Below are 71493 nucleotides of genomic sequence, written 5' to 3'. Positions count from 1 at the left end.
TGAAAGATGATGTCTAGGCTCTTTTTTTGATCATGGCTTTCAGATAGTCCAATAATTTTTAAATTCTCTCTCCTGGATCTATTTTCCAGGTCAGTTGTTTTTCCAATGAGATATTTCACATTGTTTTCTATTTTTCATTCTTTTGGATTTGTTTTACAGTGTCTTGATTTCTGATAAAGTTACTGTCTTCCAATTGCTCTATTCTAATTTTTAAGGAAGCATTTTCTTCAGTAATCTTCTGGACTTCCTTTTCCATTTGGCCAGTTTTGCTTTTTAAGGCATTCTTCTCCTCATTGGCTTTTTGGACCTCTTTTGCCATTTGGGTTAGGCTATTTTTTAAGGTGTTATTTTCTTCAGTATTTTTTGGGTCTTTTAGCAAGCTGTTGACTTGTTTTTCATGATTTTCTTGCATCACTCTCATTTCTCTTCTCAGTTTTTCCTCTCCTTCTCTTACTTGCTTCTCAAAATCCTTTTTGAGCTGTTCCATGGCCTGGGACTGATTCATATCTTTCTTGGAGGCTTTGGATGTAGGAGCTTTTACTTTGTTTACTTCTTCTGGTTGTATGTTTTGATCTTCTTTGTCACCAAAGAAAGATTCTATGGTCTGACTCTTTTTTGCACATTTGCTCATGATTGTAGCCAATTACTTGAGTTTTAAACTCTTTGTTAAGGTAGGGGTCTGCTTCCAGTATGGAGAATGTACTATCCCAAACTTTGGGGGTTTTGTGCAGCTGTTTTCAGAGATACTTCTAGGGACCTGTAAATTTTCAGTACTTCTAAGGTGGTATGATAAGGGGCAAGGTGTTTACTCCTTTCCTGGCCTGTGCTGTGGTCTACGAATAACCACAAATGCTCTTTTCTGCCTTGGAACTGTGAGGAGGATTCTCTCTTTACTGCCACAACAACCGCCACCACAACCTCCACCACACCAGCAGTCTTTCTCACCTCCTGATCATCACCCAGAACTGTGACTCAGATCCAAACACAGGCAAAGCAAGAGAATCCTGCCTTAGCAACAGCAAAGAGATCCCTGCAATTCACCTCTGATCAGCCACTCAATTCCCCCTCAGTCTGTAGGCTGGAAGCTCCAGGAGCAGCTGCCGCCCCTGGGCTACTCAGGGACTGTGGCTGAGACCGAGTTTCTCTCTCATCTAGGTCACAGACTTTTCCTACTGACCTTCTAAGTTGTCTTTGGTGCTTGTGGGTTGAGAGGTCTGGAAACTGCCCATGATTCAGTCCTCTGAGGCCTGCTCCAGGTTGGCTGAGGACTGTTTTGCCTGCAAGCCCATGGTGAACTGTGTTTCTCTCCCAGCCCAGTGCAAATAGACCTTTCTAATCAACCATCTATTTTGTCTTGGGCTGGAAATTTGTTTCACTCTGTTTTTTGTGGGTTCTGCTACTCCAGAATTTGTTTAGAGTCCTTTTTTACAGGTATTTGGAGAGGTTTGGGGGAGAGCTCAAGCAAGTCACTGCTTTAATCTGCCATCTTGGCTCTGCCCATTTTATTTTGAGACTCTATGCAACATTTGGCTTATCTGGGAGCATTGTAGAAGCCTTTACTCATAGATGCTTAAGTAATTGTGATCCAATAGAGGGTGGTAAGAGGCTGGAGCCAGGTTGTTATATCTCTCCCCTTGCCTCTTGAATTATTTACCTCTAATTTCATCCTTCCTGCTAATCCTTCTAATGGAGGCCTAAAATGTCCTATTGGATTATAGAGTAGGAAAGGTTCTTAGAGGTAATTTAATCCAACCTTTTGATTTTGTAGATGATGTAACTGAGTTATGGAGAGATTAAACGGCTTGTCCAAGATAACAGAAGCCATTGATTTCGATCCAGGTTGTCTGGTTCCAAATCCATCACTGCTGATAATTAACCGAAAACATACTACATTTGGGCTCATGAACAACAGCATTAGAAATCTCAGCTACTATGAACTTTAATGAAAGGAAATTATATACTTGAGACTTAGGGCATTCATTTCTTGGATAGAAGAGTATCTACTCTTCGTTCTAAAGAGCTTAGTGCCTAGGGTTCCTAAGTAAAACTAAGGGAAAGGGGACAGTCATTCCATAAGGTTAAATGCTGAGATATATTTTCCTTAGGGAAATCTTTTGCTGATCCATGGCTGGGGCAGCTGCTTTATCAAAAGAGCTTCTCCCTCCCCCCCCCCCCCTTTAAGCCTCTGCTTGGGACTAACAGAGCTTGGGCAGAAACTATTCTTCTTATGAGGAAGAAAAAAGCACCATAACCAAGGACATCGGGAGAAACTAGAAGCTGGAGACACAGAGAAACTCAACCAATATGTGCCCACTGGGGCCTGTCAGTGGATGCTATGCATGCAGAACAATGGCAATGGACATAGCAGCATTCAGCAGAGACTACACCTCCAATGGAGCAGTTTTCAGCTGGGATGTGCCCTGTCAATACTATGCATTTGTTGGGAAGGAGCAAACTGATAGAAGCAGTGCGATCACATCCCTAGGAGACATCAGTGGCTCTTCAATATTAAAGGCATGAATTGCCCCTTTCATTTGCATACCTTCATCACACACGTTCCCTAAATTCATACTTCCCCCTGAATGAATATTAGCTACATATGTTTTTACACATTTGCTTCTCCACACACATTTCCTAAGTTTAACCTATCCTGTTGATGGTAGATAGATAGATAGATAGATGATAGATGGGCAGACATATACTAGGAGAGTGTATACCATATTTATGGGGGGGATTTTGAATTACTTTTCTTATAATACTACCATTTCATGAAATGCCTTTCTTTTTAGTCATTTGTGTCCTCTGGTTGGCTATTCTAGGTAAACACTTTGGCAGGGACTTGTGAATGCAGACCTTCAGAATACCTTGTCTGCCTTGCCCTGAATGCTGGGGGAGGAAGTCCCCCTCCACTTACACAAATAAGTGTACTCTAAATGATCAATGCATGTGAGAAGTATGAACACAAAGTGATGAGATCATCTTCTTCTGTCCACCGCAGAAGGAGAGGGGCTATTTCTGATGCCTACCCAGCTATGAAAGAAGGTGGGGGGAGGAAGCCAAAAATCCTGTGTTCAGGCAGAAGCGACACAGACATGCACACAGCAAATTAGGAACAGACGGCTCAGATCAGCTGAGCGACCAGCCAGAGATGTGATCGATGACTCAGCGCCAACCAAGGAGACCCGCGAAGAGGAGCCCCGCCCCCTGCAGGAATCATGGTATGTCATACCATCCTCTGTGACCCAACTGAAGGACTCGAAGGGTGTCCATTAACTTTGAAGAGGACACCCAGTGCAACAAGGGGGTTAATACCACAGAGGATAAGGATAGGAGGCAAAATGACATTGACAAATTAAACAAAAAATGGCTCTTTCAAAGTATCCCCAGGGTCAGAAGATAGTCAAATAAATGAGAGCAGTAGTGTACCCTAGGGGCGCCACGTCGTAGTTAATGTCAAATGAGATCACGTAAAGTGGCATAGAAACGTTATTATTATTATAGCATGTGTGTATAAAAGCCAAAGGATAGCTAGCATAGTCCTAGGCATATGGGAAACACTAAAGAAAGAAGTTTTCAGAGAGTTTACAAGAAGCTTAGGCAGATCCCATATGGAAACATTTCTCCACCCCCATCAATCCATAACTCTCACTTCTTGGAATTCCAGACTGAGGCAAGTCTTCCTAGCTAAGTAGTGATTGGTGACCTCCTTCAGTAAAAGCAAAGAATCTGATAGTCTGACCTTGGCTTGCTAATAATTTCCTCTCTCAGAAGACAGAGGAAGCTACTATGGGAGATCTACTCCTCTGGGGTGAATTCTGCTAAAGATTCTGTAAGGTCCCTGAGGGTTTCTTATTCTTTGCCGTATACTATGCATGTAAGATATTTGGAGGCTCCTTATGGGATTAAATACAACCCTATAGATTTACATTAATACAGCAATGTGGAGGAACTGATTGGGAATTGAAAGCAAGCTATAATTTATAATAGAACAACAATTAAACTCATTCTTGTGCGGCCTCTTAGACTATGGATGAAGTAATCTCAAGATGATAAACATCAGTCTACTTTGTGGACTAGCATCCCCTCCCAACTCCACCCCCCCACTCGCCTGTTGAAATGTTACCCACAATTTGAGCAGCTAGGTGGTGCAATGGATAGAGTTCTAGGCCTTGAATCAGGAGTATCTGAATTCAAATCTAACTTCAGACATTTACTAGCTGTGTGACCCTGGGAAAGTCACTTAACTCTGCTTGCCTCTGTTTCTTCAACTGTAAAAATCAGCATAATAACAGCACTTACCTTGTAGGTCATTGTGAGGATCAGATGAAATAATATTTGTAAAGTACCTGGTACATGTAGAAGGTGTGTAATAAATGCTTCTTCCCTTCTCTTGCTTGTTTGAAGCTGACTTCAAAAACCACCTCATCTAAGAAGACTTCTCTGATCCCTTCCCTGTCCCCCACAAACCCTGATGGAGATGACCTTTCTCCTTGGACTTCATGTAGCCTTTTGTTATGGAATTCTTCATAATCCTATAAAAAACAAGCTGGGGGACGGTGATAGTTTCACTTTTGCCTCTCTGTCCCCAGGCCAGCAGAGTGCCTAGCACAGAGTAGTCAATGAACAAATGCTGATTGATTGGCTGATTGATTGTAGCTCACTAAACCATCTATGCAAAGCTTCCTGTTTTCTCTGTCTGCTACTGTTTTATCCCTCTGTAAGGTCCATGACTTAGAGATGATGTCTTCTCTATACTTTTTATGTCCCATGGGGCCTAGGGTGTGCTCTGCACACAGTAGGCATTTATTTTTTGTTGAACGAATGAATGAGAACAAGTTTATCTTATTTACTTTATTTCCTATTTTTCACAAACACCTAGAACAGTGCCAACCTGACAACAGAATAAAGGACCAAGCAACCTTTGTTTAAGTTGGTGGAGGGGGTTAAGGGAATCCAGTTTGCTCTTTCAATTTTAAAAGCAATGTTGGAAAAGATCTTAGAAGTCAGTCAATCAACTAGTGAAGGGGAGAGAATCAGCATTTTTACTGTGCTTACTATCTGCCAGTCACAGTGCTAAGCACTTTACAAATATTATCCCATTTGATCCTCACAACAACCCTGCAATGTAGGTGCTGTTATTGTTTTCATTTTACAGTTGAGGAAATTGAGGCAAGCAGGAATTAAGTGACTTTCTTAGGATCACACAGCCACTAAGTGTTTGAGGCTGAATTTGATCACAGGTCTTCCTGATTCCAGGTCCAGTGCTCTATCTTCTGAGTCACCTAGTGGTCATTTATTAAGCCTCAGAAAGAATCTACAATGACCAAAAGGACACGAAAATTAACCCTGTAAAGACAGATAAAAAGGAGTGGGGTGAAGGCAGTGGAGAAGGCAGATTAAGCTCAGGAAACTTTTCTCAATGCCTTGTTAATGTTAATGCCTCCCCTCTGCTGATTATCTCCAATTTATCCTGTATGTAGCTAGCTGGTTTGTGCATCATCTCCCCTGTTAGATTGAGCTCCTCTAGAGTAGAGACTAGTTTTTGCCTTTCTTTGTATTCCCAAAGCTTAGGACAGTGCCTTGGAACACAGTAGGCACTTTATAAATGCTTCTTGACTGACTAATTCTGAGAAAAGAAGGCTGAGGCAAGAGACATGGTGGGCCCACCTGACACACTGTCTGCATAGCCCAGACTTGCACAACAAACATCAGGTTTCTATTTCCCCTGATGCCAAGGGGACAACCTTGGCATTGTGTTGCCACATTAAATATCAAAAGTGAGTAGCTTCCTCCTAATTTCCTGCAAAAGGAGCTGTTTCCTTAGAAAATCAACAAAAGCTGTAACCAAGCAGCAGGATTGAAGTGTTCTAAGATGGATAAGGGTGGGGAGGGCATGATGCTTCTTGAGACTTATTGGGCCCTTGGTGGTAACTCATGATGTTTTCTTCTCTCTCCTCTTTTTCAGTGGGTCCCCCCTGTCTCTTTAACCTCTCTCTATCTCCCTACAGCCACCTAACACATACCGTACTCACTGGAAATTCTAGTGTCAGGGCTCAGTGGGTAGGTGAGAAGGAAGTAAGAGGAAGATCAAACCATGACAACCCCAAAGGCTACAGTAATCACATTTTAACTTGAAAACTGTCTGAGAATAGACCATGTCAGTGTAGGCCTATGCAAATGACATGCAAATAAAATGCAAATGTGAATGGCCCTTCTAACTATTTTCTACATCTGTCCCTGGCCCTTGGAGAAGAGCCCCAGGAAGAATCTACTTTAAGTTGATGGATTGAGCCTGATTCTTTGCTACCTCCAACATCCTCTTCCCCTACTCTGTTCTTTCCTTAATGTGGGGATTACTGGTAGGAGAGAGGGTAGAGGAAGAAGGCGAAATGCCTAGCACTGTGCCTTCCATAAAGGAACCACTCAATAAACTTGTTTTTTATTTGTGTTGAGATGGAAAAGATACTAACTAGTGAGTTATTGAATCTTCCCTGGTGAGCCCTTTGAAGCAGTAAGATGGTTCATGGACATCTTGCTTCCATTCACTGTTAAACAAAAGCTTCACAAAATCATGGCACTGTTGTATAGCAAGCTATCTTCTTTCCCCATGACAACTGGAGCTACATGCACACCTGACTTGCTTTACCCATCAGGTCCTGGTCTCCCCTTGTCCTGGTTTGCCATCTCAGCTCACCAATACCTTTGCCTTGAAATGTTCCTCTCATTGACCTGCATCATCCTTTTACCTCAGTTAATCTTTTGGCATCTTCTCTGACTTCTCCTTAGGCTTTGGTGCTCCTTGGAACATGGCCTTACCAATTCCCTTGGCATGGTGTTCCTCCAATATAGCAATGTGACCATGTCTTCAGTTTCTAGTGTCCCAGTTCCCTCCTCCTGTCTTTGGATTAGCTGACAACAGTAATGCACATAAAACATTCTGTCCTGTTCCAAGGGACCAGCCACTGAAGCTGTCCTTCACTTTCCACTATCTGGTGGCAAGATGTGACTTCTAGAATTTTCTCTTTCCCATTTCTTTTCCTTTCTCCTCTCTCCACCCTAGCCACATTCTCTGGGTAGTATAATAATGTAACAAAACAAAACAAAAGAGGGAAGCGAGGTGGCGCTGTGGATAGAGCACCAGCCCTGGAGTCAGGAGGACCTGAGTTCAAATCCGAACTCAGACACATAACACTTACTAGTTGTGTATGACTCTGGACAAGTCACTTAACCTCAATTGCCTCACCAAAATAATAATCACGAAGATATCCTTTGGAAACGACTATACTGACCTGCCATGAGTAGAGCTCAAACTTCTGCTAGTACAAGAAAAGAATGTGCCCTAATCTACACTCTTTCTTAACCCTCTAATAATCAGGAATATACATATGAGACCAAGCCTGATCCAAGGAAAATTGTGAAGTAGGCAAAGTATGATTTTGGGGTCATAGACTTGTATCATGTTAGCAAAGGAAGGAGCTTCAATTAGTTCACCCCGCCATTTCACAGATGATGACACTGAGGCTTATAATAGGGAAGTGATTTATTCAAGGTCACACGGTGACTGGAATTAGAGCCAAGACTCCTAGTCAAGTGCTATCCCATATCATCAATTTTCTTTTCTTCTCTGTGTCTTCTCAGTGACTCTCTACTACACTCCCCACACTCCCCTTTCTCTTAGTCCTCCTGTTATGGGAAATCATGTAATAAGTTATCTCATGTTAAAAAATAAATAAAGAAATAAATTATCTCATGTTAAGGTATAGTGGAAGTCATTTAGCTTCTCTCAGCCTTAGTTTCCTCATCTATAGAATGGGCATACTTATACTACTTATCTCCTGTGCTTTGTAAACTTTAAGATGCTTAAAAAAAAAAAGCATGGTATTCTTATTATCCATGACTGAAAATGTTACCTCTCCCAGGAAGAATTCTTTTAAGGATTGCAGGGAAAGAAAATGCTTAACACAAAAGAAAAATCTCTGATAGTAAAATTCTGAGAGTTAGTGGACCCCAAATGAGAAATTAGATATATATACAGATATATATATATATACAGATATATATATAGATATATATATACAGATATATAGATATATATCTATATATATCTATATATCTATATATATCTATATATAGATATATAGATATATATAGATATCTATATATCTATATATAGATAGATAGATAGATAGATAGATAGATAGATAGATAGATAGATAGATAGATATTTTGAGCAGGAGGAGCAGCCTTCCCATATCCCCTGGAATCACATCATATTGATGACTTCCCAGGCCAGCCCTGTCTGTAAGGCAGATGGCCTGGTATTACAAGTTCAGTCTGTGGTCATAGAAGAGAGCAAAGCTCTAATCTCCCGCAGGACTTGAGCCTCATGACTTTGGAGTCATTGATAGCATCAAGATTAGAGGTTAGGGCTGCTGAATGGTATCTATCTGGCTCCCCTAAGAGAGCCCAGGACAACAAACTACACTTACCCTTCCCCCATCTCTGTGGAAAGCTTTCTCTTTCTCCTTCTCTTCCCCTCCTCCCCTTCCCCCTTCTACCTTCCTTCTCCTGCCTCATTGGCAGGCTCCCACAGTCTATCTTCTTTACAGGTAAGATCCTTCACCCCAGGAAACAACAGCTTCCCTCAGCTCCTGTTGGCTGCATCCTCTAGTCAGCACGGAGGGTGGGGATGGGGGAGGTGGGGGGAAGAGAAGGAGGTGGTGCTATCCCCTCTCGTTCTTGATTACTCAGACCTGTATTTCTTACGGCTATGCATGAGGGAGTGAGTTCTGCACTGAGGAAGTCTAAGAAGCAAAGGGGTAGAGCACACAATAATCTTCCCTCATTTTTCCTAAAAGGACAGGGAAAAGGTCTTGCATCAAAACTGACTCCAACTGCCTGCAGACCATAAATTGGCTTAAGAAAGGCAACCTGACAGAGGAAATAAACACCAGAAGAAAAGTCAGGAGACCTGGAATCAAGTACCAGCTCTATCACTAACTAGCCCTGTGACATTGGATAAGTCATTTCCCTTCTTGGAACCTCAGTTACCTCCTCTAAAAATAAGAGAGTTAGACCAGATGGACCTTAAAAGTCTCCACCAGTTCTGAATTCTACACTGTCATCACAATCTGCAATATTAGACAGTGTACACGTAAGCTCTGTCCCTTTATAGGTATAGTGGAAAAATACCTAGACTGGAAGCCAGGAAATTTGGTATTTCCTAGCTGAGTGATTATGGACAGGTCACTAAAAGCTCTCTGATCCTCAATTTCCTCATCTGTAAGATGGGACAATAATTCTTGCATGGGTGATCTCAGGAGGGTGTTGTGAGAAAGCTGATTCATAAACATTAGGGCCCTAATGTTTTATTTATGATTCTGTGGTTTTAAGACTCTGAGATTCCCAAAGATATACTGGGTCAGGGAACCTGGCAGGGTCAGAGGAGTTGGAAGGGGTCCAGGAACCCAGTTCTACTCTGAATATTATCTGAATTCAAGACGCACCAGCCTTGAAGGCTCTCTGCAAATGACTAGGACTCTTCCAACAACATCTCATCTCAAGGGATCAGAGAATGGGAGTGGGTGGGAAGTTACTGTAATACTAAATCTCCCAGCACCTTGTTGGCTATTTTCTGAGAGGCTGTCATTTGCATCCTCACACAGAGTCTGAGTAGCATCTCCCTGAGCTGAACCTTGCAGCCTAGCTCCTTCGGTTGCCTTGGTAATAATTCAAGTCTGGCATCATTGGTGCCTAGTGGACTTCAGGCAAACCTGAACTTTTGGTTCTTTCCCAAGAAATAAGAAAAACCTGAGTCTTTGGAATCTTTGGATAATTAGGCAGTGTGCTGTATCAGGATGAATATTGGACTTGGAAGCCAAAGTTCCGAGTTCAAGTCAGGGCTTCACCACTTAACTAGATTTAGGCAAATCATTAAGAAGCTAAATCTGTTTCCTCATATGTAAAATGGGAAAGAGGATACTATCACTACCCATCTCACAAGTGTCCTGAGGATTAAATGACAGAATAGATGTTGATCTGATGCATTTGATGCCTGCAGAAGTGTTATGCAAATGTAAGGGATCTTATTAACAGTAGCAGGTGTGGTTCAGTGAAAATAAATTGAATTTTGTCTCTGTTATTTGCAAGCTGTATGGTCTTATGTGAGTCATTTTACTACACTGAACCTCAGTTTCTTTACCTGTAAAATGAGAGTGCTGGAGAAACTCTGAGATCTATTCCAATTCTAAGTATATGATCCTGGTCATCTATGGCTTGGCAGCATGGGATATCCTAGTCCTAGGAAATGGAAAGTCTTGTGTACTCTAGTTGGGGTAGCAAGATGATGCAGTAGACAGAGTGCTGGCCTGGAATCAGGAAGACTCATCTCCCTGAGTTCAAATCCAACCTCAGACACTTACTAGCTGTATGACCCTGGGTGAATCACTTAACCTTGTTTGCCACAGTTTTCTCATCTAAAAAATGAGCTGGAGAAGGAAATGGTTAACCACTCAAGTATCTTCGCCAAGAAAACCCCAAAGGGGGTCATGAAGAGTCAGACTGAACAACAACTCTAATTATCCAAGCCACCCAAATGACATAAGGAAGATGGATAATACATGTGGTCCCTGAGTCCAGCCTTCTCTCTTAAGGATTTCTGTTTCTTTTGTTTTTGTTTTTAGAGCCACTGTCATTGGGCTTCCCTACTTCATGTTCTTTTTCTTTTTCTTTTTTCTAAATCTCATTCAGCTACTGATTAGCTAAATGACTCTGGCTAAATCACCTGACTCTGCTGGACCTCACCTTCCCGTCTGCCAGATTGGACATCCTTCAAATTTCTTACCATCTCTGACATTCTATCTATAAGGTTCCCTCTACATCAAACATCCCAAGCCATCTGTGTGACTCACCTTCCAGTTCTAAAATTCTGTGATTTCAGGAAGTAGGCTGGCTTCATTTTTGCAAGGTTTTCTTCTTCCCTCCTGGGTGGCTCCTTATGTCCCTTGAAAAATCTGTTTCTGGGAGGAAAGGCTACAGTGACATACTCTAACCACCAGAGGGACCCCAGGCTTCAGCTATGGCTCTAAGTAATGGCACTGGGTGTTTAAACTATCCAGAGGGGCACAGGCCTGGTCTAGAGTCTATGGGGCTATAAACTGGCCACTGAGGATTCACAAGAATATCAGCTCTAGGCCCCAGTGTGTCTATCTAAGTCTGACTGATAGCTTAGCTTGGGATTGAGGCAGCAGAGTCACAAATTATAGAAACTTAAAGGGCATTTGCTCAAATGTTTTACTAATTCCAAGGGTCCCTTTTTCAGTTTCTGTTACAGGTTAGTAACCATCTAGCCTTTCTTTGAATGTTTCTAATGGCTGGAAGCTCACTCCTCCATAAGACACGCCATTCCATTATTAATCATATGTCATTATTCCCAGCACGTGGCATAATATCAGACATAGGTGCTAATAAATGTTTGTTAAATAGAATGCAGCCGAATTTTTTAAAATTGTTCTTTGTGTTGAACTAAAATCTGCCTCCCTATAACTTTTACCTGTTTTCCCTTGAACCATCTACCCCATCCTTAAGACAGCTCAGTAGGGGAGTACATAGAACACTGGACTTGGAGCTGTGAATCTCTGAGTTCAAATCTTTCTTTAGTCACTACCTGAGTGACCCTTTGTCATGCCTGCCCTCAGCCTCAGTTTGCTCATTTTTAAAATAAGGATAATAACAACACCTGCTTCACAGGGTTGCTGTAAGGATGAAAGAAAATGGCATGCGAAGGGCTTTGTAAGCCTTCCAGTGCTATATAAATGTTAGCTGTTACTATCATTTGTCATTTGTTGAGTTTCTACTAAGTACACAGTAATATAGAATAAGTTTACTCCCTGTAAAATGAGAGGCCTTCCTGAGCAGCTGCCCTGTCTCTTCTGAGACATCTCTTCTCCAGGTACCCCAAATGTTTGAAAGAAATGTCTCCAATTCCTGGCACTGCTTTTAATTTGTTCAGACTTTGGGTAAATTATTACCTCTCTCTGGGCTTAAGTCCCCTTATCCACAAATTGAGAGGACTGACATCTATTTTTCTGTTTAGCTACAGCAAAGCATGTATGTGACAGCAGCTCATTTCTCAGGCCCCTCCTAGCTCTGATCATGAAACCATTTCTTACATAACACAGTTTCTAGGCCTCTTGCCACCTTGGCCACTTTCTTCTGGATATTTTCTGCATTATCAAAATCCTTCTTGATCCGACATCTAGAATTAAACCCAATATTTCACATATGCTCTGATGAGGGTGTACAGGATGGTCATTTCCCATGCCCTGAATAATATACTTCTGTTAATGCAACATCATATCACATGATCTTTTTTTTCTTTCCAACAACCCCATTACACTAATGTCTATGACACCACCAAAATCCCTACCTTTTTTTAAAATAACAATTATTATTAGTCTGTCGGACTTTACTTAGAGCACTGAGAGGTTAGATGACTTTCCCAGTATCACATAGGCTGTATGTGTCAAGTCCCAGGAAGGACTTAAACCTAACTTGGACACTAGCTCTCATTTTATTCCACCACGTTAATTCTAGATTTTCAGAATATCTCGCCGTCTTCTCTTTCCACTTCTCCCTCCCCCTCTTCCCTACTCTTTCTGGAACCCATCTGGTCAATCACTAAGACAACTAATTTTCTCTTAGGCTTGAAGATCTGTGTAACCAGAAAAAGAGGCAAGGTCTCTTCCCCATGTCAACTTCCAGTGGCAGATCAGGACATCCACTTGCCCTGCCCTTAGGACACAGGCCCAGAGTAGATCATGGAATTATAGATTTGGAACTAGAAGGGTTATCCAGCCCAACCATTTCATGTTTTTTAAAGTTGAGTAAACTAAGGCCCAAGGAGGTTGCCACTTGTACAAGGTTTACCCAGGTAGTAAGCAGTGGAGGTGGGATTTGTCTCATATCTCTGACTCCAGATTCATTATTCTTTCTGCTGTGCCACTTGAAATGCAACTTCTTGAGAAGGGCACTGTCCTCTCCAGCTAGGTAAACCTACTTCCTTTCCCATAGATGGGGTGGAGGGGGGGGGGAGGAAAAAGAATTATTGTCCAAGGCCACTGGTAATCTATTCTTTTGCTTGTTCCATGTGCACCTACCAAAGGGGCCAGGACATTCCTGGTCACCAGGCCAAACACAGGTATTTTACAAACAATGCCTTAAGAGACAGGATGGATTTTAGGAAAGAGATCTGGCCTGGTAGACAGGAGACCAGCATTCTCGTCCCATCTACTGACTTGCTGTGTTACTGTGAACTAGTGGACTGATATTTTTGACATCTTATTTTCCACATCTTGTATATTAAGGATGATTAACCTAGTTCTATTTGTCTCCTATGGGAGAAAATGAGACAATGGCTGTACATTGAGCAGAAAGAACACAATGGGCATATGGGAGATTATAATACTCCATTGAGTGTTATCCTCCCAGAAAAGTCCATGAGCTGGGTCAGCGTAGAGAGGCCTCCCTCTCCTTCCTGTACAGAAGCAGTCACAATTTTCAACATTTTCTTCTATTGTTCCAGCCTGTAAGTATTTCTAGGAGTCTTGCAAAATTAGGATGCCAACCATTAGTAAGCACTGTGTCCCTCCGCATCTTGTATTGAGGATAGGATGGTAACAGGAGATTGTACCCAAGCAAGAGGCAAGATTCTCAGAATCTCCGAGCAGGAAAAGATCAGGGGTCATGTAAGTCCAATGCATTCCTGAAAACAAATTGTCATCTAATCTTTGCTTGAAGACCTCCAATGTGGGGTAATCTGCTACCCCTCAAAACATCTCATTCCACCTTCAGATTGTTTTCATTATTGGGAAGATTTCCCAACATTAAGCCTAAATTTGCTTCTTTGTAACTTCTATCTGGCCCTTCTAGCCCTGCCCTCTGGGTCAAACAGAACAAGCATAATTCCTTTTCCACTTTATGGCTCTCTAAATACTTGGAGGCAGGTATCATGTCCTCTTTGAATTTTCTCTTTTCCAGGCTAAAGATCTCTAGTTCCTGTAACCAATCATCATATGGCTGGATGCCATTCACCCTTCTATTTGCCCTCCTCTGGACACACTCCAGCTTATCGGTGTCCTTTCTGAAATGTGGCACCCAGAATGAACACAGTCCTTATGATGTCTGAGCTGGAGAAAGGGCAATGGAACTATTACTTTCTTATACCTGGAAGCTGCGCTGCATTCCTCTAGGCCCAGGAAACTTCATTTAGAATGATCACATTAGCCCTGGAAACTCAGAAGTACCTTCTGCCCCTGGGGCCCTTCTCTCTGATTGGAGGCTGAAGGGCTCCTCCCAGAACTTTTAATTAAGGAAGGCATCCAGGCCAGCCATTTCTTCATTTCCCATCATGCCACTACATGCTAGGTCCCTTCCCCTCCCATCTCCTGTGTTTTGTCTTTCCCATTAAATCAAGTTCTTTGAAGGCAGAGGCTGCCTTTCTTTTGGGCTTGTGTTCGTATTTCCAGCGCTTGGCACCCAGTAAGCCCTTGTTGTTATTGGTGGTGGTGGTGGTGCTGGTGGTGGTCCTTCATTCTCGAAGAGGACCAATGACATCCGGAGGATGATGTCTTGACTTGCAAGTGAATCGGATTTAAGTGAGGCAGAGCTGTGCAAAATCATCGGCCTCACTCTCTCCTAAAATGCTTGTTGACTGCCTGACTGATTCATTGCAAGGTCACATTAGTTTTCCTACTATAATAACAATTGACATTTGTATAAAGCACTCTACAACTAATAAAGTGCTTTACATACATTATCTCATTAGATACAACTCTGTGAGGCAGATACTAGCTATTAACATCCCCATTTTACTGATAAGAAAATAGTCTCAAAGAAGTAAGTTGTCCAGAGTCACAGAGCTAGTACCAGAGGTAAGATGGGAACTTCATGATTCCAAGTCCACCATATCACACTTAATCTCATAGTGTGTGGAACTGCTCTTGGCTAACATGTCACACAGTTAAGGTATTTGGGGCTGTCAGTCATGCAGAGGTAAAGTGCTGTCTAGCTATTGTGGTTGTTCAGTCATTTTCAGTCATGTCTGACAAATTGTGACCCCTTTTATGATTTTCTTGGTTTGCCATTTCCTTCTCCAGAACATTTTACAGATGAGGAAACTGGGGCCAACAGGGTTAAGTGACTTGTCCAGGGTCTCTAGTAAGTCTCTGAGGCCAGATTTGAACTCGGGAGGATGTCTTCCTGACTTTCAAACTGATATTTCTAAGCCCATCTTTCAAGGCCCAGTACCCTCTGTCTACAGCACCACCTAGCTGCCCTGCTATCTAGCTATACCTCCTCCCATTTTGTACTTGGGAAATTAATTTTTTGAACCTACATGTAAGACTTAACATTCATTCTTATGAAATTTCATCTTCTTTTATCTGCTAAGTCCAGAATGGCTAGAGCAATTCACAGCTCCTGTTAAGATCTTTTTTTTGAATTCTGAATCTGTCATCCAGTATTTCTCTTAGGCCCCTGGGTAAAAGAGTAAAGATTGTGAAGAATAAGATGGCCCATGATTGGTCCAGGGGAGTGGTTGAGGACTGAATGTCACAGATATTGATGCTTGAACTCCCAGGTTCTGACAAGAACATTTTCCCTCTGGCTAATGTCCCTTAGAAAACTGGGTATCAACCTGGCCTTGTACATGCAGGGTATTCAAATGTTCGCATGAGAGGGGGGTGAGAAGCCCTGTGGAAAGAAGAGAGAAGTCACTAAGAGCCAAGGCAAACATAGAGACAGGCTCTTTTCAGGGGTCCGAATCTGTGAATCTGCCCAGGGAACTGAACTGCCACATGGAGGTGACAGAGGTCAAAATTGATTAGCTAGGGATATAGAAACTAGGGGTACATTAAAAGAAGAAATAGGTGGCCCTATCTTATTTGGCATGGGGGAATTTTCTCTTACTCCTGATAAGTAGATGAAGGGCAGACAAAGAAGTAGCCGACCAGTGGGCCTGAAAGCCAGATTGTCACAGAAGACTATGAGGTGATCAGGGCAAACGGAAGAGAACAAGCACTATGTATCAGGCACTGTGCAAAGCATGTTACAAACGCTATCTAATTTGATCTTCATAACATCCTGGGGGCTGGGTGCTATTATTATTCCCATTTTATAGTAGAGGAAACTGAGGCAAGCAGAGTTAAGGGATTTGCCCAGGGTCACACAGCTAGTAAGTGTCTGAGGCCAGATCTGGCCTCATATCTTCCTGATTCTAGGCCCGATGCTCTATCCACTGTGCACTAGATTTTTTACAGGTGTGTCCAACCAGAGAAGGTAGTCTTTTTATAGAGTAGTCTAAACTGGAGACCATCCTCTTGAGAATGATGGTGTTTGCATAAGTAATACGTTTAACTGTGTTCTCAGCCTATAGAAGACCATTCTCCATGCCTTGGAACCCTAATGAAATTCCTTATGATTCTTTCACTTTTAGGCCATGGAGATAATCCAACCTAACCTCTCCCTAGGTAACCTAAGGCCTAGGAAGCTACCTGGGGGAAAGAAACTGGACTTTCCCAAAATGATGCTTGCAGAACGTATTGAAAATTTCCCCCAATCTCAGTCATTGTAACACAGATCAGATGGTTTGGAAATCATTTTAAGTCCCTCATCTTAGAAATCAGAAAATGGAGATCATGAAGTTAAATAGATAGTCAAAGTACCGTGTCAAAATCCCCCCAATCTTTCTTGCTTCAAATCACCTGAGTTAAGGGATATTGGGTCAAGGGCTCTGGATTTATATAAACCTAAACTCAGAGAGACACCCAGAGCCAATATCCCTTGCCAGCCAGCCTTCAAGTTTCACCGTTTCAGCTGTTGTCTCACCTAAATCCCCCTTGCTGTAGTTTCAACCTGCTCCCTCTTTTCTTGTCAGTGGATTTGTAGAATACTAGCTTCCCTTCCTACACAAAGACCTTTCAGAGACTTAGAGCTATGACCCAAGGGTACTTAACTCTCCTCCCCAGAATCCAAGCTTCTTTTCTCTAGATTCCTTTGGCTCTCTCCTTTCACATTTTCTCTTTGGCCCTGTTTTTCAATGCTTTATCATTTCAGATTCTCCGAAGTCTCTGATGTATCCTCCTCAGTTTTTAGGGGCCTGTGAGACTAAGAGGAAACCCCAGAACTCTATTTAATGCCATGTTTTTCAGGCTGTGGGACAGGACTGCCAGGGCATTCACCGCTTAGTCAATTCATCCTCTCACAGTCCTGAAATACTCTCTTCCCCCAAATTTAGAAAACTGTGTTTGACACTGGGTAGAGGATTAAAAAGAGAAAACATAGTCCTTGCCCTTGTGAATTTCCTGGTCGGTTAGGAAAGCCAAGACATAGATACCAAAACACATGTGAACTTCTTATGCCAGCATAGAGGATACCAGTATTACCTAACAAGAGTGGGTGGAGTTAGTCTGGGAAAGCTTCCTGGAGGAAGGTTTGAAGAGATCCAGAGAGGGCTAAATGAAGGAAATGGGGAAAGTAATAGCTGCAGGGACCTTTAGGGGCATCTTGAATTGCAACAGTCTGAAAATTAGAGGGTGAGTAGAATGACTTGTTTCCTACTTCCTCTCTTGTTTATACAACTTAGCTTAAAAACAGACCCTATATTTCCAGCCTGGACATAAAGACACCAGATATGAGCAACTCTGGATATCAGCTCAAGAAGCTCTGCTAATCAAATTTCCCCAGGCTCTTGACTCTTTGACTTTTCTCCCACCAGCTTGCCAAGTATTTATTTACAAAAAAAAAAAGAAAAAAGAGGAAAAAAAGGTGAAGAACACTAAGGAGCATTTTCACTGGGCTGATGTCTCCCCCTATCCACCCTCCAAATCACCTGGACTAAGACCAGAGATTGTTTGAAGGGACCCGGGATTTGTTAATTAACCTAAACAGTCACATTTCTCATTTGCAAGGTGCATTATTGTTAATTAAAACCCCAATTCTCTGGTTGTTGTGCCCAGACAGCGAGCTGGCTATTGTCAGAATAATTAGATAGCATGATGGTTTTAATGCAAATCCCTGGCAATTAGAATTGGCAGTAGATTGGAATTGAAATCCCAGCGAAGTTCTCAATCAGAAGGATGCAGACAGTGGTGGTGGGAGAAGGGGGATTAGAGGGGAAGGAGGTCTTGCACCAGGGATGGGTAATAAAAGGGGAGAGCCCAACAACCCATTTCCCAAATCCTTTCAGAAAACCCTCGAAACCCTAATTAGATGTGGATTGGGGGTGGGTAGGGATGAATGAGAAGGGATGACCTTTGACATAATGTTTAAAGCTGGTCATCATCATGATTACCAGCACAGATATTGTGCTCTATTTATTTGGTAATATATGTAAAACAGAAGGTGGTGCAGTAGATAGAGCACAGGCCCTGGAGTCAGGGGGACCTGAGTTCAAATCCAGCTTCAGACAGTTACTATCTGTGTAACCCTGGGCAAATTACTTAAGTCTGTTTGCCTCAGTTTCCTCATCTGTAAAATGAGTTGGAGAAATAAACAGCAAACCACTCCATTATCTTTGCCAAGAAAACCCCAAATGGGGTCATGAAGAGTTGGATGTAACTGAAATGACTCAATAATAAATATGTAAAACATAAAGATTTCCCACCCCCAAAATATATTTGAATATCTATGATAAAACCCAGAAGGATTCTGTCATAAACATCTCTCCAGGAAGGGGAGATAGCACAGTGACTTTCCTAGGAGCCTCCTTCTTCTTCCAAGTCCTAGACTGCTCTTTCCCTGTTCTTATTTCTCTGAGAAAATTTCTCTTTCACCAGAAATCTCAGGATGACAGTGATCAGCTAAAGTCCCTTCAAACTCTAAGATTTCTTATTCTTAAACGCCCTAAGAAGTAGACCCTTGCAATAATAATAGGTTACATGTATGCAAGAACTTTAAATGCATCATTACCTCATTTGATCCTTGTAACAATCTTGCTAAGAAAACTGGGGGCTCAGAGGGGCTAAATGATTTGTGCAGTATCATGCAGGTAGTATTTTGGGTGGGTTTTTAAACCAGGTCTTGCAAACTGCAAGTCTAGTGGCTTATATACCATCTGTCTCTCTAAGGGAAATTCAGAAAAGTTTCAAGGGAGCAGTGGGGCTCAAAACTAAGTTTCAGCATTTGGTGGTGCACTGTGAGCTGTAGCAGTAAATAGGATCTTGGTATGCTAAGGAAAACCCCAAAGAAATGATGCAGAATTACAACAGGAGCAGTGGAGGCTGGACAATACTCTACCTAAATGCAAGAGTAATTAATAATAGAAAAATGCAATCCCACTAGCCACGTGTCTCCCCATCACGACTTCTAGTTTAACTAGGTCAGACTTCGAATCCATCAGATTGCATTCTAAAATCGAGGGTCTACTAATGGGAGAGGGACAGGGGCTGAGGAGATGCTGGAGGGAGGTGGAAGGCTTGGGTGGACAGTGGTAAGGAGGGAGGGATCAAAGGGAGGAGGTGGAGACAATAGGATACAAGTATAGGGCAGGTGCGGGACCTCTTCACAGCCTGAGCCCCACCTGTCTCTTCCTCTTCTGAGATATCTTCTCCACCCCCACCCCCTTCCTTGGGCTCCAGAATGTCTTCCTGGTTTCCTTTGGCCACTCAGTCCCTCCCTTCAATTTATTAACAACCAATCAGGGGGTAGTCTGGTTGTTGCTAAGCAACAGAAGGTGGGGGATTTGGAAATTACATCACTCTCCACCCCCACTCCAAACTCTCTGAACCTGGTATTCTTCAGTCCACCCCTGCCCCTACCCCAGTCCACAAAGAAATAGCCCACTTGGGAAGTAAAGCCAAGTAGAGCATATCTGAAGACATGAGTACATCTGGGTCCTGTCAGGTGTTGGCAGAAGACGTCCTGTTCTGCAGCTTTTAGGCTTGTTAGAGTTCAGTGGACGGATCCTTTAGCTTTCTTCCGTAGTGTTTGTTGGTGGAGGTGGGTGAGGACGGGCTTATCTGGCTTACCAGTCTCTGGGTTCCATGGTGCTCCCCCTTTGGGAGGGGAATTTCGGCCTAAAAATTTCTTGTTCTGGGTGTGTGTTCAGACGTGGGCAAGAGGCTAGTGGGCCAAGAGTAAGCAGGGAGGAGGCTTTAGGATATCGAAGACTGGAGAAAAAGAATAACTAATATGTGAAGGGTTGGCCCCAGGACCTTGGATATGTGGAGGGAAATTTAGACAATTCCAGTTAGAGGATGGGTCATAAACTAACCTCCACTAGGTCACATACCTAGTAGTTTCCTCCTTGGGATCCTTCCAGCTTTCTCCCCCCCCCCCCCATATCCACTATCCTTCCCAGAGAGGGTAGGTCAAGGAAACCAGGGAGGGAGGAAAAGTGAAAGGAGGTGAAGAGTGAGTCATATCCCCACCTCCTAAGAAGAAAGAGGAGAAGTTAGAATTAAGGAGAGGAAAGAGAGGAAGGAACTTGGTTTGAGGAGACATAATAAGGAATTTGAAATGGACACAAAAAACATAATTTAGCACGCACAAACACACACGCACAGTGACTTGAGCAAGGAAGGAGGCATTAATAATCACCTCTAACGTGACTTTCAGCTTTAAAATTGCTGTGAGCTATTAGTAGGAAGGGTTTTTTGCCTGGCAATTCAGGGAAACTGAGAATTTAACCTAGGAGATCTGTAACCAAATCAGGAACTCTTGGGGTGGAATCAATGCATTTACTCTAGAACAAGGTGAGGAGGTAGCCTAATGGGGATGAAGTCTTGTGGGGTCCCTAATATTCCTTTCTTGATTCGGGGTAGAAAAAATGGGAAAGAAAGAAGAGGTACCTGAAAGGAGCAAAAGGAATAGAAGAGCTCATTTAAAGGAGAATCAGTGAAGTCTTGAGGTTCATTGCCACACCATTCCTCTTCACTGAAGCTTCCCCATTCAATATCTATTCCGTCAGGGTTCTCCAGCAACCTAGACATTTTCTATCTCACCTACCAAACCAGTACCCTTCGGAATTCTTCCCCTGCTCTCTCTTCTTAAGCCTTAAGGCAATGATCCCAGACCTCAAGGGAACCTTTAGTGTCCATCTGTACTGCTTCTGGGGTAGTATCTGTCCTGAGAACTCGTGGATGGTGACTCTTCCTCTTCTCCATACTCCCAGGCTCATCTGATTGGTACCAGCTGGGGAGATAGGTGCTGGTAGGAGTGCCTAAGGTAGAATTGGGCCCACCACCCTGGCCAAATAAGAAACTATCAGCTTTATAGCAGCACAAACTTTAATGTCAATTGGCAGCAGGGAAAACTGGGACTTGCCTTCTATGATGCCCAGATGTCAGGATAAGGCCGGGAGGATTGAGGGGTGGGGGAAAGGAAGTTCTAGAGTAGGTTGATGGTGGGGGGCCAGGTGACACCGTGACAAAACAGTGCCAGCAGGAATGGAGTGGCTAGGCAATGCAATATCCCCAAGATCTTTGCAGATTCTAATAAGAAATCGAGGGTCTGCTGGACAGAACACTTATTTATCACCAAGGCTTCTGACCTTACTAGGGCATCAAACCCCATCATCACTGCATGGAGCCACCAGAATAGGAACCAGGCCCACAGGGCATTAGCCCTTGGCCTTGGCCCTCCACCTCCTACCCTCTGTACTATCCATCCCCCAACTAGGCTCAGGGGCAAAATGAGGAAAACAGCAATGCAGACCACGATATGGATCACATACCAAACCCACACGTCATGGCTGAATAAGAAGGTGCAGAGTCCAGAGGTAACATTACTAGCCAGGGCGACAGGCAAGGCCATCAGCAGAGCAACTCCCCACAGAGCCAGTGAGAGCTTGGGGAGCCAGCTTTGGCACAGTTCAGGACCTAGGTAGGCATGTACACACACCAGCAGAGCCTGGGCAAAAGCTGAGGCATACCAGAGCCCATGTCCCAGGCAACAGAGGGCGATGTGTGGGCTAGGGTTCAACCCTGGTGCCAGGATGGGCAAAACAACACTGAAGAGGGTACTGCCCCCAGCCAGCTGTGCCAGAATGATCCGGCCTGGGCATGAGTGCCAGCAGGCAAGGGGTTTGAGGAGGACAAAGAGCAATGCCCCACCACCTAGTATGCCCAAGGCACTAGTAAGAGCAAAAAAGGGCAGTGAGGAGCTATCTAACAGGGTACAGGAACGGCAAGGAGCAGCCAAGTCCAGGTCAGCATCAGTATAGTTGTAAGTCTCATTCCACAGAGTGTCCCACTCGTCATCCAAACCATCGATGGTCCAGTTTTCGGAGTTCTGAAGCCCGGATTCTGTCTGGGAAACATACCACAAGGGGCCACTCAGAGAACCTTTTCATTCCCTCCTCCCACCCATGTTATGTAGAAGAAAGTGTGTAGGGGAGAGGGAGAACCAGGGTTGGGGTGGGAGGTCTGGGATTAAGAGAGTGAAGGAGATGGGTAGAGTGAGAAATCAGAGAAGGTGGCAAGAAAATGAGACAAAGGGAGTAAGGACCAGTAAGAAAATCAGGAGCCATAATAGAGAAAATTGGGAGGGGAGAATAAGTTCCAAGGGATTGGGGTCTGTCAAAGAGTAAAGAGAATGAGGATGGGGTTCAGTTCAAAGTGTAGATAAAGAATGAGATATTAATGAGGTATCCAGGGCTTTGAAGCTGAGAAGAGTAGAAAGGGTAAAGGGAGGTAAGTGATGAGAAGGAAAATGTATGATGAGTGTGGAGTGATTGGAGAGAGGCAAAAGATAAGAATGAGTGTTTAAGAAAGGAAATGTGAGAAAGAATTGAAGAGGAAAGAAGTGAGAGATAAGATGGGAAGGTATGAGAAGACAAGGGAGTGAGGTGTAAGTGGTTGAGGAGGGAATGATTAGAAGGGATGAAGAGAGAAGGAGGTGAAGGTTGAGATGAGGGAAAAAAGAAGAGGCAAAAACTAAAGAGGAAAAAGTAAGCAGTTAGGAGAAAAGGCTAATAATGAAGGAAGGATGAGAAATAAGGTAAGGAGGCCTGAGAGGAAAAAAGAAGCAAAGAATAAGTAGGGTAAAGATGAGCCAAAATAAGGAGAAGAGAGGAGAAAAGACGGGAGTAAGTGTTAAAATTGAGAAGCAAGAAAACATGGGCTGAGGGATCTTTGAGTCTTGGCCCACACACTCACCCGATGCAAACAGTTCCCCATGGTTCTGGGCTGAGCTCAGGGCAGGCAGGGTGGGCCAAGGACAGAGATGCCTGTGTTGGTGTCTGAGCCTCCAAGATAAGAACTAAGGGCTAATGAGAAACTTTATGCCCCAGGGTAGGACTATAGGGCGGAGTCAGGAGAGGGTGGGAGTAAGCTGCAGAATCTTCAGGAAGTGTATTACTACACCTAAAGCTTCCTGCTTTGGGGGCCAATATTGGCTTTGGACTTCAATAGGGGAAGGAAAGGGGTGGGGGCTGGAAAGTGGCAATTCTCTTAGAGGTGCGTGGAAGGGCAAAGAAGCTGGGACTTTCCACAAGGATAAGACTGGTTAGGTGAGAAAAATAGAGACACCAAGGGCTCTGGGAAATGGAGGAGGAAGGGTGCCTAGTGATGTCCTCTGTCACTCCGGCTTTTTCAGGCTGGGTTCTAGGAAAAACCTGGGAGCACCAAGAGCTCCTTGTGAACAAGAGAGGCTGTTAGTGGTAGCCTGTGGTGGGATGTGTGTGATTATATCAACAGTACTGTATATGTGGAGTGTGTAGGTTTTCTAGATACCAGTCTCAGTATATTGCACTGTTGCCTATCCTGAGACAGCTGGATGTGAGTGTACCGATGTGTGGGTGTGTCCCTGTGTATCACTTTGAGTGGTATGTGTCACCAGAGGTGGGTGTCTGAGTGTTAGCATGGTTCTTTCTGACTGTGTTTGTTCAATGTGTGAGTGGGAAGGGATTAGGGGGATGACAGGCCAGAAGGCTACCCTTGGAGGCAATTTTCCATTCTTCTGGGAGTCTGTGGTATTATTTCCCCTGGGATGTCTAGTTGGGGGATGTCACAGCAGAGGCTTGAGGTGAGAGAAACTTTTCCTGTTAGCCTGGCACTTGGGGTTATGCAGTCTACTATGCAGTGATCCAACCTCTAATATATAGGCCAATGGATAATCATGAGAAGATGCTATCCTTCCTCTGTGGGTCATCACCTCCAAATAAATGACTTTCCTTTTTGGTGGACCTGTTCCAATCCCACGTCGGTCTCAGTTTCTTCATCCTTTCCTTCATTTTGACTACTTGGCCAATTTTTCAACTATGTTAGACCTCTGAGCTCAAGGTTGGAGGAGTCTAGGATATGAGCAATTGGGCTCGGTATAGAAAGAGCAGTAGTTTAAAGATGTTCAGGGAGTGTCCTGGGCTTTTGGCATGGCCTAGTTAAAGCTGCTTAGGTCCTACCCTGGGGTCTCTGCCTAGGTCCCTCCTAGGATGTCCATCTAAGACAGAAAATAGTGGCAGTGGAATGATAAGATGAATTATGGGAAAGGCATCTTATACTAAAGAAGAGTTAACAGTGTTGGGGGAGATTTTTGTTTTTAATGCAGTCTTTCTACCCAGATGTCCTAGAGATCACAGAATTATAGAAGTCAGCCCATGGAGTCGTAGCTCATGCTGGGTAGTCTAGTGGCTAGAGTGCTAGACTTGGAGTCAGGAAGATCTGGTTTTAAATTCAGCCTCAAACACTTAATAGCTGTGTGACTGTTCAAATCACTTAATCTCAGTTTTCTCCTGGGCAAAACAGGGGTAATGATAATTCCTACCTCACAGGGTTGTTGTAAGGATCAAAGGAGATAATGTATGTAAAATTCTTTGCAAACCTTAAAGTCCCATATGGATATTATTATTATTAAACGTTAGCTATGCCACCCTCCCTAGAAAGTATATTATTTGCCCTCTTTCAAAACCTCTCCCAGAATTCCTATGTTTGGGGATGGGGAACTGTGAAGAAGCTCCAGTCCCCATTTCTGCTGTTGAGCAAAAGGACTCAGCAGATATGAGAGAAGACAAGCAACATAGACCCTTTCTTCTGAGAGTTATTCTATTGCTGAGGGAGTTATTGTCCTGAGCTCTATCCTGCCCTCCCCTCTTCTCCCCCCACCTATGTGGACAGTATGAGCAAAACATGAAACATCCCAGTGACACGGATAATCCAGATATATTGAGGGGTAGCCCCTCTGAGATTAGCACAGGAGAATTAGAAAGGTTATAAAGATACACGATCCCCTCCCATCCCATCCCTTCCCCTCCCACCTCCCTGGACAGACACACACAGCACGACAGGCCCCCCCTCCCCCGCCCCCCCGTACAAATATGGCTTCTGTGTATATGGACAGAGTGGTTCAGCTCGAAAGAGTTAGAGTTGTTTGTCCTGAAAGGGGATGCCAGGGATGGAGAGCCCAGCAGGGTGGGGTCCCCAGGTCCCTTTCTGTTGGAGGGGGATTGGGCCCCTGGTCTGGGTGTGGGGCTGCCTGCTGTGCCCAGTGTTGGGAAGATGCAGAAGGGCATTACCTGAACTGAAGGGAGAACACTTTAGCAGGGAGGGAGAGAGGTGGGTTTCCCTGCCAGGTTGCAAATGCCCCTCCTCCCCACCATTCTTCTTGGGGCAGCTGGCACAGGCTGGGAGAAGAGTGAGGAGAGTGCCGAAAGGATTCCTGGTCCTGAGTTGGGGGCAGGCCAGGAGCCCTAAAGCAGTGGGACTGAGCAGGGTGGGATGGGGGGCAGGGTGTGAGCAGGCCTTGTCTCCATAGCAACCAGCTCAGGGCCAAGGAGGCAAAATGGATGATGAGAAGAAAGGGTGGGGGATGCAAAGACAGGAGACCTCATCCCCAACCCTCCTGGCCCATCAACCCACTGAGCAGACTAGGGGTGGGGGTAGGGAGGCAAGGGAGTGGATAGTGAGGTTATTAGAGGGTATGTATCCAGGAGAAGCCTGGGGTGTGCATAGCAAGGACTGTGGCACAGACAGTGGCAGGAGAGGGGTGGGAATGGGTGTGTGTGTGTGTGTGTGTGTGTGTGTGTTTGTGTGTTTGTGTATGTGTGTCCTCTGGGGGTGAGGGTGATGGAAGGGGGGAAGTGCTGAGCAGAGACCCACCCTGAGATTCCTCTGTTTGAGGCAGATGGGCACTGGGGGGTGGCACGATTAAGACTAGTACAGGTATCATTCCAGGATGAGGCATGTACCCTAACCTCCCAAAGCCCTTTTGTATGCCTTCCCACAGTCACCATTTACCCTGGGCCTCCCAAACTCTCTTTGTCTTGGGGTGTTGGGCAGGGAACAGCTCCATGCAGTTAAGATCTTTCTAGGTTTTTTTGTTTGCAAATGCTGTTGTTCTATCGGTCTGCTGGGGGTAAGGGGCTTTGGCATGGGATGGCACAGGAGTGGAGGGCTTGTTGTTTTGTAATGCCTAGGAGGGGGTTGCCATGCAACAGTCTGGTGCCTTGGAGAGGAGTTGGGGCCCCTTTGTAGGGGAAAGTAGGCTAAGTTTGGGTCCCAGGGCATTTCTTCTCCCACTGCTGACATAAAAGGAAGGCCCTGCTGTCCTTTCCTGGCCCTCCCTGTTCCTTTTTCCGTCATGCCCCAATCCCCTGGCTGTGCTGCTTCTGAAGAAGGGGGAAGGGGACCCGAGGAGGTGATGTGGTATTATATAACTCTTAGGAGTTAAGGGTAGGGGGAAGGGAGTGGCAAGTCAGCCTCAGTTGCTCTTACACTGTAGACTTCTTCCTTTCTGCAAGTCTTGGCTTGCACCTCAGTCTGAAGCACTGTACCCCTGCCTCACTGACTGTTCCCCTTCTCTAGTATCTGTTCCTAATTCCCAGCCCCTTTCCTTCCCTGTAAGGGAATGGGGGTGGGGGAATTGGTCCAAGATTAAGTAGAAAGGCTGGCCTCTCCAGTACCATGATGGCAATGCTCTTGAGAACTCAAAGTTCCCAGAGCCCTCTGCTTCTCACTCCTGCCCAGCTGGTTCCTAGCTATCTGAGGAAAAACAAAAAACAAAAAACAACACCCTTACCTGGAGCTCAAGACAGCTTGACGCACCCCATTTCTGGAGATGTGGCTCCTGCCACATTAGACTAAGAAAACTTCTCTGCTCTAGGGATGGACAGTTCTCCAGAATGGACCAACCCTAATCTCTCCTTTCTTCTTACCTCTCTATTCTTTACTTCTTTGCTTTTCCTCTCTTAACCCTTCAGTTTCTGCTCTCCCCTACCCAAAGGGCCCCTTCCCCCTCCAGCCTGGACACGAATTTGATTCTGGGATTGTTAAAAATAAAAAAATAAACCCAAACGCAGAGAAGCCACAGAAAGGGCCGAGGGCAACCCTCTCTTCCCCTCCCGCCCCACCCCTCCCCATTCCAAACCGAGTACAAAACCTGGCCCAAAGCAGACATTCTGTACAGGGGGGCGGGCTGGGCTGGGGAGCAAGCGGGAGGGGGCGGCCCTGGGGTCGCTCTGTACAAGTCCGGGTTGGTGCCTCGGCCCCGGCAGGCCCTGGGGTGGGCCCCCCCCGGGGGGGCCGTGACGGATGGGCAGACACCCCTAGATGAAGTACTCCTTCTTGTCATCCCCGCCTGACTGCCCGCCCTCTGCATTGATGATGGCCGTGTCCGCGTCTGGTGCGTCATCTGAGCCTTTGGCCTCATGTGTCAGGTACGTCCCTGGACAGAGACAAGGGCTTCCTCTCAGAAGCAGTCCCTGGCCTCTGGCATTCTACCTTGCCAGGCTTCCCCTTCCCTTCCCTCCACCACAGGCCACAGATCTTCTCCCCCTCCCTCCCCAACCTCCCCTATATTCCCTACCCAAGCTTTCCTACCTAGGGTTCCTTTTTTACCTCTTGCCTTCAGCGGCCCCAATGCTATGCATGTATATATAGAGAGAGACTTAAGAAGCCTGTTTGGGGATAGGGTGGGCTAACTATATTCAATTCCCATGGGCATTAGGGCTGACATTTGATCTGCCTTTACAATCAAGCTACTGGTTAGAGGTAACATTTGGGGAAGATTGGAGTCGTAGGGAAATTGAAAGAAAAGTGAAAAACAAGCTAAGCATAAAGAGACAGGGAGAAAAGAGATATAGCTATGGCTACAAGATGAGAGAAGATAAAAAAGGAAAGACTGGGTTAGAGAGAAGAGGGGAAAGAAGAGAACTGGTCATGGAAGGATATGAAGGGAATTAGGATGGGGATGAAAAATGTAGAGTTTGTGGCTGGCAGTGTATGGTAGGACCCTAAAAGTAAGAAAAGCATGGGAACAGCAGCTGGCTGAGTGGGCAGGTTTTGTTTTATTTGGATGATCAGCACCAAATTATCAGACTCTATTTCTAGGGTTGTCAGGGATGGTGCTGGCAATGAACCGCTCTTCCCTTTCTCGAAGTCACGTGGGAGCTGTAGCCTCAGCTGACCCTCCCTCCGTCCCTGCCCCTTGACCTGGCTTATCCTCTCTCCCTTTGGCTCCCTTAGGTCTGTTCTACCCCCTAACCTTTGTGCCGGATCAGGTAGTGGCCCAGGATGATGAGCAGGATGAGCAGCAGGAAGACGATGAAGGCCACAATCCCCCCAATGACAGCATGGTAGGTGCTGGAAGTTGAGATCACTGGGCTGTGGTCTAAGAGTGGGAGATGCAGCATGGTAAGACCTCACCAAAGCCCCCACTGCTCCCTAAGAAACTCTTGGGTTGGGCATGATGAGGCCTAGTCAAAAGGCCTGGGTCAGGAGTTATGTAAGGGGCTTAGGTTCAATATATCTGGCCTAGTATAATATACATTGTGTTAGGGCCCTTTGGTTAAGGGTTCTGTCTTTGAGCATTGCCCTGCCTTTTTCTTTTCTTACTGCTGTCTTCCCAGGGGTTTTCATCTTCTCTGATTCTTGTTGCCCTTGATTATTTTTCTCAGATCTAGGCTGATTCCTCTAGATGACTACTAACTTATTGACCTACAGTTCAGAACCTGACAGGTAAGGAAAGGATAGCAAATTGATGTGGCAGGGAGAGAAGACCCCTGGGGGGAAATAAAGTGGGAAAAGGGAGTAGGTATTGAGTCCCCCAAAAGGAAGGCTGCTGTTACTTTGTGACAGGACAGTCTTAAAGTCTTGCTCCAGTATGACTGAAATTGAAGGCTCAGAACTCCACACACACACACCTTGAGATAAACCAGAAGATTTTTTTCTTCTTTTTGGCTAGTGGGGTAGTCAAACAGTAACTAGTTTCTCTCCAGAAATGGGCACCTGCCTTGAAAACACGGGAGACAGTTCTCCTGAGCACAGGCTGGGTGAGTTGGTTGGCAGAGATGGTACCATCCCTGGAGATAAAGTACCCAGGAAAGATAAAGTAAGAAGGCCCAGGACCTAGATAGGTCTGATGTTTCCCCAAACTGGATGTAATCAAGAGCAGATTTAGTACTACCTCAGGTCTAGCTGGGCCAAGCTTTTTTATTTTCTTGTCTATCAGTGCATCCTGGGAAGATAAAATGTCTACATTCTTTCTCTTTATTCTCTGCTGGTGAGAGAGGACATGGTACTGGGGATTTCATGTAGTGTGATTTCTAGGACATAGTCCAACATTGATTCTATGGAGTCCATACCCTGATGCCTATCTCCCAGGGTGCATACTTTAGGGCCACAGTAATTAGATGGGAAGTATTACTGGTTGAATGTTCCTCAGATTCCTATGGAGCCAGTGGAGGTAGCAATTGTCTTTGGGAATCATAAATTCCTATGACTGGAAAGGGTCTCAGAGGTCATGTTATTCACTCTCTTGTTTCCAAGCAGGACTCAGTCTAATTCAATTCTGGATAGAGTAGTCTCTATCAGTAATGACATTTCAAGAAGGGGAAGTAATAACCCATTCTACCACCAGGCTGCAGTGTAGCTGATGAGGCAGATTAAATCAAACAATATTCATCCTGGCCCTTTGACAATTCATGGGATCTGAGGGTGGATGTGGGAGGCTATCCTCATGGATACAGCCACTTTGGGGAGATAACTTCTAAAGCCCAAGCACTGTCAAAGTTGGACTAAGGCTTCCTGGGCAGAGACCTCATTGGATCTCACTGTGTTTTCCTGGTTCTTGAGGTTATACAGTAGGCTTATCAGTAATGTTGTTTTCAGGGTTGAGCTGGTCCTGTGAGACTGGAAGTCTTGGGACTTTTTGAGTAGTCAAGAAAGCTCTGACCCCAAGATGCTCTAGAATTCAAAACTCTCAGTAGTGAATATTTCCCAGCTCCTCTTACAAATAGTTCAGATGAGGGTTCTTCTAATACCCTGAGGGTACCCCAGATCTTAACACCCCTGTCTCTACTCCTATTCTCCCAGGGACTTCACATGCTGAAGATGGCTGAGGCAGGGTACTTGGCTGGGCTCCATTGCCATTTGGATCTGCCAGAGAAGGGAAAGTTACACAGATCTGCAGCCTCTGGCAACTTTCCCACTTAGAGATACTCCCGTAGCCTGTTAACCTCCCCAAAGCCTCACCTTAGTCAAGAATCATAGCTTTAAGCCAGAACCTCTAGGAAAGAGGAAGTTATAGTCCTAAGAAGGGAAGGTATAGCTTTTCAGTAGTAACATTGACTGTGCCTTTACATTGTGACTGCTTTTCTCCTGTCTCTTTCCTGGACCCAGGAAAGCTTACAAGGAAGGGAAAAGATCATAACATGCACCCTCACACTCCTACTGCCAAGCCCAGTAACAGGACTGGCTTGAGGGAATAGACTTCTGATATGCAAAAGGCAGCTGTCTGCTGCCTTGGGAGGCCTAGAGAGCTTTATCCATGGGATTATAGCCCTTCTTGACAAGAACAAGGATTGGATGAGAACCAACACTGTTGGAGGCAATAGCCACCATTCATTCCAACAAGCAGATGGGGGGCACAGACAGTTTCTTCCCTCCTCCCTAGTATTCCTCACTCTCAAGTAGACCTGAAGCCTAAGTTCTCAGCCCCCTCAGAGCCGCCTGAACTCTTTCCTAGATTCCATTCTCAGGCCAGTTATCAGAATGGCTGAGAGGAGTCAGAGAGGTAAGTAGGGCAGAAGAAGACTAGGGCTAAGGTAAGCCAATTAAGAATGGGGGTTAGAAGGGGTGGAAGGAGGAGGGCTCACCGCTGACATCAAGGGTGTAGTAGGCTATGTGGCTGCCCATGTTGTTTGAGGCTGTACATTGGTAGATGCCGCTGTCACTCTTGTTGAGAAATGGAAAGATGAGGGCACTGTCATGGGTCATCAGCAGTGGTGGTTCGATGCCTGTCTTCACCCACTCGTACTGCTGGGGGCTGTGGAGGCAGAGAGATCAGAAGGCTGCAGGGAAGAGGAGGTTGAGGAGCTGTAGGAATAAGAGCCTGGGAGCAGTGGGAAGTCAAGTTGCTATAGAGAAGGGGGTTCAGGATGCTTTGGGGAGATTGGTGATGGGGGGGAGAAAGGAGAGGAAACAAGCATCTTGTACACGGGTGGGGAACCTGTGGCCTTAAGGCTACATGTGGCCTTCTAGGTCCTTAAGTGCATCCATTTGACTGAATGAGGCTGCACTTAAGGACCTAGAAAACCACATGTGGCCTTAAGGCCACAGGTTCCCCACCCCTGATCTAGTAAGTGCTTACTATGTGCCAGCTACTGTGCTAAGTGCTTTACAAATATTATCTTATTTGCTCCTCATAAAAACCCTAGAAGGGTGATGGGCATAGCAGCTTTCAGGGTCTGTGGCAGCTGCTGGGGCTCTGAAAGCTGCCTAGAGACAGGGAGGCAGTCACCAGGTGAGGAGAGCAGCATTCCTCCTGAAGGAAGGAGAAGGTCTCCTACATGCACTCTTGGGTCAGGGTGAGCAGGAAAGATGGACACTTTCACCATCTCCCTCACAGGTAGGTTTGTGAGTCAAGTGCTTCCTAGTCTCAAAGCACTTTTACATATATGGATGGGCATTATTATTATTGTTAGCTTGAAAAGTCCTATAATGGGTGTAAGTGCCTCCTAGGAGAGTCAGAAATAAAACCAAAATCATAGCTTTTGTTCTGTTGTTATCTCCCTTGTAGACAAAACATGGAGGCTGAAGGGACTTGTCCAGCAAGGCCAGAGAAATTGGTGGACTGATGATGGGGCCTACAAGTCAGGGTAAATGTGGGAAATAATGCGGAGACTGAGGGATGAGGTACTGGTTCTTCTTACATGGGATTGCCGTGACCTTCACACTGTAGCATCAACTTCTCGCCTTCCCGGGGATGTTGGGGATATGGCTTAATCATTGCTGTTGGTGTGTCTGTAGAAGCACGACCTAGGTCAGCCCAAAATTCCACACAGCCTCTGTGAGACTCACCCCCAACCCTTGTCCCAATTTCCTTTGACATCTTGATTTCCACTTTAGAATGCCTCATGAGCCTGAGTCCTGTCCCTCTATATTACATTCTCTATTGTACCTAATTTCTCTGTACTGTCCTCCATTTCTCCACTGGTGCTGTCCCACCATCCCTCTCCCCTTGCTCTTATCCACTTTTCCATTGTTCATGTCCTTTGCATTGCTGCCCTGCCCTCTCCCCAACTCTACTCTTGCTTATCTCTGGCCTGCTCCACCTTCCCAAACCCAGGACGTACAGAGGACCTCGATCCGCTGAGAGGTAGACCTGTCCATGTCTTGCAGAGATTTATGCTTTACAGAACATGTGACATCAACTCCATCATCTTCCCGGAAAACCTGGAATTCTACTGAACTGCTCACTGTGAATGTTTTATTGTCATCCTCCTGAACCATGTTTGGTTTCCCTATGGTACAGAAAATGCACATAAATACACATGTACAGAAGACAGTGAACTACAACATTCACACACACACACACACAAACACACACACACACAAGCATACATCATTCTACACATCTGTGCATAAGCATACAACATATCTGTTATTTCCTTTTCTTCCTACTTGCACACAGCTATCACTTCACCTGCACATATGCATATACACCCTTACACACATACATACAAACATCATATGGTAGGGAGAAGGACTACTCACCTTTCAGCTCCTGATCACCCTTTCTCCAGCTGATCTCTGCAGCAGGCTTGCTCCCTTTCGACAGACAGGTAAGGTGGGCTTTCCCCTTCTCCGGGATTGCAGACACATAGCCAGTGATTTGGGGCTTCTGTGGGATTCCTGCCATAGATTGGTGGGGGTATGGCCAGGATAGGAAGGAGAGGCACTATGAGTCTACTTCTAGCCCTGCCACTTCCTGTCCTTGGGGATCTTACTACTGAAAGGCAGTGTGGTGTAATGGAAAGATCAATGAACTAGAGTCACAAGACCCAGTTCTGCCACTAACTGTGTGTGACTCTTTAACTTTATACCTTCTAATAACCTTCTCCTTCTTGAATTCTATGATTCCAAGATAGTCTTGGATAAGCTGTCTCACTCATGTGGGCTTAAGGAGTCCTCCTTTGAACCCCAAATTATAAATACCAACCTGGGAGTAATACCATCCATCTGAAGAGTCAGCCATATAGCCTCATTACCCAATAAGAGAAAGCCAGGGGCGGAAGGACTAAGAAAGTTTGGGAGCCTGCCAGTCTGGCCCAGAGGGAGGCATGACTCCACAGAATTCTTCTCTTTGAACAATCCAGATTTTTTCTCCCAAAACACTAACACGAATCTTTTACTAGAAAGAACAATATCTCCAGGCTGGCAACCTAGAGAATCAGCCTCTAACAGAATAACTCCTAAGAGGTGAGAAATCTGGGCTTTTTTCTAGCCTCCACTCTGTTACTAACTAGCTAGGTGTATGTTCTGGAGCAAGTAACATGACTTCTCTGGGCCCAGTTTCCTCATCTATAAAAGGAGGAGGTTGTATTAGAAGATTTCTAAATTCCTTTTTATTTCTAAAAATTATGTCATTCAAATCAATGATGCCTGAGTAAAGGTTGAGCCTCCCTCTACCTTCTCCTGTTTCCCAAATTGAGTAGATTCTGATAGCAGAAAGTGGAGTAGGCCCAAGGGAACCTTGGAAAGTATTTCTGCTATGGCAAGTGGGAATGGGCATTAAGGAGGGAGAGCTATAACAAGGGAGTCATGTGCCCTGGGCAAGTTCAATTACTGTGGGATGAGGGAAGTGTGGCCTGGCATGGGAGAATATTTGGGAATGGAGAAAACAGTGTGGGGAGAGTCATAGGGTATCAAAGGCACCTTGATCTCAATTGTCTGCAAGAAGAGCTAGAAATTCCTCTGGGGACTTTAAATCCCAGATGGTCTACTCCAGGTTACAGTAATGCCAGAAAAGGGGGCAGCCTATCCTTCACAGAGTTCAGCCCAGGTCTTTTCAATGTAACCAATAATCTCCAATCCCTTCAACATAATTATTTGTATTGTTGCCTTTCTTCATTAGAATGTGAGCTCCTTCAGGGCAGGGACCATATTTTTGCCTTTTTTAAATATCCTTTGTGCTTAGCACAGTACCTGGAACATAGTAACACCTTAATAAATGCTTGCTGACAAACTGGGGAGATGAGGGATGAGAGGTGGCAAATAGGGATAGGTGATCTTTGAGAGAGGGGTGCTATAGTATCACCACCCTACTAGGTACAGAGATTAAACAGGGGGAATCATACCACATAGCACAGGCTATTGGAGGACCATGAGACAGTCAGTCAGTCAGTGAAAAAGCATGTATTAAATACTTGTTGACTGACAGACCCAGGCATATTAGGATGGAGGACTACTGGAAACAGTAGGGGAGAAAATATTTCCTGAATATCAGTGCCCTGGTACAAAATATTGCCCTGGTTAAATCTCTGCATACCACATTTTTTTTTTAAATTTTGGTCATCACCTAAGTGGTCCTTGCATTTGAACCACTGCTCTTGTAGTATGAACACTAAGATGAGAATGAAAAGGCCTAAATTCTAGTCCCTGTTCCACCACTAAGCATCTACGTATCCTTGAGTGACTCACTTATTTTCTTTGTGCCTTAGTGTTCCAATCTGTCTAACGGGAATTAATAGAATTTGCCTTGCCTATCCCAAAGGGTTGCTGTAAAGATCTAGTGATACAATGTATGTGAAAGTACTAAACAAATACAAGACAGAGAGGGAAGGATGGGTAAGGGAAAAGCTTCATAGGGCTAGAGAACTGGAAGGGAGAGCCTATAATCTAGGGGGAACATACACTGGGAAGACTGGGATTTGGGCTCCTCACCAAGCACAGTGACGAGAGACTTGGCAGTGCGCACAGGCATGGTGAAGATGGAGCAGGTATACTCGCCCTCATCTGCCAGGGCCACCTTGCTGATACTGATGGTCAGTTCGTTGGGAGTGGAGCGCACCAGTTGGATCCTATTGTCTCGAAGTGCTACGGAAAAACAGAATGGTTGAAAGCCATGTCCTCTACCCCCTTACCCCCCCCATCTCAAATTGTACTCTTAGCACTTTCCATGTCTATTTTTCTTTTCTAGTTGTGCCTTCTCATCATTGGGAGAAAAGATGAGGATGGAGAAGGGAAGGTGTTGCCCTTGAGCTATTTTTTTTAAGGAGTCTTCAATTTCTCTTCTAAGATCAAGACATATATGATGGCTTGAAAATTATTCAAGCAAAGGCTGAAACCAGAAGTCAGAGTGAACTTGGTGGGATCTTGTTCAATTCTGGATTCCTGAGCAGATCCTGGAAAGCCAATTTAATTTGTTTCAGAGTCATCTGAAAAGTGAGACAACTCCAGAGCCATAGGCTATTCCAGGCCAGACTTACAATCCTAAAGCTTCTCTAGAATGAGAATAGGTGTTCTTCAAAAAAAAGTATTGGCTCACTTTTGTTTAGGGGCCCCCAGAAATGCCTTACTCCACTTCTCTTCTTCTCTGATCTCTAAAAATCACCTTCCATCCCCACCTTACCCAAGGGCATGATGACCTAGAAGATAGTACCTCTCTTTTCCCCAAAGTAGAGAGTTTGCTGAGCAGGGTTCGACCACTGTAGGGATGAGGAATCAGGGTCTTTCACTTGGCATTTGAGTTGTACTGTATCACCAGCCACTACTGTCATATCATGTGTCCAGGGCTGACTTTCTGTAGGAGCAAAGTAGGATCAATTTTCTGTACATACAAATGGCCCTCAATTTTTGGGCTAGTGCCCAACCCTCTTTCCTTTCTCCTCTCCCTCCAGCAGACATCACTCCACGATCTATTTCTCTTGCTTTCTCTGGGGCAATGAGGATGATGAAAATTAAGGGTATGAAAGAGAAAGACATTTCCTTGTTCCCTTTCTCTAGATAGATAGATACATAAGAGAGAGAGAGAAAGAGAGAGAGAGAGAGAGAGAGAGAGAGAGAGAGAGAGAGAGAGAGGGAGAGGGAGAGAGAAAGAGGCCTTTGTGAGGGAGGTATGGGGGAGGAAGTGCACCCTGGATGTTAGTACCCTGAAAGATACATTTGTTGAATGTCTGCTGAATGCCTAAACGGAACACAGAAACAGGGACAGACACACACACAATTTGTATACACAGGTCTGGGCATACCTTTTCTTATACGTTGTATACATTGCTGGACTACCTAACCTGAAAAATACATATCTTTTCCACCACGTCCTTTTATGTGACTACCCACTATAACCTGGGTAAATACAGGGCCCCAGGGATCTGGGTGGGTCCCATGACTCCAAAAGTCAAAAGAAGCAAAGTCAGTCATTCAGTTGCCTAGTTCAGGTACAGATACACTCAATATTTAGTTAGCAGATCCAGTTAAAACTGTATATAACAAAAGAGCAAATCAGAAAAGAAAGTGTTAGTGCAGATGCATCTATTTCCCCGACAATGACCCTCTAAATTACTCCTAATTGGACCCTAACACTAGTTTCTTAAAACTAAAATCCTCTTTGCATATTCCACTCAGCATCTTTCCCTCCCGATCAAGCATACTTAGGAAAGTAACTTAAATAGTCAGAGAAAAGAGTTTTCCCTTACTACCACTGGAGAATACATTTCCCATTGCCACATTAAAAGAAAGGATGCCTAAATCGGCATCCTTAAGAGAATCCTTAATCTTAATAGCACTGACCAGTTCCTAGTACGACTCTCAATCCTTCAAGCACTGATTTCCTCCAACTGCCCGTTTTGGCCTCAGTATTAAACTGACTCCCTAGATCTCATTACTGGCTTTTTTGACCTCCCCCTCCCACTTCCTATGGCACCAAAGCCCTAGCCTCCTACTCCCATATTGACTTCTCCAATACTTTTTCCCCCCTTTTTGGTGAGGCAATCGGGGTTAAGTGACTTACCCAGGGTCACACAGCTAGTAAGTGTCACATGTCTGAGGCCTGATTTGAAGTCAGGTGCTTCTGACTCCAAGGCCAGAGCTCTATCTACTGCACTACCTAGCTGCCTCTCTACAATACCTTTTCCCTCACTCCACAGTATGAAGCCCTAAAACACCAATCTCTTCCATTCTTCAAGGAACTGATTTTATCTAGACCCAGAACAATGGAGAAGAGAGAAGAGAATAAGAATTTATATAGTGCCTATTATGTGACAGGCCCAGTACAAATCTTATCTCATTTGATCTTCACAGCAACATTGAGAGATAAGTGCTATTTTTATTCCCAGATGAGAAAACCTAGGCAAACTGTGTAAGTGACTTGCCCAAGGTCACATAGCTTGTCTAAGGTCAATTTGAATTCAGGTCTTCCTGTTTGGTCCAGCCCAGCTTTTTGGTCATCTAGCTTCCTTAGGACAATGAAGTAGTTTAAAACAACATTGCTCTACCCTGAACTGGTTCCTACAGCAAACACTCTAAGAATTCCTCCTCTTCTCCCCTTCCTTTACACTAATAGTGACCATTTCAGAAATCATTCTGGCTCTAACTGGCATTGCCTCCCTGCTATCTTAGCCGCACTACCTATTCTTTCAATCGACACTTGCATTGGGAGCTCTCTTGACAAAGGGGAGGGCACTCAGATATAAGGACCAAGTACATTTTTTTTTTATCTCCCATACTGTCCAATAGTTCATAGTTCCCAGGCCAAGTTTCTGTTTAGCTCCCTGTAGCTTTTATGTTGGACCCTTCTCCATTAGGAATCAAAGAATTTCAGCTAGAAGGGAAGTAATTTAATCCAAAGTCCTCATTTGACATATTGTGTAACTGAGTTTCAGAAAGTATGAGAGATTTTCTCAGCCTCTCACAGCAAGTTAATGGCAGGGCCATGACTAGAACTCAGGTCAGTAGACCCTGATCTCAGGGCTCTTTGCATTAGATCATTATCACACACACACAGAGCAGACAACACTAGAACTCTGAGAATTAGTTACATTTTATTGAATGAACTAGCTGGGAAGAAGTTATAAGTCTCAAATGCCCCAAGTTCATCACTTCTAAATTACAAGTGCTATTTCCTAATAATAATGCCCGAACTTTTGAATATTAGTTCTTCAACCTATAGTTTCTCTGGAAGAAATCTCTCTGGGTTGTGGTTTTGTGAGATTCAAAACACCCTCAACATATCTTCCCTTGGAATTCTTTCCTTTACAGCGGAGGTGTCAAACACACAGACAGCAGGCAGCCAGCAACACTCCAGAGAGCTGCCTGAACTAGGTTAAAATGTAATTGGGAAATGTTTAACAAAATACAAAAAACCACAATAAGGCATAGAAAATTTATTTTGAAACTAAGTCAATATTCAGCCTACAGAGTTCCTTGTGTATGGATATATAGCCCCCAATTGAGTTTGACACCAATGCTTTCCAAGGGTGAAAGGTTGGGGGTGTAGAAGAAGCCTTTTCTATTGGAGTAAGAGGAAGAGAGAGAACAAGTGGAGGAGGACAGTGGCAAAAATTGGGGCATAGGATGTTCAATATCAAAGAATCAAAGTTCTGGAAATCAGAAAATAGTGGAACAATGAGTCAGAGGGTTGGGACAAAGTGGGTGAAAAGGTTATGGAAGGAACAGGAAGGATATTGAGAAAGACTGGTACAAGGAAACCTGGGCAGGGCCTGAATGTCACTTTACTGGCTATGTTGTTGGGGTCAGTCCAGACTTCGAAGCTAAGGAACTTGTGTGGTGGGGTTAGGAGCTCCCAGTGCTTAAATCTTATGGCTATTGAGTCATCTCTGGCAGATATGACTCCTAGACACACTCTGCCTCTGACCATTCAGAGTGAAGAGGAAGAAGCAGTTGAATCACAATGAAGGGGCAAAATCTGTAAGATACTAAATGAGAGAGAATCCTTCATGGAATTTTGGAAGGACAATAGAGTCTCCCTATGAGATGGTAAGGTGGTAAATTACAAAACGAGGTTAATTTTCATCATAGGGTTTTACATTGTAAGAGTTTGAAAGAATCTCAGAAATCACTTAATTCAAAATAAGGCCTTGAATGACTTGCCCAAGGGCATAAAGCTAGTTAGTTGTATGATGGAAACTAGAAACCAATTTTCCTGACTCCAAAATCAAATCTCCTACTTTCACTTCATCACTTAAAACACCAAATCACAGATTCTCTGGGTTCTAAAGGACATCGGAAGTCATTTAGACCAAGTCCTAGTGGAACAAGAACTCTTGACAGCATTCCTGAAAAATAGTTATCTAGCCTTTACTTGAAGACTTTCAGTGATGGAGAGCTAATTACCCCCCCCATCTGTCCCACTTTTGCACATTTCTCATTCTTAAGAAGTTTTATTAATGACCATCTTAAAATGTGGTGACCAGAAGAGGGCACAATATTCAAGATGTGCTCTCATTAGGGCTCATTGCCAGGTGTACCCAATGCAGGTACAGCCTGATTATGATATCCATCATTCTGGACACTAATTCAGGCTAAGAGCTTTTTATTCACACTATTGACTCACAGTGACCTTGAATTCTATTAAAATCCTAGAGCTCCTCTCTCTTCCCCTCTCCAAATCGGGACTGTGATGTATCTTCACCTCCCCCATCATGCACTTTTGCAACTGATTTTTTGAACCCAGGTATGACTTTATATTTATCTGTGCTACATTTGATTGCTCACAGGAAAGACCTGAACAGAGTTCTGAATCCAAGAATAAGATCTCTATTTGCTACACTCTGATATCTGCATTACCTTCCCCTTTACCCTCAACCTTTTCTCCCAAACCCATATTTAAATTTTCAGTGCCCCAGGCAATTTTCTAACACTATAAATTCTAGTAGTACCTGTTGTTTAGATAGCTCTGCTTTGGTAGGGGAGAGTTTTCTTGTTGGCTACGTCCTATGTGTCCTATGCGATAGAATTACAAGTCTGGTCATACATAAAGGTGTGTGCATGCGATTGTGTCGGATTCAGCCAGTTTTCACTTGTTTGTTGTTGGCTTTGTTTCGACCAGACCTGAGATTTTACAGAGGGCTGCCTAGGATGCTGAGAGGCTGATTGACTTTGGTCCTCTCACAGCCAGCTATAAGTCAGGGACTTGAATCCAGCCTGGCTAGACGTTTTTTGGATCCTTTTTCTGTGAGCCAAGCTATTAGCTGTCCCTCCCGGCTTCCTGTCATCCGCACACCTGGCAGGCATGTCATTTCTGTGCCTTCATCCGAGTCACTGATAAAAAACGTGATGAACAATACTGGGTCAACTATACAGATCCTTGAGGTACGCCAACAGAGACCTCTCTCCAAAGTGACATCGATCTTAGATTATTATCCTTTTATTAACCTGATAACCCCGTGCTCTCCGGGCAGCTGGCTGATTAGTGAGGACATTATAGGTGGTTTTTTTCCTCCTGCACTCTAGTCTTCCATGAAACTCGGGGTGAGGAAATGGGGATGGGGAGGTTAAAGAAGAAGATAGAAGCTTTTACTTCGGGTTCTCGGGTTGCTGGAAACAGCCAATTATCTGCAAGGCCTTCCGTGAGATCATCGGTTGCTAGGCAGATTCTGGAAGCCCGGCCTCCTTCAAATCTGCAGTAATGAAAACAGTTGGCAATTCCCGCCAAATTCGGCTGCTTGGGTTTGGGTCGCGGGTGGGGGGGATGAGGGAGTGTTGAGAGGGGTGGGGAAAGAGAGCAGGAAGGGAAGAAGTGGAGAGACAGAAGAGGGAGGGAGGAAGAGTAGGGGAGGGGAGGGGAAGATGGATAGGGTGGGCAGAAAGGGAAAGGGAATAAGGGACATGAAGAGGCAGAGGGAAGGGGGAGGGAAGGAAGACACTTGAGGGAGATGCAGAAGGGAACTGAAGAGAATGGGAGAGGAAAAAAGAAATGGGAAGTGAGAGGGGTGAAGGGTGAGAGGGGAAGGGAAAGTGGGGCACATGGAGCTGAAGGGAAAGAAAGAACGTGGGGGGAGATAAAGGGAAGGCAGAAATGATAGGAAACGAGAAAGAAGACAAAAAGAAATGACAGAAGAATAGGGACTTAGAGGAAGGGGAAGAAAAAGGAAGACATGGGCTAGGAAGGGAAGGAATGGGAAACCAAAAGATAAAGGAGGGTGAAATATAGGGACAGGGTGGGAGATGAGAGAGAGAGAGGATCTTGGGGTTAGGAAAGGACCTCAGTGATCCCCCCTCCATAAGATTTTTTTTTGTCCTAAATCAACCTGGGGTAGATCATTTGCCCTGTCCTTAAAGCCACTCAAGGGAAGGATTATACAGAAAAAGGGAACGGAGAATGAGTAGGAGAGGAGGTCGTGGGAGTGGTGCAGGAGAGAGCGAGAGAGAGCAGTAAAAAGGGTTCAGGGGTTAAACATGGGAATCACAAAAGGAAAACAAGACAGGAAAGAGTGAAGATCAAGTGGACAGGGGAGGAGGGAAGCAAGGGGGAAAAGAACAAGAGATCGGTGGATAGCTTAGCTGTGAAAAGGAAAGCTAACCTGAAGCCCTGACTCCCTTCTTGGAACAGAGGAATGGAGGAAGCAGAAAGAAGTTTGGTGAGTGTCTGGGTTTGACATATTTTCCCATTTTTGTATCCTTTAAGGATACAGTAGTGGGACCAACTGAGGTCTGCCCTAAGAGTCAGGATGGTATAAAAAAAATCTAAAGTCATGTCAACATGTTTTACAAGTTTTAAAATACGAGAGTTGAAGGCAATAGATCCCCACTTGCCCTTGCTCAGTCTGGAAGTGGTGCCAGAGGGTTATTTGGGGACAGTATGAATGTGTTGATGAGTTAGGAGTAAAAGGACTGCTTAAGGATTAGCTTGATTTGGGGAATTCTTGACACCCAGATTTTTGCTTTGAACACTTTGGAAACACAGGCTGCTTCCAAGACCAACTGTATAAAAGGTATGCATGGTTGTAACCTTTCAGATAAAGTCCAGATTTCTTAGCCTAACTCTGAAGACTCTACAATCTATTGTTATGCTGCCTTTTTGGCTTTAACTCAATACCCTTCCCAGCTACTCTTTCCCACCAAGGCTGTATGTTCTAGCCAAGATAAACTGCTTGATATCCTCTTTAACATCCTTTGTTTTCCCATCTCCATTTGATTGGAATGACTCTTCCTCCACACCCTGCCTCCCCCACCCCATCCAACCCCTATCTCTTCCTGTTGAAATTCTACAGGCTCAGAGTAAATGGCTACGTCTTCCAGGAAGCTTCCTCTAATCTGATATACCTCTCCACTCCCAAATGCCTTGCATATAGTTGGCACATAAAAAAAAATGCTTGCTGAATTGAATTATGCTAGGTTTTTTTGTTTTTAATAAGGTCATTATATAAGGCAGCTAGGTGAGTGCAGTGGATAGAATGCTTGGCCTAGAGTAAGAAGGACCTGAATTCAAATGTGACCTCAGGCACTAACTAGCTGTTTGACCTGGGGCAAGTCACTTAACCCTGTTTGCTTCAGTTTCCTCATCTATAAAATGAGCTAGAGAAGGAAATGGCAAACCATTCCAGTATCTTTGCCAAGAAAACCTCAGATGGGGTCATGAAGAGTGGGACACCACCGAAAGGACTGAATGACAACAGAATCTTTGATTTAGCATTCTTCTCCCTGATAATCTGGACCTCTCACTTTAAAGATGAAGATAATGAAGCCCAGATAGTTTAAGTGACATGCTTATGGTCACATAGGTAGTAAGCAGCAAAGTTGGGATTTGAACCTAGTGCTTTTTCCACCACACCACAGTGCTGACCCCATTTCTCACCTATTTCCCTTTTTTTTTACCTGTGACCCTACACCCTGTCACTCTTTTCATTGGAATATAATGAAATTATTTGTGTGTCACATTCCTTATGTTGTAAACTCAACTGAGGAATGGGCTGTGTCCTACAATAATAATAACTCACAATTATATATGACGGGGATTATAAAGCATTATCTACACAACAACCCCATGAGGTAGGCAGTACTAGTGTCATTAGCTCCATTTTACAAATGAGAAAACTGACCTTCAGGGGTGAACCGAATTGCTTCTGGTCACACCACTTGTACATGACATATTCATTCATTAAGCATTTATTATGCACCTACTGTATTTCAGCTACAACCAGGATTTGAAACCAAGTCTTCTCACATTAAGCTCCGTGCTCTTTCCATTATACTACCCTACCTTTTTGTACTTTCCCTAGTGTTTGGTACATAGTAAGTACTTTATAAAAATTTTCTGAGTAAAGTAAAAAAACAGCAGGGTTTTTGTGACTAATTAAAATAGTGTACTCTCGGTTATGTGAAATATACACTCTTTTTATCTTCATTTATGTGTGTAGCAAGACCTTGCTTATTAAATAAGATATCTATAAAGTCTTAATAGCACAGGGCCTGGCACACAGTAGGCACTATATAATGCTAGCTATTATTGTTATTAATATTATTTCATCAAAGTAGGAAGTTCTCCATTTAGAAGCTCCCTAGAGGGAGCTACATCTCTAATTTAATAGTCTTTGAAAGTTGATTGGGTCACTAAAGGGTTAAATGGCTTACCCACACTGCTAATGCATGTGTTAAAAGGAGCACTTGGACCCAGGTTTTCTAGACTTCAAGGTCAGCTTTTTATTTATTTAGCCCCACTGCCTTTTAGAGCAAATGTTTAATTCCCGGCTTGTTTCCAGCATGTTCCTCCTTCCTACTTTAGTCCTCAAGAAATGAAAATTCATTTTAATATTAATTTAAGCAAGACATAATTAGAAAGGTGAATCTTCAGCAAAACAAAAACAAAGCCCATAGTGCATTCTACAGTCAAGTCTAAATAAACTTTTGAATTTCATGTAGGATATGGATGGATATCAATGATATCATAATCACCCACAAACATTTATTAAGCACCAACAATAGACTGAGATTTGTGCTGGGATATAGAATGGACTATATTCTCTTTAATCAGCTGGTTTTTATTCTCCTTTCACCTCCTCTTTTCATCTCCTATCACTTTTCCCTCTATCTCTTTCACTTCCCTTTCCACCTTTCTTTTTTCTTTCTTTCTTTTTTTTTTCTGCTCATCTGACCTGTCCTCCCTTAACTCCTGGCTGTCTCCTCCACATGCCAAGAATGTGATGTGCAGATTCTTAAAAAACAAACAAACAAACTGATACCTGTAATATTTATTGGCTCATGAGGGGACAGTCTAGGTCTGTTCTTGGTGTGCATGAAGTATTTTAAGCAACTATGAGATTTGTTTTGAGGGAGAATGTTGTTTGTCCTTTGTTTTTGAAGAGAACCAGTGACATCATGGGTAATGTCTTGATTCATGGGTGAAACAGATTTAAGTGAGGCAGAGTTGCACAAACTTGTCAGCCTCACTCTCTCTTCCGGAGTCATTAAAGTTCCGTGTCAGGACAAAAGTCAGTACTACTGGTGATGCACTGGAGAATATGGGGCAGGCAATAGCACAATCTACCCTTATACCAGCAAAATATTTCCAACTTTACTTCTTCTAGAATCCCCTAGTAATCATCTATGTTCTACACACACACACACACACACACACACACACACACACACACACACACACACACTGACCCCACTGTCTTGCTCCTGGTTTCATGACAATCATCCTGGGTTTTATTCTGAATTGAGGGCTCCCTGTGTCTCCTGCTACTTAGATTGCCCTCTTCTGGTAGGGGATGGTATGAGCTCTTTATCCCATTAGAGAATGGATCTTTCAGAATCACAGTATCGCCAAGAACTGGGAGGGACCACAAAGAATTCCCCTGTACAACCTACCTGACAGAGTGGCCATCCAACCCCTTTCTTTCTCCTTACCCCCTGAAAATCTCTAGTGAACAGGAACTCACCGCCTTCTGAGGTAGGCTACTCCCCTTCTGAATAATTCTAGCTGTAAATCTGTCTCTCTGCAAGTTCCACTCATCACTCCTAATTTGGCCCTCTGCAGTCAAGCAGAACAAGCTAATTCCCTTTCACTATGATAGCCCTTCCAGTACATGAAGACAGTTATCATGTCCCTACATCTTCTCTTCTTCAGGCTGAACATCCTTTTAACTAGTTCTCCTAAGACGTGAACTTGAGGTCTTTTACCGTTCTACTCATCTTTCTCTAGATACTCTCCAGATAATCAATGTCCTTCCTAAAATGTAGTGATCAGAATAATAATAACAATAACAACTAGCATTTATAGCTGAAATATAAGGCAGCTAGGTGGCACAGTGGTTAGGGTGCTGGGCCTGAAGTCAGGAAGATGTAAGTTCAAATCTGACATCAGATACTTTACTAACTATGTGACCCTGGGCAAATCACTTAACCTTATTTGCCTCAGTTTCCTTATCTGTAAAATGAGCTGAAGAAGGAAATGGCATACTATTCTAGTATCTTTGCCAAGAAAGCCCTCACCGGGGTCTTGGAGAGTCACACTGAACAATGATGCTAGTTTAAACCTTAAAACTAGCATTTTATGGTTGCCAGAGCACTTTGCAAATATTTCATTTGATCTTCACAACAACCCTAGAAGGTAGGTGGTAGTATTATCCCCATTTTATAGGTGAGGAAACTGAGGCAGACAAATGGGAACTGACTTGCCGAGGCTCACATAGCTAGTGTCTGAGGCAGGATTTGAATTCAGAGCTTCCTGACTCCCAGGTCCAGTTTTCTGTCTACCGGGCAGCCTAGCTGGCTAATAGAATATTGTTGTTGTTATTATTTCAGTCTTGTCCGACTCTTCATGACCCCATTTGGGGTCTTCTTAGCTAAGATACTGAAGTGGTTTGACATTTCCTTCTCCAGCTCATTTTACAGATGAGGAAACTGAGGTAAACAGGGTTAAGGGCCTTGTCCAGGGTCACACAGCTAGTAAGTGTCTGAGGCCAGATTTGAGCTCAGGGAGATGAGACATCTTGACTCTAGGCCCAACATTTTGTGCACTATGGTGCCACCTAGAGGCCAGTGCCACCTAGCTTAGCTGCTATTTGACTAAGGCTGAGTGCAAGTGGGGTTATTATCTTGCTAGTCCTAAATACTGTGCTTCCCTTAACTCAGGTCTAACAGTGCTTTAGCTTTTGTGTCTGCCATATCCCGTTGTTGATTCGTATTTAGCTTGCAGTCCACTCAGACTCCCAGATCATTTTTCAGTAATACGAATGCTTAGACGTGCCTCCTTCATCTTATACTTGTGAAGTGGATTCCTAGAAACTAAGCATAATACTTTCCACTTTTCTTATTACATTTGATTTTCTTAGATTGGGCCCAATGCCTTAGCCTGGAGTGGTGGGGAAAGGGATTTGTACTCATTTAGTTACACTTTTGTGCGCACCATGCCCAGGGACTGTGAACACATCGAGCTTTAGGCCAACTGGAACACATCCCACTTGTAAATGTCCCTTGGCCTGGCAAGGCCTTATCTTTATATGTGCTTGTTGACATCCCATCATCCTTAAAAGCCCGGCTGAATTATTACCTCTTTGCGGGAGCTGTCTCTGACTAGAAATAATCTTTGCCTCATATTTTCTGATAGCATGTTATACTCTCCTATACCCTTCATTATAGTCTAATTTGCACATATTTATCTTCGTACTCTCATTCAATTATAAACTTTTGGAAGGTAAGGACTGTTCTTTTTATCTTCATATCTCCTCTTTTCTTATCCTAGTTTAACACAATGCAAAGCACAGAAGAATTAATAAATGTGTGCTGCATAAATAAATACTTCACACACCCTGAAGAACCCTAGAAAGGTAAGGATCCTTAATTAAAGAAGGAACAAAACTCCCAGTTTTAAAAATCATCGTATTACAGCTCAAACTAAAAGGTTTTATGCTATCTTGTGGTTAGCCCTTTGTTCCCTAGGGGGCCCTCTTAATTACTGGTTTATTTCATTAGGGGTTCTTGCCTTTTTAGGGTTCTTATAAAGGGCACAGTAGCTCTTATAGTAGCTCCACTGATATCTCCCTGACTGATTGTTCAGATGAAAGGGTCATGAGGTGGTTGCCAGAGGTAGTAACTAGCATTATGGTCTCTTGAAAATTTGCTGACATGCTCTTTTAAACCATATAGAGGGACCATCAGATTTTCATTTAAAGGTAGAGCTAATAATTTGTTTTGAATCTGTTTTAAATGTATTTCACCAGGAAGGTCATTGGAGAGTGCCAATATAACCCTTGATTTCTTAGCTGTTGCACTCCTCCCCAGCACGCTCTCTCTCTCTCTCTCTCTCTCTCTCTCTCTCTCTGTCTGTGTCTCTGTCTCTCTGTCTCACAATGGGCCTCCCTATCTCTCCCTGGCTGGAATTGCATCTGTCACTCAAGGGCCTAATCCCACTGCTGATCATCAGAGAAGCTTCGACCCACTCTGTTTCATACTTGGGCTTGGTTTGCTTGACACCTTCCTCCCCCATTCCTGGGGGCTCAACACTTTGGTGCTAGACAACCAACTGGCTCTAATTCTATTTAAGTTCAGGCTCCCAAGCTCAAGGGATCCACCAACCTTTACCAGTAGCAGGTGGTTACAGGCATACACCACATCTAGTACTGTTTCTTGGTTGTAGGATCGTAATGCAAAAGACTGAGGCCATGCTTAGGAACAGTGTACCTCTATGTAGTAGTAGGAGCATAAATCTAAGGCCCTCAGAAGCCATTTGGTCTATCATCCCTCATTTTACAAATGAAGAAACTGAGGTCCAGGGAGGTTTAAATGGTTTGCCTAAGGCCATATGTGAGCTTCAGAAACAAGTTTGAGCTCAGAACATCTAACTTCAGAGCTGGGCCTCTCCATTGTACCCTTTAGAAGGGAACTGTGTATTCTCTTGCTCGCTCTCTCTCTTTCTCTTTTTCCCTCTCTCCCCCTCTCCCTCTCTCTCTTTCTTGCTCTCCCTCCTCTCCCTCTCTCTCTTTCTTTTTCTTTCCCTCTCTCTCTTTTTCTCTCTCTCTCTCTCCCCCTCTCTTTCTCTCTCTCCCCTCCTCCAAAGACTTGCCACGGTAATACTTGATTAAATAGCCCCACTTCCACTATTCATTGGAGAGAATCAGGTTTCCTGAGTAATATTTGATGCTGCTGATGTCAGTGGTGATGATGATGGTGATGATGATGATGATTCAGCATTTCTCACCATCTTATTAACAAAATCTTCTACTTGTTATTCCTCACGACTACCCTGACAAGTGGGTGAGCAGTATTATCTCCAAGGAAGAAAGGTGATGGGGGCTGAGGCTGAGAATAGAGAAGGGGCCCTTCTTTTAGATCTGACTCCCCCCACTGTGACAGGTACAGTCTTAAATGCTAAATGATCTCATTCTCTTTCCTGACCTCAACTTCTTAAGATACTTCCAGGTCTCAGGAGGTGAGAGAGTGGACATACAAAGTCAGGATTAGGACTGATCCTCAGGTCTTTTAGTTTTTTACTTATTCCCTGAATCAAGCTTCTTTTTGCCTTCTGCTCTTCTTCTTTGTAAACCTCCTGCCAACATCTTTGAGAGATAGGGCCCAGCATATTCTCTGTCTTATTCTGCAAGCACTGATTGAGGAGATTATTTGTAGATTGATAAGGATGAGACAATCCTTAGCAATCATGGTGGCCTGAGCTACCTTTAAGGATGGCATGTTGGTATAATGGAAAAGGCATGAGATTAGGAGCCAATAGACTTCTAATTCTGGCTAGATTATATATATATATATACACACATATATATATATATATATATATATATATACACATACATATATATATACACATACATACATATATATATATATACATACATACATACATACATACATACATACATACATACATACATTTACCTATCTATCTATCTAAAACACCTGGAGAAAAATTACTTAAGCACTATGGATTTCCATTTCCTCCACTGTAAAATGAGGGGACTGAACTGAATGATTTTTAATGTTCCTATCAGCTCTAAATCTACTATCCTATAAACTGTATGGGCCAGAGGTTTTCATATACACAAAGTGGTTTATAACTACTGTATGGTCAACTACAGGTGTTATCACCACACACTGTTTCACAAATCTTCCTCTAGCAGGTTTTAGTGCCAAAATAGTCCCTTTCTTCTTATCTCTTTCCTCCATTTCCAGGTATCCCAGACATTTGGTTTCCCAAGTGAAAAGCCAGGTCCATATGAAGAAAGAGTCATTTTGCCATCTGGGACATAACGTCTTTCCACTTGCATTTCCTTCCATTCGTGTTTTCCCTTGGGGACATGCTTCTCTTCCCTCACAGGCAGCAGGATCTCCTAAAGGATCTCCTTTTTTCAGCTCAGATGCGCTTCAGCTCACACACATTTCAACACGGTCATGCTTCAGTTGCCAGCCTCCCTGACCCAAGGTCCCTTCTCTCTGCTCCTCTTTCTAACTGGGATGCTAAGGTCTCATTCCTTCTTGTTTCCTCCATCTTCTTTACACTCTTAGATGCTCCCTGGTTCTCTCTCCCCAGCTTTGTTTATCATTTTCTCTCTGGCTGCCAGAACTCTCTGTGGCCCGAAGTTCTACTCTCCCTCCTCCTTGCTTCTGGGAGGCACTGAAGGTATCTGGAAAGGTAGCTGGTAAATAGGGCTGGTGCTTTTAAGTACCTCATGGTGAAGCTCTGGGTTTGCTGCTTGCCCTGAACTTGGTACAGCATAGGTCTTTTAGTCTTTTGCTTATTCCTGGAATCAAGCTTCTCTTTGCCTTCTGGACTTTTTTGTAAACCTCCCATAAGCCTCTAGCTTTGTTCTAGCCTCCCTGTTCTGGGCTTTTAACAACCTAGTAAAAACAGACTAGTTGAATGATGCCCACCCTCCTCATTCCAGAAACCAGAAATCATTTTAGCTCTAAGAGTATGGAGCTTTAATCCTTAATTTGGACCTGAAACTGCCCCAAGCTCTCAGAGAGAGGTCTTCCTAACCATTAAAAATCTGAATCAGGCAAGGTTTTCTGGGATCCCTCCAGAATTGACTATTCTGTACTGGGCCACATCTGATTCCTAGGCTGTCCTAGAACCAGGTCAAGGGAATAAGGAAGGAGAAGGAAATAAACATTTGTTTAGCACCTACTATGTGCCAAGCACATATTATTTCATTTGATCCTCACAACAACCCTGCAACATAGTACTATTATTCTCCCCATTTTAAAGTTGAAGAAACTGAGGCAAATAGTTAAGTGACTTGCCCATGGTCACACAGCTAGCAAGTGTTTGAGGCCAGGTTTGAACTCAGGTCTTCTAGCCTCTAGATTCAATACTCTATCCACTATACCACCAGCTGCCTCTAATGTTCATCTACTACTTTAATATTTTGTATCTTATCACCAGGTAGTTGCCAGTGCACCAAAAAGAGAATAACAGAATCTCAGCATTGCAAGGGATCCTCATAGGCCACCTGGTCATTCCATTTTTGAATAGACCTAATGATTAGAAATTTTTTTCAAGTTTCAAACCAAAATCTGCCATGATGCAACTTCATCCTATTGGTCCTGGCTTTGTCCTTCGGAATACGATCTACATTCCAACCCTACAAACCATCTTCTCCCTTTGACCTTTAGTCTCACTTACTTCCAGCAGGTCTTTGAAAATAAATTCTTTTGTTCCTCTACTGCAGAGGTTTCAGGAGCTCCCCTCTAGACTCATTTCAATCACTCCTCTCTCTCCTTTTCTGACCCCTGAACTCCATTCTCTATAATCATCCTTTAATTCAGTTCAATTCAACAAATGTTTATAAGTGCCCAATCTATATTTGTAGGAGGGGGCGGGGAAGAGTTTCCTCACCCAGTATTCCCCACACCAATGAAATCACAGGTCTTTTTCCAAAAAATTAGGGTATTTTGCTACCTTAGATAAGTTTTGGATTGTTGTCATTGAGTCATTTTCAGTCATTTCCAACTCTTCGAGACCCTATTTGGGGTTCTCTTGGCAAATATACTGGAGTGGTTTGCCATTTCCTTCTCCAACTCATTTACAGAGAAAGAAACTGAGGTAAACAAGGTTAAGTGACTTGCTTAAGGTCACACAACTAATAATTGTCCGAGGCCAGATTTGAACTCAGGAAGATGAGTCTTCCTGACTCAAAGCCCAGCACTCTATCTACTGCCCCAAAGTTTTGGATTGCAAATATGAAATCAGATAATGGTTCTCCACCCTAAAACTTTACAATCTAATATAAGAGCTATGACCTGCACACAACTCTAATACCCATTAGACAATCAGTGCAAAGGAAAGGTCCATATATAATTCTAGGGGGAAATCTGAGGAGAGAAAGATCACTTCTACCTGGGGGTAGAACAGTGGCTTCATAGAGGAAGGAGAAGTTGAACAGAGGCTTGAAAGAAAGGAAGGATTTCAGTAGGTAGAATGGCAGGAGGAATTTATTTCAGGCATCTGAAGAAGCATAAACAAAGGCACAGAAAGTAGAAGGCAGAATGAGAATGGGGCTAAATAGTTCAGTTTGATGTGAACACAGAGTATGTAAAGAGGAGCACTCTAAAATAAGACTAGAGGAGTGGGTTGGATCTAGATTATGGAGGGCTCATGAGTTTTTACTCTGTTTCATAGGCAAATGGAGACTGATTACTTAGGCAGTGGTGTGAAGGATGGATCAGAGCAGGGAGAGACTGGAGGCAGGAAGACCAGAAGCCTATTTGTAGCAGGCCAAAGTGAGAGGTAATGAGAGCCTGGACTGGGATGGGGCAAGGGAGGCAGTGGGAGTAAAAGAGGGTCAATCTTCTAGATATTTGAGGGGGTGGTTTTGGCAGGGCTGGGCAACTCATTGAATGTGGGAGGCAAAGTCGAGGTAAGAGTCAAAGATGACTCAGGCTTTAAGCTTGGGAGAATGGTAGTGAGACAATCATAGATTTAGAGATTTAAGGCACTTTAGAGGCCATCCAGTACAATGTCCTCATCTTACAGCTGAGATGAAGTACTTTGCCCAAGGCCAACCATGTGGTGGTGGAGGCAGAACTTGAACCCAAGTCCTTTGGTTCTAAGGCCAGTGAGTTTTTTTTTCTCCCACTGTACCACATAACCTCTCATAAGCAGAAACAGAGAAGTTAGGAAAAGAGTCAGGTTTGCAGGGGAGGATAAGTTCTGTTTTGTACCTTTTCCTTCAGGTCTTTTAGATTTCTAAGTTCATGAAGGGACTAGTTAGTATGATTTCATCCCTGATATTCCCATACCACCATTTTCTTTGGTAGGCCATGACAAAGAGTGTTGTAGGGAAGTGTAGATCTTCTGTACCTTGGGAGTTTTCTCCTGAAGATCTCAGTTCCTACAGAGAGAGGAAAAGGCCAGAGAACAAAGCTGTCCCCGTATCCTTAGAAACTAGGATGTGTAAGGAAGAAAGAATTTGTACAAGGAGAAGGAGAGAGAGACAGATAGAGAAAGGTACAGAAACAGAGAGTCAGAAAGAGAGAAACAAATAAAGATAGAGGGGAGAGAGAAGCCAGAAAAAGAAAGAGCAATTGAAAGAGAGACAGACAGAAAGGGACAGAGACAAACAGTAGTAGAGAAACAGAAATAGAGGGACAGAGGAAGACAGAGATAGAGGGACAGAGACAGAGAGATAGAGAGGCAACCAGACAGAAAGACATACCGATGGAGACAGGGACAGAGAATCAGAGAGACAGACAAAAATGGAGAGAAACAGACAAAGATAGAAGGAAAGAGAGGCCAGAAAAAGAGAGCAATTGAGAGACCAAAAGGGACAGAGACAAGCAGAGGTAGAGAAACAGAAATAGAGGGACAGAAACAGGCAAAGACTGAGATAGAGGGATATAGAGGCAAACAGACAGAAGGACAGACAGAGATAGAGATAGAGATAGACAGAAAGAGCTAGAGAGACAGAAAGGGACAGACAGGAAAAGAAAGAGATATACACAGAGAAATAGAAAAAGATAGAGAGACAGAGAGGCAAACAGATAGACAGAAACAGAGAGAGTCAGAGAGAGAGAGAAAGAGGCAGAGAGAGAGATTGCATGATTGCATGGTTTGGGATAAAGGATGGGGGGGATAGATCCTGGACAGATTGTGAAGTTGGAGTTGAATTGGAGCATAAGGGGTAAAAAGACGGAGTAGAGAATGTCCTATTCTTGAGAGAAAGAGAACTACATAGAGGCAGGAGTGGGCTTGTAGTAGGCTGACAGAGGGGCCTTCTCAGAGCTTGCCTAAGACTCAGAGAAGCAGAGACAGGGAGGTGGGTGGCAGGGAAGGAGGTGGGGACAGCTGTTACTTTGATTTTCCATTTAATTAGTATTCTCAGGGGACTGGATCTGGGAGAGAGTCCTGGACTAGCTCCCTTGAGGGCAGTCACTCTCTAGCTAGGCCAGAGCTGGGTGAGGACTTTGCATCTGGACCCAAGGGAAAAGGTATTTACACATTCCTCAGCAGAGTGACTCACTTGCTTCAGTTACTTTCTTCTAGGCCTGAGCTTTATTACTGTAACATCCCAAGCTACTATTCTACCTTTGGAGGCTAAATTTGGGTATCCCATAAGAGATGGATAAATGAGCAATGAAAAGAATTGGGTGAGTAGTAGAGTGGGGATTGCTCTCTCCCTCCACCCTCCTAACCAATGCATGCACACATATACACATACTTCTAAGTCTGGGGTTCAAGGGGAAGTACACCTTATTTCTGACCCAGCACCTTAATTTCACTCTAAGACAAGCTAGATGAATTAAGATAAGAATGAATCTGAATTCTAGGTTGGCACCAAAACCAATCCAATGTCTGAGGTATCCTTAATCATCCTTTTCCTCTGTTTTTGTTTAACTATTCACATTGAGTCACTGTGGGAGCTTGGTCAGATATCAGCACTCTGAGATGAGGAATGACATACAACAGAGTTGTTGAAGGAGCTTGGATTAGAATATAGGACCTAGTACAAATTGCTAAACATTTGTGGAACATCGCTATGTAAGATCCTCAGAGTTGCCACCTCTCAGACCTTTTCTGATCTCCATCCACGTCTATTGGTGTTTCAGAGCAAGTATCTTGACATGCAGACAGAGAAGAGATGGAAAAATGTGGAATGGAGGAGTAGGAAAACCTTGAGAAATCCAAGGAAGTAAGCAAGAGAAGCTTGTCTTTAAGAATGAAACCCCAGACAACAGGAGTTCCACATCAGTTTTCTTCCCTCATCTCCCCATCTGGACCTGAGGCTTACTGCGGAGGAATAGCCATCTTTGCTACTTCTGATACCACCACTGTTTTTTTTTTCTGTCCTCCTTTCCTAGTTGGTCATTAAATTTTGCACAAACAAGTTTTTGTGCAAGATGGTTCTTAGCATGTATCATGGCTATGCTTCTTTGTCTCTTTATCCCCCATTAGACTGCATGCTCCATGAGGGCAGGGACTATATTCTGTCTAGACTTTATGTATTATCTGTCACCTTAGTGTGTATTTTACAAATGTTTGTTCAGTTGACCTGTACATTCTTCTCTGTCTTCCCATGACACTTATATACTCTGACCCAGGAACCCCACCTTTCTTCCAAGCAAACATTTTTTTCTTTCTTACATGCCCTCTTACTAAGTTTCCATATATTTTCTGATCCAGTCCTGTGTCTTGACCCAGATAGAGCCCTCTTTGAATCATTACTCAAAGAAGAACCTTTTATCTGAAGAAATTCAATTCATGAAGCATTTATTAAGTGCTTGCTATGTGCAAAGTCTAGTATCAGGCACTGGGAATTAAGTGGCTCTCACTGTCAGCTTCCTCTCCTGGATGAAGCAGGATTCAGTCTCTTCTTCTAAGCCGCCAATGCAGGGATTCTTAACCCTTTTTGAGTCATGGAGCCCTTTGGCAGTTTGCCTCAGTTTCCTCATCTGTGAAATAAGCTGGAGAAGGAAATGGCAAACTTCTCCAGTATCTTTGCCAAGAAAACCCCAAATGAGGTCACAAAGAGTCAGACGTGACTGAAACACAACTGAACAATGAAAAATGGATCCCTACCAAGAATAATGTTTTTAAATGCATAAAATAAAATGTATAAGATTATAAAGGAAACCAATAATATTGGTATACAGTTATCAAAATATTTTTAGATGAAACAAAACAGAACTATCACCTTCCCATCCCCTATACAAGTTTATAAACCCTAGGTTAAGAATCCTTGATATAGAGGATTATCTCTTCTACCAAGGGTTCATTCTATCTATTTCAGAAAGTGGCTCCCCTTTATCTATGGAAATTAGGACAAAGTTGGTTTTAAGCAGTTACACTGGGTCAATAACGACAATTTGAAAGACCTTTAGTAATTTTTACATTTGTGTGGGATTATGGAACAAAGGAGAGAAATGGTAAGCTGTAGGCTCTTATCATCCTGAGGAATAGAATCCATGCAGTAGATGCTAGTGTCTGTTACTATTGTGTGTAACACTGGCCCCTCATCTAAATACAAGATAGTAAGGAAAATGTGCCCTGGGCTCCTCAAAGGGTTGAGGTCTGACTATCTGGCTGGCATCTGTGCTAAATTGCCCTTGAAATTCAGAGTTGGTCATGTCAGTGATTCCTTTATGTTCACTTTTATATTCACTTTCATGCACTTCCTCTTCCTCTAAGTTCCCCCTGTTATGATATGATATGACATGATATAATTTTCTCATGTAGGGGCTCTGGGATCCAAAAGATAGCACAAAGGGGAGATAAAGAATGACTTTCTTTGAATCCTTATTGGATCTTGGCATTGAGGGCCCTCACTATTGTCCTTATCTCCTCTCCCCCACTCCAAACTGGAGTGTAGATTGAGGAAAGCAAAGGAATTAATTGGCTCTCAAGTGAATGGTTAAGGCATCAAGCTTCTTTTTCTTCCATCCTCAGGACAAGGTGATGTTCCTGACTTTCCTTAACCCTGAACTGGAGGTAAATGAGCCAAAGGTGGTGCAATTAGCAATCAATAGACCATTAGTAGGAGCCTGACTGAGGGAGGGAAACACGAGTCCTCAGAAGAGAGAGCATTTCAGCCTGTGTCTTCTCATTCTCCACTATTCTCCTTTCTCCCATGTACCTCTAGGTAAGGGCAGCAGTTGGGTCATGAGAGGGTTAAAGAATCCCAAAGAAAAGAGACTATAGATTCAGGGCTAAGAGAATAGATTAGAAAAGAGACCAATTCAAACAGACACATGAGTTCAAACTCTGTCTTGAAAATCTAATGCCCTTGAAGGTGTCAGGAACTTCAGGAGATGAGTGGAAGGGAGATATCCTTAGCTTTTTCTGTAATCCTAATTCTGTGTCTCCTCTTTTTGAATGCTCAGATATGTCCCTGCATGAGGACAGGAATTTTCGCTACTTAAATGACTAAACTGACCTATGAGGACTGGGAGAACTGGGGATCCCACCCCAGGGACCTACATTCCAGGCTAGACTCTGACTAGTGTAAGAATTAGGATGAGTCAGAAAGGAAAAGGTGAAGACTTGGCTGTATGGTTCTGATGAATTGTGAAGATCCGGTCAGGAGGCAGAAAGCCAAGTCCATCTGGCAGTGGCAGAAACTCCAGCTTCCTGCCACATTCAATGTCATTACATAATCGACCTCTACAACATCTTTTGTATTGGTCCACTTCCCCCTATTCACAAGGCCACTACCCCAATTCAGATACTCAGCATCTCTCTTGTGGATTTCTGCAATAGTCTCCTAATTGGTCTCTTAGCCCCAAGTCTTTCTGCTCTCTAATCTGTCCTCCCCTCAGCTGCCAAAGTGATATTCCTGAAGCACATGCCTGACCATGCTACTTTCCTGCTCAAGAGTTCTAATGGCTTCCTGTCACCTATAGGAGCAAATAAAAACATTTGAAGTGTTCCATAAGCTGGCTGTGACTTATCTTTCTAGATTTATTACACATCACTCCCCTTCATGCACTCTGTGGTTCAACCAAACTGTTTTTCTTTGTTCCTCATGCACCAAATTCCCTCTTCTGTCTCTGGCCAGGCTGTCCCTCACACCTGGAATTTCCTTCCTCCTCACTTCTACCTCTTAAATCCATAGCTTTCTTCAAAATTCATGTTCAAATGCCATCTCCTGAGGCCTTTCCTGGCCTTGCTAGTTGCTAGTGTCCTGCTTCTAAATTATATCGTATTGATTTTGCATGTGTTTTCTATATACTTTTACATGTATATGTTTACCTCTCTAGAATGTGAGCTTCTTGAGGGCATGCATCACTTTTTTGGCCTTTGAATCCCCAATAGTTGTGTTTAACAAATGCTTGTTGATTGATGCATATGCAGTTTGAATGATTAAAAAAAAGTGGAACACGGATTAAGGAATTATCATCTAAGTTTTATTCAAGGACTTGGCCTTTGGGGTCATATAGTACACAAACTCCAAACCATTTGTTTCTGCTTAAGGTGGCTGTGAGGGTAAGACCATGAGTCAGGGTACTGATACTTTTCTACCAGGCTTCTAACATATTTCAGTCTTTTACCACCCACTCTGATACTTCTTTGTATGCATCTTTTGTTTTTAGTTCTTATGGTTTCCTGTGAGTTGGATAGAAATATGACAGCAAGGGATGATAGACATTTGACCAGCCTGACAGGACAGTTGGGAGAACCTCATTGTGATGCCTCAGGTGAGGTTGCATGTTGAAGTATGAGAAGCCCTCCATTTGGGTCTGTGTTTATATATTAGTAGTTACTGCATGCATATGCATGGTGCCATCTTCTGCTACCCACAGCCCCTGGGCCAGATTCATGCTGTCTTGCTTTTAATCCATCTGTGAAGGAACATGAGCAAAGGGTTCTGAGGCTGAAGATGGCATGCATGACAGTGGCAGGGATAGTGTGGTACAATAGAAAGAGTACTGTATTTGGAATCAGAGGACCTGGGTTCAAATGCTGCTTCTGTCATTTATTACCTGCATGATCTTGGACAAGTCCTTGTACCTCCCAGGGCCTCAGTTTCCTCATTTCTAAAACAAAGGGATTGAAGCAGATGGCTTCTAAGATGTCTTCCGGTTCTAAATCTGTGATCCCATGATTATGAGGCAGCTAAGTGGCACGGTGGATAGAACACTGAGCCTGAGTTCAAACTTTGCCTCAGAAACTTACTAGCTGTGGGCAAGTTACTAATTTCATTTTCACTTCAACTGTAAAATGGAGATAATAATAGCACCTATTTCCCAAGGTTGTTGTAAGGATAAAATGAGACAACATTTATAATGTACTTAGCACAGTGCCTGGGATATAGTAGATAGTTAATAAACACTTGTTTTCTATTTTCCTTCTACTAATGAACCTATGGCCTCTTAAGACTCTGAACTTCCTGTCTTGTTATCTTGTTATTCAGTTTTGTGCTCCTTAGCATTTTTATTTTTTTGCTAGATAGCTGTCATGAGACTAGATAGATGCGTGTGCCTGGAATTTTTTCTTTTCATCTGTTCCTACTAGACTGGGATCAGGAGCATGCAGGAGATTCCATCCTAGCTTTGGGCAGTGCTGGGTAGATAGAAATGACTGCTTTAGGAGAGAGGGCAGCACCACGGAGAGTAGTAGGGAGAGAGTGCCACAAAGGTGGAGGCAGCACCATGGAGAGCTCAGAACACCACTAGTTTGTCTGGGAGCTGAGCAAAGTGGAAAACTTGTAGAGGGGCAGCCAACTGTGCCAGACTGTTAATACTGAGAGAACTGACAGCAGGGGCTGCCTCCAGGCTCCACATAACACCTATCATTTGATTCAAGTCCCCTGAAGTTTCTTGTTTGATCCCATCAAATGCATTCCCAAGAGAGTTATACCCAGACATGAAGAGCACACCAACAGGCTAATTTAGTTTAAGGGTAGTACCAGTCAGTCAGTCAGTCAGTCAACTAGCATTTATTAAGCCCTGTGTGCCAGACACGGTGATAAGAACTAGGGATACAAAGAAAGGCAAAAAATAGTGATGCTCTTAAGGAGCTCACAATTTAATGGGAGAGAAAAATACAAACAACTTTTTACAAATAAGATTAAGTTAGGGGTCATCAAAAAGGGAGGGCACTAAGATCTTTAAGGAGATGGAAAAGGCTCCCTGTAGAAGGTGGGATTTTAGCTAGGACTTGAAAGAAGCCAGGAGACACAGAGGAGGAAGGAGAGGAGTTCCCGGCATGGGAAATAGTCAGTGAAAGTGCTGGGAGTCAGGAAATGGAGTGTCTTGTGTGAGGAACAGCAAGGAGGCCTGTGTCACTGTATCGAAGAGTACCTGTAGGGGAGTAGGGCATAAGACTGAAAAGGTAGGAGGAGACCCAAGTTATGAAGGGCTTTAAAAGCCTAACAGAAAATTTTATATTTGATCTTGGAGGTAGTAGGAAGCCACTGGATTTCATTCAATATAGGAATGCTTTAGGAAGATCACTTTGACAGCTGAGTGGAGGATGGACTGGAGGGAGAGAGATGTGAGGCAGCAGGCTACAGTAATAGTCTGGGTATGAGTTGATGAAGGCCTGTACCAGGATGGTAGTAATGTCAGAAGGGAAGTGGGTATATGAGAAATGTTAGAGACAGGGCTGTGTTTGACAACTGATTAGATATGGGGGGGAGGGGTGAGAGAGAGTAAGTAGTTGAGGATGACACCTAGGTTGTCAGCCTGGGTGACTGGGCAGATGGTGGCACCCTAGCCAGTTATAGGGAAGTTAAGAAAAGGGGGGAGAGTTTGGGTAGAAAGATAATTAGCTCAGTTTTGGACATTTTGAGTTTAAGGTATCTTTGGAACATCCATTTTGAGATGTAGTAGATAGGTCTTAACTCACTCCAAGTGACATGTGTGCTAGGATCATATTCTTCTTTGAGGAGGAAGTTCAAAGGCAACCCCTTAGTGACACCCACAGAAACATCAGGGTACTCTGGAGCCCTACATTGTGAATAACCATCATATATATCTCTCAGGATGGGGCCACCGTGGCATACTCTGTTAATGTACTCAGCATTTCAGTGGATGATCCACAATGGGGGACTGTAAAGTTCATTCAGGCATCACATCGAATGGTTGCCTCTCCTAAGGAGGGAACACAAGCCACAACTGATGAAAGGCATCAAGCTATACAAATATCAATCAGTTGGAGTAGCTGGGGAAGTTTAGTTTTGCAATGACATGGGATATTTATCATTATTTTACTGATTCCTTCTGGCTTAGTCTCACCCTCTCGGCTCTTTATTGACTGTTATATACCTTTATAAGAATTTCCATAAATCAGTATAACCATTCTAGAAATAGTAAAAAAAAATTCTTGAAAGCAATTGGGACTTATGCAAATAAAATGACTAAAATATCTATCCTTTGCCCAGGAAATTCCATTGCTAGGTATGTACCCTATGGAGGTCATTAGAAAAAAAAAAAGGCTCCACATACAACCAAAATATTTGTAGCAGCATTTTTTGTGGTAGCAAAGAATGGAAACAAAGTAGATACCCAGTGATTGAGGAAAAGCTAAACAAGTTGTGGTACATGAATGCAATGGAATATTACTGTACTGTAAGAAACAATGATCATGATGAATACAGAGAAGGATGGACAGCCTTAAATGAACTGATGAAGAGTGAAATAAACAGAGCTAGGAAAACAATATACCCACTGAATTTATTAATGTAAATGGAAAGAATATCAACCACAAAACAAGTGAAGATGGATATTGAAAAATTAGGAAGAATATGGGTGGCCCTTGAGAACAGATAAGAAAAAAAATACTTCTCCCCTACCTCCTTCTGGAGGTGGTGAGTCGACAGGGTTGGAACATTGCAAGTAATTTCAAATTTTTTCTAAAGTATTGATTGGTTTTGCTAATTTTCTTTTTCTTCAAAGCCTTTTTTCTTTAAAGTCTTTGTCATAAGGGAGGGCTCTCTGGGAAGGGGGAGGGGAAAGGACATGGGTGAATCTGGGTGATTTAAAAACAAGGATATTAATAAGAGTCTATAGAAGCAGCTGATTTCCCTAAAACTAGTGTGACACCAACCCTGACACTAAAATCAGTTGTTGCTTATTATTGACTGGAAGTCTTATGAACAGAAGGCCTGTAGCCAAGAATTAAGCAGGAAGTGACAAATATCAAGAAGATATGAATGGAAAGCATTTTCCAAGCTCTGAATGTGCCCTTAAGGTTATTATCAATCAGCATGGAACTGACCCAGCCCAGGCCCTGCATTCAAGGGGTGAAGAGAAATTTGCAACTGGATTATTATCCTCAGCTGAAATTTTTATCATAGTTGAGGTGACAGAGGAGGGAGAGCTGAAGTGAACTGGGAAATAGCAAAGAATCATGCTATCCATCAAAGCCCCAGGTGTTTAAATCCTCTAGGGAGGGTTGTAAAGATTCTCTCTAGAGTATGGCCAAGGAGGAGGTGACTCCAGGTTTGGCTTCACATGTTCTCCTGGCTGCTCTGATCGAGAGGAGACTAATAACTCATTTAGGAACTTGTGGAGCAAATATGCCTAAGAAGCAGGTAGAAGTGTACTTGCCTAGTCAGCTGTTTTTCAGTGACCAATGCATAAAGACGGGACTTATTTGTGGTCAAAGATTACCTAGGAACTAATCTAGTTATATGAAGAGGTAGCCTTGGTTTTGGGCTTAGAACTTCTGTACCAGAAGGACTTGGGAGAAAGTCTGAAGGGAGTAAGGCACAAAGCACATATATAATTTTCCATCTGTCTGCTTTGACCATCAGCCTTGTGGAAATCATGAAAGTCAACAGTTCTGCCTGCCTTCAAGAAGAAGTTATGATAGGATTTGCATCACAGCTTTTGGCAATACAACTGGCATTCCACAACATGTATCCCTGGCCCCCCACAGGGCAGTCCATACCAGAAAGGCTGGTTCTACTGGGTCAAACTAGGCCCCTGATATAGAGAGGATCCTTGTTCAATTCTCATCTTGCCTATTCTAAGTAATACTTCTCCTGCATCCAATGAGTGGGAAGATCGTCCTCCAGGGGCTGTGCCTATGACAAGAGACAGAAACAGGGTGGTGAAGTGCTGCCAAATAGCTCTGTGGGCAGGGCTGACTGGGCCCACCCTTGCGCACTGGGCATGTTCTCCACACTGGGAACCTGGCCAGAGAGCTGCAGAATGGACAGAAGGTCAGCAAGCTGGGAGAAAGGTGGTGCAGGGAGCAGTGCAGCATAAGGTAGAGTTGCTTCTTTGAACCCTGAACCAAGTTAACAGGAGGCCCTCCATACTATTTATTTCTTCCCCAGATCAGCTCACAACCTGTTAGAGACATTCTAGAGAGAAGGAACTCAGATACAATGCTGAGCCTCGGGGGCAGCTCCAGAGAAGTGATGGCAACTTCAAGGGGACTGACAGTGCCAATCCTGCAGTTTTGAGGTGGAGGGGAGGAGACGGGTGAAAATCTTGGAATACCCTAGTAATCCTTAGCATTTACACTTAACACCATGGTCAGTTTCAGAAATGTCTTGTCATTGCCAACCACTAACCCCTGCTCAGCCTTTCAAGCTTAAAAATGGCCTCCCTAGGGAGTAGTCAAGGCCAGAGAAGCTTCAATGTTTGCCCTTAGGATTCCAGAGAGACACACTTCTTCTACCCCAACCTATATAAACACCAACGTAACAGGCAGCTTGCCACCTGCTCCTCTCCCACTTTTTCTCAACAACATTGCTAATTCTTTTGGCTATGGAAGTTTATGCAGATATTGTTATTGTTGTTGTGGTGATGCTGATCACAATGATGGTGGTGGTGGGATGGACCTAAAGAAATTAAAGGACTGGGAAGCTGGGAGGGAAGAATAAGAAGAATAAAAATGAGTAAGAGCTGGAAGGACCTTAGAGGCCACATAGTCCAATTCCCTCCTTTTAGATATGAGGAAATTGAGGCCTAGATAGGTTAAAGAAGAATTAATTATTTAACACAAGATTATGGTTGCTCTTAACTATTTTTGAGTTGGGGTCAGGGCTGTTTTCTTTAAGATCTCCTCCTGCCATACATACACACATACACTTTATCCAGAAAATAGACATTTAAATTCATAACCTCTTCTTCTATACTTTATTTTGCCCCACCTCCCTCAGAGTCTCCAGGGAAAAGGTAGCAAGTCCCTAAGCATTAATTCCCTATATTTCTGGCACTGCTTAACTCTTCTACCCTATATTAGTTCTTATCTTCAGCTTAGCCAGTGTTAGGTACTTCACTTGCCCAATGCATATGATGAAATGAATGCCACACTAGTAAAGAAAAGTGCTTCATTTTGCATCCTGTTCATAAAAATAAAACAAACAAAAACACCTTGGAGAATACCCATATACCAAAACAGCAAATAAAGCTATTCTGGGGAAGGGACATTTTTCTCCCTGCTCAGTATAAAGGTTGAGCAGAGACCAAAGCCATTGACAGCAGGAGCAGGAAAGTAGGATACCAATACAACAATCGTGATAAATAGTTATCATTTATAGAATACTTTAATGTTTGCAAAGTGCTTTACAAGTGCTATCTCATCTCATTCTCACAGCAACCCCGGGAGACTGCTGCTATTAGTTCACTCATTTTACAGATGAAGAAACTGAGGCTCACAGTGGTGAAGTGACTTGCCCAGGGTTTTATAGCTAGTAAGTATCAGAGGCAGGACATTTGGATTCAGATGTTCCTAACTCAAAATCCTGCTCTATATACTTCCCTCTCGAAAGTGGCTTTCCTCAGTACAAAATAAGAGAGAAGAAATGATTTAGAGTCCCATTTACCTCTAGATTTAATTGTAGAAAATTTAATACTTCCTGTCACTCCATTTGCTCCCCTCCTTGATGAGTGAAAAACCCCTATATCAGATGATTTCCGTACTCAGTCATACCTGGTCACTTGCCCAGACCAGGCCCTTAATAGTAGAATAGGCTAAATAAATGGTGAGCCTAAGGGCTGCTGCTGTTTTACAATCAGGGCCCAGCAAATAAGAATATCGTAGGCTGCAGTTCTAGACGTGGGCTTCTCCTGACTGCCCTTTTTCCTTTCCAAGTTAGGTCTGGGGTTGCTAGTGTAGCTCTCCAGAGGAAGGGAAAGAACTGGGAGGGGGTGCTCCCCTTTTGGGAGGAACTGGTGTCTCTCTGGTAACTGAGGCTAGAGCTGCCTTTGGGGAGGGCTGGGGATAAGAGGGGCGGAACAAGCCAACCAGTCAGGCAGGCAGCTGCTGGGAGGGGATTCCCCGGGGTCCCCGGACAGGGGGAAGCGCCTTCATCAAGATGAAGGCGGGGCTGGGGGAGGGTGCAAGAAGAGGCGGGACCAGAAACAGACCGATCCTCAGTATTCTTACACATTCCCCTGGGCTCTTTTATTTCTTTCTCTTCTCTCCCTCTCTCTCTCTCTTCCCCCCCCCCGCCCCAACCTCTAACTACCCCTCTTACTCCCCACCTCGCTGCCCCGCCCTGTGCCCAGCCCCACCGGCCATCCGGTCCGAAGTCCAGCAGTAGCTTGGACTGTCTCCTCCCCTGCGGTTCCCTCTGCTCTTCGCTGGCATCTGGCCTGGCACAGCGGTCCCCCCCCCCTCCATCCCTGGGCTCCGCTGCGGTCCAGTTCTCCTCCCTTCTCCACAATTCTCTCCCTTCTCCATCCCCCCCCCCCCGCCATTATGGGGATGGAGGGGAAGACGATGCGTTCCTTTACTACCTTCTCAGGCCACCTTCCTTTCAGAGACCGTATACCTCCCAACCACCCCCCCCCCCGCCGCCGCCAAATGGGCATCCCTACGCCGTAGTTACCCCCATCTCCCTATTAACCGTGGCTTTCAGACCGCCCAGCGGTCCTCGCCAAGTTGACCTACATAGCCCGGCCCCAGAGCGGGAGGGGCCTTTCTCCACGTACCTTCGCCCCTGGACAGCCTCCCCTTCTTCCTCCTCCTCCCCGCGGATCCCCTTCCCACAACCTCAGGTTCATCTGCTTTCTTTTGCTTCCCTCGATCACCCGAATGAGGTTTGGATCACCAGACTAATAGGGAGCTACCTAAGTTCTGTGGAAAGGAAGGAATCAATGCCATCTCTAACCCAACGGAGTCCTGGGCTTTCCAGCAATCCCTAGGCTCTCAGATCTTTCACAACCCCTTTTATCTGCGATCCTTGCCTCGTTATGAGTAAGATCTGACCTCTTGTCTGGATTTCCTATTAACAGCCTTTGCCTCGGCCAGGTGATGTTGCATTCTTGGGTCCCAAGAGTCCCCCCATCCCTAGCCCCCGTGTTGTTGTTTTGGTTCGTGAAGAGGCTCCCCCTTCCTTCCCCCACGCCCCCCTCTACAGCCTCGCCCTGTCCCCCTCCCTTGCCTGCCCGGCGGCAGGGACGGGGAGGGGGAGAGAGTAAGCGGTGGTGGTGGTGGTGGTGGTGATGTTTGCATACAGCAGTCCGGGGAATCTTACTGGCCACTCAGCCCCTACAGATACACATACAGACACACAGACACAACACCCTGACACACGACATACACCCTAACAGAAAACACACTGACGGAAATTCACCCCGCCCCCAACACACCCCGACACAGACACTGACACAGAGACGCAGAACCAGACACCAACACAGACACACACACCCAGATACACACACGGACACCAACACACGCACACAGCAATAGAAGAAACCCAGAAATAGAAACATTGGGCTCTACAGGCAGATATAGATTTCGAAATACGAACACTGGGGAGGCACACACCTTTACGCCCCGGGATGCACACACCCCCCGAGATGCACAGAGAGAGATGCCCAAAGAGACAAGGCAGACACAAGGATAACAGCATCAGCTGGCTACTTATAACCCTGGGTACCTAACAAAGCCAACAGGCTCTCCACTCCCTTCCTGGGTTCCTCCCCGCCCCTTCCTCCCCCCCCACCCCCTGCCGCCCCCTCCCTCACTCACCGTCCTGGGAGAGGTTGGCCCCGCCGGGCGCACAGCAGCAGGCGAGCAGCAGTAGCAGGGGCAGGGCGGTGGGTGCCCCCATCGCGCTTCCCGGCCGGCTCCCTGGCTGGGCGCTGGCGAGCCTGGGTCCCCCGAGGCAGGGAGGAGGGGCGGAGGAGGGAGGGGGGGTCCGATGACGGTCTTAGCGGAAAGAGCGTCCCCGAGCCGCAACGGAGCCCGGGGCCGAGGCGGGGACGGGGAGGGAGCCGGCGCTGCTGCAGTCGCGGGGATTAAATAGGGCGCTCGGAGCAGACCATTCGGCTGGCGGCGGAGGGGGGGGGGGTGACAGGGGGCTGGGCCAGGCGGAGGGGGGGGGAACAGGCTGCCGCATTCCTCGCTCCCCCCCTCGTTCTATTCCCCCCACCCCTCCTGCTAGCGTGGTGCGTTCCGCCTGCTCCCTCGGGAGCTCAGCCGGCCGGGCTCGGGTGTGGAGCTGAGGGAGGCAGCTTGGCTCAGCAGCGGGGCTTGGGGCGCACTCCACGTCGGCCCGAAGCAGCGGGAGGGGGTCGGGTGGGGCCCGGGGCCAGCTGGAGAGAGCGGGCACTGCAGCCTTGGGCAGGGCGTGCCCACTGGCCCAGGCTAAGCCAGCTCTACCATCCCACCCTGTTGTCCAGGTTCTAGAACTGGTGTCCCGGCAGCTTCGGGGCCCTACCCACCAACAATCAGTGTCCTCAGCCGCTTTCCAAAAAGAATAACTAGCTACTATAGTCCCCTTTCTAACGATAAACAAACCTCCCTAGACCCTTCCTCTCCAATAGTCAGTGCCCCTAGTAGGCACCAGCCCAGCAACAGTTTACTACCCTTGACAGACTCCCCCTTCCCCAACAAGCCCCCATACAGTGTTGTCTTATCTCAGAAACTAACTCTCCCAGAGCAGCTGTATCCTCAACGCATCTCTATCCAAGCATCTTCCCAAATCGTTCTCACTACAGGGGCCCAAGTTCCTTTTAAATCCAATTCCCTCTTCCAATTTCTCCTGCTATAATCTCTCTGGGAGGCCTGTGCCCTTGTATTTTTTTCTGGCCTGTCTTTGAAGAGCTCCTCCATCCTATCCTGACAGGAAGCCCTTTCATGTTCCTGGGTGAGTTAACTGAAGTACCTAGGAAGGGCTTTTAGACATCTTCTGTCCCTAGATGGACAAAAACTAAAACATCTTGGAAAAGGTAGAAGGGATAGGCAGAAAGAACCTATACACTTGTGGCCCAACAGTCCTGGGTCTCTAATAGAAGAATGAATCCCAAGGGAAGGTTTATGGATTCTCATGATCAAGTGTCTTGAGGAAGGGTCTTCAAGCAGCTTTGGAAAGGCTACACTGAATTCAGTGTGGAGATTTAGTCTCTAAAGATGAGAAAATTTCTGAATTTTAGAGTCATCCTGTGTAGGTATCAATCCTTGTAGATCCTTATAGATATCAATAAACTGGCCCAATCCCCTTATTCTTCAGGTGAAGAAACTGAAAACCAGAAAGATCATGACTTGCCAAAGGTTGAACAACTAGTTAGATGATGGAACAATGCTCTTTCCTCTATGGCAAGTAATGTGATTTGTCTCTATGACTTCCATGACATTATCCAATGCTTTTGTGAAGATGCCTTAATATCTCAGTAATCCTCTAGTATCTCTGCCAGATTTTCTTTCAGTGTCCTTGTAATTGCATGCTTTTGGCTCTTATCACCTGTTTTCTCAGGGTTTCTGGTCCTTCAATGTCTTTGTGATGTTATCTCTCAGAGCATTGAAAGATATCAGATATTGAGAGGTGCTTCCATTGTCTTTTTCTAACTTTGGCGTGGTGCTTTAATTTCTTAGTACCTCTGTTCAATCTACCTTGAAAAGTCCCTTAAAAAGTTCAAATACTTTTGGGTGGTTTTCGAGAATTTCTTTCAGGCATTTCTGAGCTACTGACCAGTCTTTGGGTTGATAAGTGTGGCCGAGTACCTGAATGTTTATGGATACTCATACTTCCATTGACATGGAAGATCTTGAAGCTTCAAATCTATCCCCTGTCTCAGCATCTTTCTCACAGGGGTTCTTTGATGGTCAAACATTTCTAAAATTTCTGAGATTAGGATGGGTGGAAAGACTCAGCTAAATGAAGGGGCAGGGCCTGCGAGATCAGGTGGGAGGGGCCAGGCTGTGTGTGGCAGAGGAGGGGTTGGACTGCAGTGGGTATGGAGGAGAGAAAAAGCTGACCTATGTGAAGGAAAGTGGGACAGGCTGGAGTGGAGTCAGCTATATGTTTAGAAGAGTGTAAGGAAAAAGAGGCTGTTCTTTCAGGGGATAGGGACAGAACTTCATGTGTGGGAGGAAACTGACTGTCAAAAGGGGAGAGCCTAGCTGGATGACGAGGCATATTTTAAGTCTTCTCATTTTTGAGTTGGGAAGGTACTTGGGCACCATCTTTTCTGAATTGTGTGAAGGAGAGGGAAGGCCAGGCTGTGTGAGGGAGGATGTGTAGGGAATGGGTTTGGGGGGCAAGAAGTCACGTGGGATCCATTTCTCAGACTCTTCTATTACTAATTAGCTCTTCCATCTGCTGTCCCACTATTATCTGTCTGTCTGTCTATTCCTGCATAGGAATTCCCAATCCCCTTCCTTCTCCATCACATTAACTGCGCAGGGGATTAAGACAGTAGATTTAGAGCTGGAATAGACACTTAAGATCACCTTCCTTCCAATTGTATGGGTCAGAGACTTGAGTATTTGTGGGGATCAATAACTTGCAATGATATAGCTAGTTAAGTGGAAGAGCTGGGATTTGAATCCAGGACCTTGGACTGAGGATCAGGAACTTTTTTCCAGTTCACCATGCTGCCTTGAGGAGCTGAGAAAATGAAATTCTGGGAAGGTGTCCTCCTACTCCTTGCCCTGCTTTCTCTGTCTTTTCCATATACATACCCCACTGAAGGATAGATTCATTTCAACAGCCAGCAAAAGGCTATCATGGTACTGCTTATACTTGGAGCTAAGGGGTAAGGGCTAGGTGTCTCTGCTGGCTATCTTTCTATTGCATATATTAGAACCAATAAGGAGTCTTTCCTATCTAGAGGGGACTTGCTCCCCTTCCTGCAACTATTTGTTTATCCTTTTTCTTGTGAAGCTCTAAGATCATTAGATCTAAAGCTAGAAGTTTCCCTTTCTCACCTCCTTCAAGATCCTACTTCTATGCTCTATCACCTTTGGTCAGATTTTTATGGATTGACCTAGACAAAGAAAACCAGCTTTTGGCTCCCCTCACAAAGGTAGTATCCATGGAAGAGCTATACTGGAAAGACCACTGAACTTGGAGTCAGTAGTCCTGGGCCAGAGTCCTAGCACTGGCAATTAAAGTGAAGGGGTATTGGGCAAGTCTTTTATTTTCCTGAAACCTCAGTTTTCTCATCTGTAAGCTAGGGAAAATAACATTTGACCTTACCATCTCACAAGATTTTTCTGAGGAAAGCCTTCTGTTAACTGAAGTGTTATGTTTGATTATTGAATTATTATCCATGTTGGGTCAAATGATCTGAAAGGGCCTTCCCCAATTTAGAAAAAATCCTACAATCCACATGCTTCCCAGAGATCTGGGGTGAGGTCTAGGATAGGCTGTCTGTGAGATTGCAGTGCATAGGTCATTACAGTAGGAGCAGGGGAAAGGCAGACTTTGGCTCTTTGATCTCCCTGATCCACTGGGCAACAGCTAGGGTAGCCGGGGGTGTGGAATGTGGTATTGGTGCTGGTTCTATGCCAGTCACTGCTGTGTAGGCGCTGGACATTCCTTCCCCCACGCTGCCCAGCAGGGAGAGGGAGAGCTCATAGGTGGAGTGGGAAGGAATAATAATAATAGCTTTCATTTTTATAGCATTTTATATTTACCAAGTGTTACATAAATGATCTCATTTGATATGCACAACAATTTTTCGAGGTAGGTAACATAAATATTATCACATTCATTTTAAAAATTGGGAAACTCAAAGTTCAGAGAGGGGGAAATGACTTGCCTGAAGTCATACATCTGGTATGGGGCAGGACTGCAATTTGAACCCAGGCCTTCTGACTTTGAGCTGGTGTTCATTAGACAATACCACACTAGGGATAATTAATACTTTCGCTTGAGTACTTTTATTATTGCTTACTTAACAGGGTTGTTGCAAACTTTAAAGTGCTATATGACCATAAGCATTGTTATTACTAAACTCCTATGAGTAGGGGCAATGTCCTTTTCTTATTTATCTATCTACCATCACTCCAGTGACCTTTGTTAACTAACTCCCTCAGGGGATAACATGGGCATCTATTCATGCACAAAGGGCTTCTTTTGGACATCGAATTCAACTTGCATACTTTTAAGGGCAGAGGGCAAACAAATGCCCCTGTGAATCTCATCTCCCCTTCCCATAACCTCAAAATCAAAGGTTGGTCAGGCTCCAGCCTAGCTCCAGGCCTGTAGGACTACTTTTGGAGGACCTCAGAAGTTCAATTCCCCAGCAGCCCCCCTCCCCTTTTTTTTTGCTTTTTGGTGAGGCAAAGGGCGTTAAGTGACTTGCCCCGTTAGTAAGTGTCACGTGTCTGAGGTCGGGTTTGAACTCATGTCCTCCTGACTCCAAGGCTGGAGTTCTATCCACTTTGCCACCTAGCTGTCCCCAATCCCCTTATTTATTTATTTATCTATTTATTTATTCCTTTGTTTATTTTTTCATTCACTTATTCACTTATTTATCTAGTTTATTCATTTTGCTGTCAACCCATTTATTTATTCATTAATTTATTTATTTTTATTGAGGAAGACACTGAGGTCTAAAGAGTTGAAGTGTGCTGCCTTGGGTCCCATGGCTAATAAGTACAAAAGATGGGATTTTATTGTAGATCTTCTGAATTACAAATCCATATAGATTTTACCTAGGACTTTTAGGTCACTCCTCTGCCCCTCCAACCCACCTCAAAGGTGAAACACTGTTGAGGTGATAATGTGAGGACTTTGGGACAAAAATTAATCCCCATAGCACATGTATGGGGCAGGTAGGTGGTGAAGTGGATAGTGTGTCAGACCCGAAGTCAGGAAGACTCATCTTCTAGAGTTCAAATCTGACCTTAGACACTTACCAGCTCTGTGACTCTGGGCAAGTCACATAACCCTGTTTGCCCCAGTTTCATTATTTGTAAAATGAGCTGGGGAAGGAAATGGCAAACAACTCCAGTATCTCTGCCAAGAAAGCCCCAAATTGGATCATGACAAGTTGGATGTGACTGAACAACAGCAACAACTGTGAGGACTAAAATTGTCCAACCTACAATAAAAGAAACTGAGGCAGAGCTCTGAGCCAATGGCACCTTATTAAAGGGTCCACCTAATGAAGTGGACCTCAGATCTTCCACACAATCTGAGATGCCCCCTTCTTCCAGGACCTTGTTTTTATAGGGTTT

At 44.2% G+C, this 71493-nt stretch overlaps 2 protein-coding genes across 2 annotated transcripts; both read right to left on the bottom strand.

Annotated features, from left to right (window-relative positions):
• Positions 1-21266: 21266 nt before the first annotated feature.
• Positions 21267-25038, bottom strand: ACKR1 (atypical chemokine receptor 1 (Duffy blood group)). The gene is made up of 2 exons (XM_020977730.2): positions 23154-25038; positions 21267-22305 (listed from the first exon to the last, which is right to left on the bottom strand). The coding sequence occupies exons 1-2, from the start codon at positions 23172-23174 to the stop codon at positions 21385-21387; spliced, it is 942 nt and encodes a 313-aa protein (XP_020833389.1). The 5' UTR covers positions 23175-25038; the 3' UTR covers positions 21267-21384.
• A 97-nt stretch (positions 25039-25135) lies between these two features.
• CADM3 (cell adhesion molecule 3) lies at positions 25136-66312 on the bottom strand. The gene is made up of 9 exons (XM_020977729.2): positions 66055-66312; positions 35872-36012; positions 35154-35306; positions 32985-33122; positions 32564-32731; positions 32141-32231; positions 31085-31254; positions 28474-28599; positions 25136-27654 (listed from the first exon to the last, which is right to left on the bottom strand). The coding sequence occupies exons 1-9, from the start codon at positions 66134-66136 to the stop codon at positions 27536-27538; spliced, it is 1188 nt and encodes a 395-aa protein (XP_020833388.1). The 5' UTR covers positions 66137-66312; the 3' UTR covers positions 25136-27535.
• Positions 66313-71493: the final 5181 nt, after the last annotated feature.

This window comes from Phascolarctos cinereus, unplaced genomic scaffold (assembly GCF_003287225.1).
Source record: "Phascolarctos cinereus isolate Bilbo 61053 unplaced genomic scaffold, phaCin_HiC Scaffold_5;HRSCAF=322, whole genome shotgun sequence".
NCBI lineage: Eukaryota > Metazoa > Chordata > Mammalia > Diprotodontia > Phascolarctidae > Phascolarctos > Phascolarctos cinereus.
Note: the sequence above shows the minus strand (reverse complement) of the source record. Positions and strands in the feature narration are given on the sequence as shown.

Bases quoted from the DNA above. Each gene is read 5' to 3' on its own strand.
- ACKR1 (XM_020977730.2), bottom strand. From the start codon at position 23,174: ATGGGGAACTGTTTGCATCGG. The intron at 22,306-23,153 runs GTGAGTGTGTGG...TATGTTTCCCAG, and splicing joins TGGGGAACTGTTTGCATCGG to ACAGAATCCGGGCTTCAGAA.
- CADM3 (XM_020977729.2), bottom strand. From the start codon at position 66,136: ATGGGGGCACCCACCGCCCTGCCCCTGCTACTGCTGCTCGCCTGCTGC. The intron at 32,232-32,563 runs GTACGTCCTGGG...GTGCTTCTACAG, and splicing joins TCAGCGGATCGAGGTCCTCT to ACACACCAACAGCAATGATT. The intron at 28,600-31,084 runs GTGAGCCCTCCT...TCCCACTCTTAG, and splicing joins CTACACCCTTGATGTCAGCG to ACCACAGCCCAGTGATCTCA.